Source organism: Nomascus leucogenys, chromosome 18 (assembly GCF_006542625.1).
Source record: "Nomascus leucogenys isolate Asia chromosome 18, Asia_NLE_v1, whole genome shotgun sequence".
NCBI lineage: Eukaryota > Metazoa > Chordata > Mammalia > Primates > Hylobatidae > Nomascus > Nomascus leucogenys.
The window spans coordinates 20,098,219-20,170,307 of NC_044398.1; the positions used below are offsets into that span (position 1 = coordinate 20,098,219).

Below are 72,089 nucleotides of genomic sequence, written 5' to 3' on the forward strand. Positions count from 1 at the left end.
TGAGCTGGGATCACTCCACTGCACTCCAGCCTGGGCGACAGAGCCAGACCCCATCTTAAAATAAATAAATAAATAAATAAATAACTACACTGCTTTGTAGTCTCCTTTACTGTTCCTATGGTGCCACCCAGTAAATAGCTGAGAAGATGAAGGTGTCCAAATGGCGTGCCATACCATGGCTACTCCAGTATTTATAGAGCAGTCATACACTCAAGAAATACACTTGAATATTTTCTAATGAGAAGAGTTTAAGAGTAAAAAGTGGATATGTTATCAAACAGCATTCCACTTAACTAACGTTCCTTAAAATTCTTCTGTACCCATTACAGAAATAAAACCATATTCTTTTCTAACTTTAAAAACTCTTGGTGCCTCTTCAGGGCCTCTTTAAAGTCCAGGATCTCCTTAGCAGGGGAGCACAGAGCCTTTGTTAAGCATGAGGCTACTGCTTCCTTTCTTACCTGCCCTTCTTCCATTCTCCAAATTGTACCCAATGTCCCAGCTTTCTGGAATACACTAGGGTTCTGGAACACATCACATGGAGTGGATTAAGCATTTGTGTTCAACAGTACATCTCTATTATCTTTACACCAGTTTAAAAGAATTAAGTACACTGACAAAGTAATAACATGAGATTTCAAAATGTATATAAAGTATAATCTTATGCCTCTTTAAAAAACACACACAAAATTATACATTTACATATGTTCAAATATGTGTATAAAGACATAGAGAAAAATCTAGAAAGATTCTTATCAAACTGATAACAGTGTTTATAAGAAGGGAGTGGGATTAACAGCAACCAAGACAGAATTTTTTTATCTGTATTTTTGAAATTTTTAAAAATGTATTTTAATCTTTTGTAGAGGTGAGTTCTCACTATATTGCACAGGATGGTCTTGAACTCCTGGGCTCAGGGGATCCTCCCATCTCGGCCTCCAAAACTGCTGGGATTACAAGCATGAGCCACTATACCTGGCTGAAATTTTTTAACATACTAGTATTTGTGTAATTTAAAAAATAAACAGGCCAGGCAAGGTGGCTCACACCTGTAATCCCAGCACTTTGGGAGGCCGAGGCAGGTGGATCCTGAGGTCAAAAGATACAGACCATCCTGGCCAACATGGTGAAACTGTGTCTCTACTAAAATACAAAAATTAGCTGGGCGTGGTGTCACGCGCCTGTATTCCCAGCTACTTGGGAGTCTGAGGCAGGAGAATCGCTTGAACCCAGGAGGCGGAGGTTGCAGTGAGCCGAGATTGCGTCACTGCACTCCAGCCTGATGACAGAGCAAGACTCTGTCTAAATAAATAAATAAATAAAACAATGGTGAATACATGACACGATGCATTTGTCAAAAGCCATAGTCCATTACAGGACAAAGATTGAACTTTAGCATATGCAAATTTTAAAAAATCCTTTAGAGATCGGGGATCCTAGAAAAGATGCAGAATCTGAGGAAAAAAAACTATATTATAAATGTATGAACAACCTTACTGAAGCAGGTAGGCAGAAAAGGTGCTGAACTAAGTCACTTTGGAAATGACTGCAGTCTGTAAAGGCAAAAGGAATACACATAAACACTGTATTCTAGTTGATCAGGTAGTTTCCCACAGGGTTTGTAAAGGCCAACAATTTGGAAACCATTATAAAATTTGGAAACCACTATGTATACTGGAATTTACCAATTAAGCAAATGGATGGTGGATGATGGGAGCAGGTGTCTCACTCTTGGAGTGTGAGGTTATAGATAAGCAAGGAGAGAAGAGGCTAGAATGATCCATGTAGTAATGGATTAGAGTTGGAGATATAAGTATGAACTCATGCTTAGTGTGATATAGATAGAAATGCATTTATAGATATGTTTATATATATGTCAATATACACATATATATTTCCTTGCTATGTCAGCTGAGAAGGCATAGAAGCAACAACAACTCAGTAGCAGTGAGCACCCTAGTGCCCAGATCTTGGTTTCTAATACCATTCTCCAATGAAAGGAACCAGGGCTTCTTGGGAAAATGACTGATTCTAGGGCTGGGGCAGGGAATCTACAAGATGAGCCTGGAACACCTTGTGCCAAAAAGTATAGAAGTATCCCCATATCCAAAAAACACCCAGAATGAGGGGATCAATGAGACAAGCAACTGAAAGAGCTCCTAGTGGCCAAAGCTGGCATAATTTCAGCAACAAAATAAATTTTAAAATAGCTTTGGATTAGAACCTAAAGTATAAGATAGACATGCATGAGTCCATATGGACATAAATAAATAATTGACTGAATAGATAGCTGGGCATGGTGGCTCACATGTGTAATCCCAGCATTTTGGGAGGCCAAGGTAGGAGGATTGCTTGAGGCCAGGAGTTTGAGAAAGCCTGTAGCAAGACCCCCATGACTACAAAAAAATTTAAAAAATTAGCCAGGCATGATGGTGTGAACCTGTAGTCCTAGCTAGTCCAGAGGCTGAGTTGAGAGGACTGCTTGAGCCCAAGAGGTCCAGGCTGCAGTTAGCTATAATCAGGGCACTGCACTCCAGCCTGGGTGACAAAGCAAGACCCTGTCTCAAAAACAAAAACAAAGAAAAAATAAATAGATAAACGGAAAAGAACAGACATATCTTCCATGGAGAAGAATTCCAAATAATTAAGGTAAATAGTCTACCCTCAAGGAGGTGGAGTGTAACTCCCCCTCATGTATGGGCTACGCGCAGTGACTTCCTTCTAAAGAGAACAGTGTGGAAAGGGGATGAGGGGGAGAATATCATTACAGCAGAGAAACATGACAATCACTATCTCAGCCAGGTGATGAAGTTTAACACCTCCAGTGATATGTCATGTTGATATTACGTACCCTTCATATGATATGATGAGAATGTCACTTTAGCCCTATGATCTTCCTCTTCCCAACACACATCCCCAGTCTAATCATGAAAAAAATATCAGACAAATCTCAACTGAGAGATGTTCTATAAAATACCTGACCATACTCCTCAAAGATAGAGTCATCAAAAATGAGGAAAGCGGCCAGGTGTGGTGACTCACACCTGTAATCCCAGCACTTTGGGAGACCAAGGCGGGTGGATCACCTGAGGTCAGGAGTTTGAGACCAGCCTGACCAACATGGAGAAACCCCGTTTCTACTAAAAAAATACAAAATTAGCCAGATGTGGTGGCGCATGCCTGTAATCCCAGCTACTCGGGAGGCTGAGGCAGGAGAATCACTTGAACCCAGGAGGCAGAGGTTGCGGTGAGCCAAGACCGCACCATTGCACTCCAGCCTGGGCAACAAGAGTGAAACTTTGTCTCAAAAAAAAAAAAAAACCTAAGGAAATCTGAATAGAGTATGGGCCTTAATTAATAATGTTGACATACCTCAGGCTAGGAGTGGTGCTCACACCAGTAATCCTAACACTTTGAGAGACCAAGACTGGAGGATCACTTGAGCACAAGAGTTCACGATCAGCTTGGGCAACATAGTGAGACTCTATCTCTACAAAAAAAAGCCGGGTGTGATGGCATGCACCTGTGGTCCCAGCTACTTGGGAGGCTGAGGTGGGAGGGCTGCTTGAGCCTGAGAGGTTAATGCTGCAGTGAACCAAGATCACACCATTGCAGTCCAGCCTGGGCAACAGAAAAAGACCTTGTCTCAAGAAAAATAATAAAAATTTTAAAAATTAAAAAAATATATATTTTAAATGTATCAATATTGATTCATTAATTGTAACAAGTGTACCATAGTAATGTGAGATGTGAATAACAGGGAAATGGGGTGGGGCACACAGCAACTTTCTGTACTACTGTCTTCACAATTTTTCTGTAAATCTAAAAATGTTTTAAAATTAAATTTTTATTTAAACATAAATTAATAAAACTACTTCAGTCTCACCTCTCCCCCACAAAAGTTCAAGGGCAACTGTCAAGGGGGAAGGATAGAGGCAGAGGAGCATAGGCAAGCAAAAAAGAAAAAGATTGAAAGAGAGAGAGAATAATAGAGAAAGAGGAGTATGTGATTGTGTGTATACATTTATGTTAAATTATAACTATCCGTGGGGAGGTATAAGATTATAACTTTTTTTGAAAAATGGATTCTGGAATCAGACAAACTGCATTTGAGTCTCAGTTTTTCCACTAACTAGCTCTGTAAATTTCAATAACTTATTTAACCTTTCTTTGTATAAAAAGGATAATAATAGTGTCTACTTCATTATAGTGGCTCCAGTCGTTAGCACAGTTCCTGGTATGTGGTGGGTGCCTAATGAAATTTGTTCAGACCTGGTGTGGTGGTTTACACCTGTAGTCCCAGCGTTTTGGGAGGCCAAGGCAAGAGGATCACTTGAGCCCAGGAGGTCAAGACTAGCCTGGGCAACACAGTGAGAACTTGTCTCTACAAAAAATAAAATTAGCTGTGAATGGTAGCACATGCCCATACTCCCAGCTATTTGGGAAGCTGGGGCTGGAGGATGGCTTAAGCCTTGGAGGTTTATGCTTCAGTGAGCCCTGATCACACCACTGCACTCTAGTCTAGGGGACGGAAGGAGATCCTGTCTCAGAGACGGAAGGAGGGAAGGAAGGAAGGAAGGAAGGAAGGAAGGAAGGAAGGAAGGAAGGAAGGAGGAAGGGAAAGGAAGGAGGGAGGGAGGGAAGGAGGGAGGGAGGAAGAAAAGAAGGAACGAAGAAAAGAGAGAAAGGGAGAAGGAAGGAAGGAAGGAAGGAAGGAAGGAAGGAAAAAGAAATTTGTTCAATAATTGGCTGAGTGAATCAATGAATTAATACATAATTTTTTTGGAGATTAAATAAGATTATATAATTTTAGTTTGCTAGCGCAAACGTTCAATAGATGTTGAGTATTACCATCCACATCCTCTTCAGCCTTGGGACTCCTTCCTGCCTCTGTACCTGTGAACAGGTTACCACTCTGCCTGGGGCACCTTCTACTTCTCCATCTTATTTCTCAAGACCCAGGTCAAGCAAGCCTATATAGTCAGCCTTTCCCAGGTAGTCCTTCCCCACATTGCCTGCCTGCTTCCTTCCTATCACTGTAATACATCTAATGTTCATACCTAATGATGAGGGGTGTGTAATGGCTTTGTTGATATATAATCCATATACCATAAAATTCACCCATTTAAGGTATACAATTCAGTGGTTTTTAGTACATATTCACAGAGTTCTGCAACCATCACCACAATTAATATAGAATATTTTCAGCCAGCTACAATGGCTCACATCTATAATCCCAGCACTTTGGGAGGCTGAGGCAGGAGGATCACTTGAGCTCCAGAGTTCAAGACCAGCTTGGGCAACATAGTGAGACCCCATCGCTACAAAAAAATCAATTAGCCAGGTGCAGTGGCTCACGCCTGTGGTCCTAGCTACTGGGGAGGCTGAGGCGGGAGGATGGCTTGAGACCAGGATGCCAAGGCTGCAGTGAGCTGTGATCACACCACCGCACTCCAACCTTCTCTAAAAAAACAAAAAAAAATTGAATATTTTCACCATTTCAGAAGGGAAACCTGTTAGCAGTCACTCTACATCTTCTCTCACCTCAACCCAGCCTCTGGAAATCACGAGTCTACTTTTTGTCACTATAGATTTGCCTATTCTAGACTTTCACGTAAATAGAATCATACACTGTCCTTTTGTGTCTGGCTTCTTTCACTTAGCATAATGCTTTCAAGGCTTGTCTGTGCTGCAGCATTATCAGTGCTTCACTCCTTTTTATAACTGAATAATATTCTGTGGTATGTGTACACCAAATTTTGTTCGTCCATTCATTAACCGATGGATATTTGGGGTGTTTACACTTTTTGGCTATTATGGATAATACTCCTATGAATATTTGTGTACAAGTTTTTCTGTGAATGTATGTTCTCCTGGCTATATATCTAGGAGTGAAATTGCTGGGTCATATGGTAACTCTGTTTAACTTTAAAAATATATATATATATATATACACATATATGTTTGTTTTTTTCTTTTTAAGACATAGGGTCTCTTTCTGTCACCCAGGCTGGAGTGCAGTAGTGCAATCACAGCTCACTGTGACATTGAACTCCTAAGCTCAAGTGAGACTCCAGCTTCAGCCTCCCAAGTAGCTAGGACTACCACCATGCTTCGCTAATTTTTTTTGAGAAGGAATCATGCTCTGTTGCCCAGGCTGGGGTGCAGTGGTGGGATCTCTGCTCACTGCAACCTCTGCCTCCTTGGGCTCAAGCAATTCTCCTGCCTCAGCCTCCCAAGTAGCTGGGATTACAGGTGCCCACCACAACACCCAGCTAATTTTTGTATTTTTAGAAGAGATGGGATTTCACTATGTTGGCCAGCCTGGTTTCAAACTCCTGACCTCAAATGATCTGCCTGCCTTGGCCTCCCAAAGTGCCAGGTTTACAGGTGTGAGCCACCATGCCTGGCCCATGCTTGCCTAATTTTAAACATTTTTTGTAGAGATAGTATCCAGCTATGTTACCCAGGCTGGCCTCAAACTCCCAGACTTAGGTGATCCTCCCCCCTCAGTCTCCTAAACTACTGAGATTACAGGTGTTAGTCACTGTGCCCCACCTGTTTAGCTTTTCGAGGAACTAACTTTTCCAAAGTGGCTGCACTATTTTACATTCCCACCAGCAGTGTATGAGGGTTCCAGTTTCTTCACATCTACAATACGTGCTTTTTGTTTGTTTGTTTTTTTGAGACAGGGTCTTGTTCTGTTGTTTGTTTGTTTGTTTTTTTGAGACAGGGTCTTGTTCTGTTGTTTGTTTTTTTTTTGAGACAGGGTTTTGCTCTGTTGCCCAGGTTGGAGTGCAGGGCATGATCATGGCTCTTTGCAGCTTTGTCCTGCTGGACTTAAGCAATCCTCCCACCCCAGCCACCCAAGTAGCTGGGAATACAGGCAGGTGCCACCACACCCAGCTAATTTTTACATTTTTTGTAGAGATGAGGTCTCATCATTTTGCCCAGGCTGGTCTCAAACTCGTGGGCTCAAGCGACCCCCCGACTTTGGCCTCCCAAAGTGCTGGGATTAGAGGTGTGAGCCACCATGCCCAGCCAATGATAGATTTTTACTATGAGTAACGCCTTACTAGTGAACCCCTTGAAGGCAAAGAGAGTGTAATTGTGGTATTCAGCCACCCCATCTCTTATTAGCCCAGTGCCAGCATAGGGTCAACTTGCAACACATGCTCACCAGATAGCAGAAAGCCTATCAGGACCACATTCCGCTGCTAGCTGGGGGCCACTAGGAAGCAATATTCAGAGTACAGAGTAAGACACATGACTCAGAGAAATTCACAATACAGAGAAATGCAAGGTCCACAGGAAAAGTTTAGTCTTCACCATGAAACCAAGAAAGTCTCTTCTTGGCGTTGTGCTCGCCACGTGCAGTCCACACCCCAGCCCCACCCGAGATCTTATTAGAAATGCACATTCTCAGGTGCCACCCCATATCTAGGAGATCAGAATCTCTGGGCAGGTGGCCTACCAATTGGCTTTAACAGCCCTCCAGGTAATTCTGATGTTTGCTGGAGTTTGAGAAGCACAGTGTTACAGTATTCTTTTAAGGCTTAATTAGGCATTGTTAGGAGGAGGGGGAAAGTGTCTTTAATAAGCCAAGAGGTTTTAAAAATTTTTTATTATGTTCAAAACCCTGAGATTTGGGGCACTCTCATAAACAGGCCGGCAAGCCGGTAAGACCTTTCTGCAGGGCAATTTAACACATGTCCAGATCTTTGTCAATGTGCACACTTGTTGACCCCGCACTTCCACTTCTAGAAATTTATCCTCAGGAAAAAAGCCAGAGATATTCTCTGAGGTTTATTTATAATGATGTTCTCTTATTGCAGCATTATTTAAAATCAGAAGAAATTGGAAATAAACCAAAAGGCGAATCATGGGAGACTGAATACATGAACTGTTATCTTCATTACATAATTAATTGAGTCATTTTGTATAGTATTGAATATCTTTATAAATGAAGAAGAGTTCACATTTAAGTTAAAATAAAAGGTTACAAAGGTGTAAATCAATTTCCCCATTTTTAAATTTTATTTTATTTTATTTTACTTTGAGACGGAGTCTCGCTCTGTCGCCCAGGCTGGAGTTCAGTGGCGCTATCTTGGCTCACTGCAAGCTCCGCCTCCCAGGTTCATGCCATTCTCCTGCCTCAGCCTCCTGAGTAGCTGGGACTACAGGCGCCCACCACCACGCCCGGCTAATTTTTTGTATTTTTAGTAGAGACGGGGTTTCACTGTGTTAGCCAGGATGGTCTCAATCTCCTGACCTCGCGATCCGCCCGCCTCGGCCTCCCAAAGTGCTGGGATTACAGGCGTGAGCCACTGCGCCTGGCCGGCTATTTTTTTTTTCTTTTTCTTTTTTTTTTTTTAATTATACTTTAAGTTTTAGGGTACATGTGCACAATGTGCAGGTTAGTTACATATGTATACATGTGCCATGTTGGTGTGCTGCACCCATTAACTCGTTATTTAAAATTAGCTATATCTCCTAATGCTATCCCTCCCCCCACCCTCCACCCCACAACAGGCCCCGGTGTGTGATGTTCCCCTTCCTGTGTCCATCTGTTCTCATTGTTCAGTTCCCACCTATGAGTGAGAACATGCGGTGTTTGGTTTTTTGTCCTTGCGATAGTTTGCTGAGAATGATGGTTTCCAGCTTCATCCATGTCCCTATAAAGGACATGAACTCATCATTTTTTATGGCTGCATAGTATTCCGTGGTGCATACGTGCCACATTTTTATTTTATTCGAGACACAGTCTTGCTCTGTCGCCCAGGCTGGAGTGCAGTGGCCTGATCTTGGCTCACTGCAACCTCAGCCTCCTGAGTAGCTGGGATTACAGGTGCACACCACCATGTCTGGCTCATTTTTGTATTTTTAGTAGAGACGGGGTTTCACCATGTTGGTCAGGTTGGTCTAGAACTACTGAGCTCAAGTGATCTGCCTGCCTCGGCCTCCCACAATTGCTGGGATTACAGGCATGAGTCACTGTGCCTGGCCTGTTTTAGAAATATACATATATATACACACACAAAGACATGTGTCTCTATCTACAATTGATTCTTGCTATTTGCAATAGTTATGTTCTATAAAGTCACCCCAAACATTGAGTCTGCTTCCCGCTGCTGTTCCTTAGGAAAGAGAATTTGTTCAAAAAGAAGGGAGCCCAATTCTGCATACACCTTCCCCCTCAAATTCTTCCAGCAGATTTCTTTGTGGTTCCTACTGGCAGAGATTGCAGCCAGGCATGGTGGCTCAAGCCTGTAATCCCAGCACTTTGGAATGCCAAGGCAGGAGGATCCCTTGAGCCCAGGAGTTTGAGACCACTCTGAGCAATATAGAGAAACCCCATCTCTACAAAACATAAATAAATGAATTAGCCAGGCATTGTCGTGCATGCCTGTGGTCCAAGCTATGCAGGAGGCTGAAGTGGGAGGATCACTTGAGCATGGGAGGCTGAGGCTGCAGTGAGCCATGATCACTCCACTGCACTCCAGCCTAGGTGACAGACTAAGACTGTCTCAAAAAAAAAAAAAAAAAAAAGGCTGGGCACAGTGGCTCAGGCCTGTAATTCCAGCACTTTGGGAGGCTGAGGTGGGCAGATCACCTGAAGTCAGGAGTTCGAGACCAATGGTGAAACCCCATCTCTACTAAAAATACAAAACATTAGCCGGGCATGGTGGCACATGCCTGTAATCCCAGCTACTCGGGAGGTAGAGGCAGGAGAATCGCTTGAAACCAGGAGGTGGAAGTTGCACTGAGCTGAGATCGCACCATTGCACTCCAGCCTGGGTGACAGAGCGAGACTCCATCTCAAAAAAAAAAAAAAAGAGGTTGCACACCTGTGACTGAGCACTAGACTAGGACCCTGAGAGTGCCCGAGGACTTGTTCTACTTTCTGGAATAATGACCTTAACTTTCTAACCCTGCACACTATCCCCATGGCAGGAACTGTGGAGATAAAGCTACAGCAGGATATTGTGAGGTCCCACCTTGCCCTGTCACATCCTCTGACGGAAGCTATGAACACATCCTGACATGGCGAAGGGACAGCAGGATATTGTGAGGTCCCACCTTGCCCCGTTACATCCTCTGACGGAAGCTATGAACACATGCTGACATGGCGAAGGGTCATGACCAGTCTTTGTGGTCTGCAATTTCAGAATCATGCAAATACGTCTTTGAACTTTAATATCAGTTTCCCAATCACCCACCTTGTCCAGTTCAGTGGTAGAGAGGGTTTTTTTTTCCCCCACTGCATCCTGCCCCACTGGACTATATCAAAATCATGGGGATGTGACATCTTCCACATTAAAACATATGCACAAGGTAGGAGCCCACTACCTTGTTATCCAGAATAAGGAAACTGAGTCCCAGAGAAGTGAAAAGACCTGCCTGATGTCACAAAGGAGCCAGGGCCAGCATGTAGGTCTTAGGACTTCCAGCACAGAGTTCTTCCCCAGAGTGTTCTCAACTTTGACTCCAGGAGTCTAGTGGCATAGTCATGACATGGAAGCCACCAATAGCAACTTGCCCTGAAATAGCACATTTTTCCCTCAAAATTCATGGAAAACTGGCATTTAAAATTGTAGCCTATGGCCGGGCACAGTGGCTCACGCCTGTAATCCCAGCATTTTAGAAGACCAAGGCAGGTGGATCACCTGAGGTCAGGAGTTGGAGACCAGTCTGGCCAACATAGTGAAACCCCGTCTCTACCAAAAATACAAGAAAGTAGCCAGGCATGGTGGCAGGCACCTGTAGTCCCAGCTACTTGGGAGGCTGAGGCAGGAGAATTGCTTGAACTTGGGAGGCAGAGGTTGCAGTGAGTGGAGATCATGCCACTGCACTCCAGCCTGGGCAACAGAGTGAGACTCCATCTGAAAAAAAAATTTTAATTTTTTTAAATAATAAAATTGTAGCCTATGAAGAACCTTGTCATTATTCACTCCCCAATAAAATGGAAGCCCCAGGGCTTTGCATGGTGTCTACCCTGTGGCTTCAGTCTCCTTTGGCACATACTCTGTGTTCCTGTGGGGTGTAGAAACCCCAGTGTGGAAAGCCATGCACAGTGCCACGTGAAATGCCCACACAGAACCTCTCTGTGGAATCAGGCAGTCACTAGGCTGCTGACTTTGTCATCTTGAGGAGCACAAAAAGGCAGTCCTGTTTAAGAAGTCATTCGAGAAGCAATCGGAAGGTTATTAACCGAGTTCCTGCTATGGGCAGTGCAGGACGACAGGGGCATAAACATGACTGTGACATGGCCCCTGCTTATGAGGAGCTGGCAGACTAGTCAGGGATCCAAGTTCTGAAGTCACGATCCACTTTCATGAGAAGAGACAGAGAAGCAAGGAAATAGACTTGAATGTGCAGGAACGGGGCACAGCACCTCTGCCTGTCTCAACAGGAAAGGACAGGAAGACAGGCCCTAGAAGGAGGGCTCCGGTGCATGGGGGAAGTGACAAGGAGCCACATGTCACATTTGAACATTCACACCACGGTGACAAGGCTGCTTTAAGCCGGAGAAATGTTGGAGCTGGAACAGGCCTTCCAGGGTACTTGGGTCAACCTCTTCTTTTGCAGGTGTAGAAGTCATGTGCTGAAGGTGATCCAGCTATTAAACCAGCATCACATGGCTTGCTGGGCAAACAACACAAAGAAGAAGACGACGAACTCGTCTCTGTGCAAGTGCCACGGGGCTAGGATCTGCATTTCCAGCCCCTAGCCTTGTGCTGGACCCAAATAAGGAGCTCAGAGACCTCGGGTCACCACGTAACTTTCCCGAAGCCACGTTCATCATAGTGACACTCGGCTCAGGGTTGCTAAGTGAATTCAACAGGTCCAAGTGGGTAAAGCCTATAGCACAGGGCCTGCATTTAGGAAGTTCTCATAATTGGGAGCTATTATTGTTGTTGCTTTTGCTGTGAGTAGATGTTTGCTGGATTATCTCACACTGATTATATTAAACCCCACTGAGAAATCTTTTGCTGATCTCTGGCGTTTATTACAAGAGCAGCGGTTTCAAACATCAGGGTCCTGGTTGAAAAGTGGATTTTAGGCCGGGCACAGTGGCTCATGCCTGTAATCCCAGCACTCTGGGAGCCCGAGGCGGGAGGATCACTTAAGGTCAGTAGTTTAAGACCAGCCTGGCCAACATGGTGAAACCCCATCTCTACTAAAAATACAAAAAATTAGCCGGGCATGGTGGCGTGCGCATGTAGACTCAGCTACTTGGGAGCCTGAGGTGGCAGAATCACTTGAACCAGGGAGGTGGAGGTTGCAGTGAGCTGATATCGTGCCATTTGCACTCCAGCCTGGGCGACAGAGTGAGATTGTCTCAAAAAAAAAAAAAAAAAAAAGGTGGATTTTAGGGCCCGGCACCTCCCAGTTCTGATTCATTCGGCTTTTTTTTTTTTTTTTAAAACAGATAGCTCTGGTGGTTCAGGGACCACTTGGAGAAAGTCTGCCTTAGAGAGCTGGCAGCCCTTATATCACTGGGTGTGCTGAACACCATTCATCAGTGTTCTCCTCCTACTTCATTTGATTTTTTTTTAATAAAATAAGGCATACTGCATATGTTTTTAGAAAAGTAATTCCGAGAGTACAGAAGCTTTTAAAGAAGAAGGAAACTCTCTGACCTTATCTATTCCTTGCTTACTCCACAGTCCCATTACCAGAGGTAATCATTGTTCACTGTGGTTTTAGATTTTCTTAACTGTGGTTTGGATTTGGATTTTCATTGTCTATGCTTATAGAAGCATATCTATTGATATACGTCTTTCCTCCAAATGCTCCCTTTGTAAAAAACACAAATAGGATCATATGATAGAGCAGAGATTGGAAAATGTTTTCTGTAAACAGACAAATAGTAAACATTTTTGGCTTTTGGGGCCATATGGTCACTGTCCTAACTATTGAACACTCCATTATAGATGGAAGGCAGCCACAGACAATTTGCAAATGAAAAGATGTTGGCTATGTTCCAATAAAATTTTATTTACAAAACAGACAGCAGGCTGGATTTGGCCGACAAGTCATAGTTTACCACTATGGAGTACTACAATTTTCTCTCCTCACTTATATATTTCGAACATCTTTTCCATATCAGTCCATGCAGTGATTTCACTCTTTAAGTGCTGTGGGTATGGGTAACAGATTCAGCCATTCCTCTGTGGGGCAGGTAGGTACTTTTCCAGATTTTGCTATTACAAAGAAAGCTGCTGTATACTATGTGTTTGGTTGACTGTTCTGCAGAATGAATTCTTAGAATTGCTGAGTCAAAGGTTAAGTATGAATTTAAATTTTTGATAGATATTGCCAAATTGCTCTCAGATTTCTTTTTAAGTTCAGATTGCCACATAACCTTGTAATCCTCTTGCTTAACCTTATTCCTGGGAAGTATTTCCTTAATTTAAAGGTTTTGTAATAATCAGGGAAAGATCTCAAAGACCGACAGAGGTAGCAATGAACTATATAGCAATTGATTCAAATTTATAACTCATAAAACTTTTCCACCATGGCAATTTGCACAACATTCTTATTAATGCAAAAGTAAATTCCTTTCTGCCTTGAGAAAAAGTAGGAGCAGCTTTTTCTAAATGTAAAGAACGATGTGTGCAAAAGCACAAGTTAGGCCCTTGTAGAGCAAATATGCTTATCAGATTGAACATAATTGCCATCAGAGCAGCAGCACGTGTAGGCCTGGGCTCAGTGGTGAGTGATTTGGGTTCTCATTCAGATCCTTTACATAACCAGGCCAAGGCATCAAGTTTCCTTACCTGGGAAAAAAAAATGCATTGATCACACTAGGAGTTGTTGAGATCACAACTATAAACAACCAGCCTTCACCGAACACCCACTATGACAGGGACAGTGGGCAAGCTCCTTCACATATGTTCCTGCCAATCCTGTGACGCGGATGGGAAAACTAAAGCCCAGACACGTTAAGTACCCACTAATAATGATTGTGAAGGCAGGCAAATAACATAAAGCTAGTAGGAAAATCCCTGGTCTCAAGGTCAGAGGACCTGGGCCTAAGTCCTGCTTCAGACACTTACTGACTTTGGATAAATTTAAGTGACTTTGGCTAAATTACTTAGGTTCTCTGCATCCTTTTCTTATTAAAGAAAAAAAAAAAGAGGCTGGGTGTGGTAGCTCACACCTATAAACCCTGTAAACCCAGCACTTTGAGAGGCTGAGGTGGGAGGATCACTTGAGTCCAGGAGTTTGAGGTTTGAGACCAGCCTGGGCAATATAGTAAGACCCCATCTCTACAAAACAATTTAAAATTTAGCCAGGCATAGTGGCACATGCCTGTAGCCCTAGCTATACAGGAGGCTGAGGTAGGAGGATCGCTTGAGCCCAGGAGTTCAAGGCTGCAATGAGCTATGATTATACCACTGCACTCCAGCCTGGGCAACAGAGCAAAACCCTAACTAATAAATAAATAAGAAGAGCTTATTTCTCTCTGTGTTAGATGAGATGTGTCAAAATACCTGGCACTCTCACAGTTATTTCCTTTACTCCATGGTAAGACTGCACTTCCTTACCACCTTGAGGTCAGGCATGGTCATTCGGCTTGCTCTAGCCAATGAAATGCCTGTGATGTGCGTCACTTCTGGGCAGAAGCACCTAATTACCAGTGCAAGACTCCACCACTTTCTTCCTCCGAGAGGCTGATCAACATGAGAAAGCATGTGTTAACATGGAGGCGTGATGCTAAGCTATCATAGGAGAACAGCTGCCCACAAGCAGAGCTGACTTTATGCGAGTGAGGAATCAACTTTTGTTTCCTTAAGCCATTGAGATTTGGGGAGATCGCTGTGCATAACGAAGCCCATCCTACTGCCAGGGTGACCTCATCTGTCTTGCTCAACACTATATCCCCAGTGTCTAAAACGATGCCTGGCAAACTCAAATCTCAAGAAGTGTTCCTAAGAGGGCTGCTCCAGGAATTAAGATTCCTTTTGGCTTTAGTACCCAGCTAACTTTTATCTAGCATGGATGATGAAAAAGAGAACTTTCCAAACACCCAAAGCTTCTCTTTGAGAGTTATGTGTTGTGTCCCACAAAAATTCATGTTGAAGTCCTAATCCCCAGCACCTCAGAATGTGAGGTGTTTGTGACCCTCTGTTTTTTTTTTTTTTTTGAAACAGAGTCTCGCTGTTGTCACCCAGGCTGGAGTGCAATGGCGAAATCTCGGCTCACTGCAACCTCCACCTCCCGGGTTCAAGCGATTCTCTTGCCTCAGTCTCCCAAGTAGCTGGGATTACTGGTGCCTGCCACATGCCCGGCTAATTTTTTTGTATTTTTAGTAGAAACAGGTTTTCACCATGTTGGTCAGGGTAGTCTCGAACTCCTGACCTCAGGTGATCTGCCCGTCTCAGCTTCCCAAAGTGCTGGGATGACAGGCATGAGCCACCGCACCCGGCCTGTGACCCTCTTTTGGAAAACGAATTTCTTGTCTTTAAGGATGCTGAATATAGGCCCCCAATCTCTTCTGCCTTGTAGGGTTTCTGCTGAAAAGTTCACTGTTAGCCTGATGAGGTTCCCTTTATAGGCAACCTTCCCCTTCTTTCTAGCTGCCTTTAATATTTTTTCTTTCATGTCAACCTTGGAGAATCTGAGAACTTGGAGAATTTGAGGACTATGTGTTTTGGGGATGGTCTTATATAGTATCTCACAAGGATTCTTTGCATTTCCTGAGTTTGAATGTTGGCTTCTCTAGGGAGGTTGGGGAAATTTTTGTAGACGATATCCTCAAATGTTTTCCAAGTTGCTTCCTTTCTCACCTTCTCTTTCAGGGATGCCAATGAGTCATAGATTTGGTCTCTTTACAAAGTCCCATATTTCTCAGAGGTTTTGTTCATTCCTTTTTTTTTTTTTTTTTTTTGAGATGGAGTCTCGCTCTGTCGCCCAGGCTGGAGTACAGTGGTGTGATCTCGGCTCACTGCAACCTCTGCCTCCCGGGTTCAAGTGATTCTCCTGCTTCAGCCTCCCGAGTAGCTGGGACTACAGGAGCGCACCACCACATCCAGCTAATTTTTGTATTTTTAGTAGAGACGGGGTTTCACCATGTTGGCCAGGACGGTCTTGATCTCTTGACCTTGTGATCTGCCCACCTCAGCCTCCCAAAGTGCTGGGATTACAGGCATGAGCCACCGTGCCTGGCTGTTCATTCGTTTTTATTTTTTTCATTTTTGTCTGACTGAGTGAATTTGGAGAACTGGTCTTCAGGCTCTGAGATTCTTTCCTCAGCTTGGTCTATTCTGCTATTAATACTTGCAATTGTATTATGAAATTCTTTTTAAAAAAATTTTTTTATTTCCATAGGTTATTGGGGAACAGGTGGTGTTTGGTTACGTGAGTAAGTTCTTATGTGGTAATTTGTGAGATTTTGGTGCACCCATCGCCCGAGCAGTGTACACTGCACCCAATTTATTGTCTTTTATCCCTCGACCCCCTCCCACTCTTTATTCCCTGAGTTCCCAAAGTCCATTGTGTCATTCTTATGCTTTTGCATCCTCATAGCTTAGTTCCCACTTACGAGTGAGAACATACAATGTTTGGTTTGGAAAACAAATTTCTTACCCCAACAAAAATAAATCACTTAGATACTACACATTACAATGACTGAAGCATTGTTTAAAAATAGAAGCACTTATAAAAGGAATAAGAATGTGACCCTTGTTTGGAAACAGTGTCATTGCAGATGTAATTAGTTAAGATAAGCTCACCCCTGTAATCCCAGCACTTTGGGAGGCTGAGGTGGGTGGATCACCTGAGCCCAGGAGTTCAAGACCAGCCTGGCCAATATGGTGAAACCCCGTATCTACTAAAAATTAAAAAATTAGCAGGGCATGGTGGCGGGTGTCTGTAATCCCAGCTACTTAGTAGGCTGAGACAGGAGAATCACTTGAATCCGGGAGGCGCAGATTGCAGTGAGCCAAGATTGCACCACTGCACACCAGCCTGGGCCACAGAGTGAGACGCTGTCTCAAAAAATAAATAAATAAATAAATTTTAAAAAATAACATAAAAATAAAATAAAATAGATAAGGTCATGCTGGAGTAGGATGGACCCCTAATCCAGTATTTCTGGTGTCCTTATAAAAAAAGGAAATTTAGACACAAACAGGCACACAGTGAAATACCATGTGAAGACTGGAGTTCTGCTGCCACAATCCAGGAACCACCAGAAGGTAGGAGAGGCCTGGAACAGACCCTTCCCCAGTCCCTTCAGAGGGAATACGGCCCTGTCAGTGTGTGGTTTAGCGCACTCAGCTGTCTCCTGTATGTGCTGCGAGAAGCAAGATAGCTAATTGCTGTTGCTTCAGTGCCACTGAATCAACGTTCTGAGCTAATAGCGACAGATAGAGGGCAGACAGATTCCTGCTAGCAGCTTAGTTAGTTGCTTGTGATAACTAAGGCAGGTGGCATACATCTCAGAATGTGGAGAATGATGGTATGCTTTCTGAGTTAACATATTGAAGTGTTTTGCTTTTTAAAAAATTTTCCTAGTAACATTTTCTTGATGATATGAGAGTGGATGTCAATGCCTCACAGAAACAAGAGGTGGAACATGTGAATGAGTCATCTTGGAACTGGATTATGAGCATTGATTCTTTTTAAAGGGATGTGCAAGAGGCAGCCTTAGCAAGAAAACTTGTTGCATAATCTTACATGGACTAAAGATGAAACTTCAAATCACAAGTAAGTTCTTCCCCAGCCCTTCTCTTATTTTTTTCAAATTTAAGGCAGCAGTGAACCACAGAGAAAGTTAAGACGTTCTTTCAGTACAATGATCTCTGTCATGATGCTACTTTCTGTCATGCTTGTTGAAAGAATAGAGTAGTAATGATGTGCAAGTGATTATTTGCTGGAGGAGTGAACACAACTGCCTGTCCTTCGATTCTTCCTGATTACTGTCTGGTATTATAATTTTGTTTAGATGACAATGTAATCTTTACAAAGACACAGCTTTTGAATTACAACTCTGGTTTGTTATTTAAAAGAATTTTTAGTCCTCAACCACTTTTTCTATTCCCTTCTCCCTGACAAAATATAGAAAAATGGCATCAGAATTGACATGTTTTGTTTTTGTGTGTGCAAATATTGATGATCTGTTTTATGAGGGGTTGTCACTGGAGGTTATAGTTGGCAGTTGAGTTAAAGTAGCTAATTCTGCAACACAATGAACAGTATTTTTAATTTTGTGAGTATACTGATATTTTTACTACAGATGTTTTAGTTTATTAGAATATCTACTTTTTGTAAGTATCTGGGAACATTAACCATTTAGAATTTGAATCTGGGTCGACTTTATCCTTCTAATACAGAATTAATGCTAGATAGTATTAACAGGTTTCCCACTTTGTGCTGTGGCCTTTACTTTAAAAATTTACTTTGGGGATACATATGTAACAAACCTGCACATTGTGCACATGTACCCTGAAACCTAAAGTATAATAATAATTTAAAAAAAAATTACTTTGGTAGCTGTAGAGTAGGTGGGCCCTGAATAACAAGTTTCAGGTTCAGTCTGTTGGTACTCTGTGTCTCTAGTAAACACAGATGGCCATCGATTTGATGGACTTGTAGCACGTATGCAGAAAGCCATTGTTAACTAGAATATAATATGATGACCTCCTGTAAGGTTAACTCCAAGTCATACTCATTTGACAAAAGAGCCAATTGTCAAATCTAGTAACCAAATACTTAAGTTATTATGTTGCTTAACATTAGAGAAACAAATAATCTGTAAAAGTGGCATATTTTGAGCACAAAATGCTTTCTGTGGTTTGCACAGCAGGTATTAAGCTTTTTTTGTATATACTCATGTGAACTTGTTTTTTTCACGGAAAATTGGCTTTACTATTACTTTCTTTAGTTTGCTTAAGTTGTGGCCAAGTGTGAGTGAGTGCATATATCTGTACATATGTGTTTTCAAGTTTCAGCAACTTGATCCCCTTGACTGTGGACTCATTCTTCCATGAAATAAAAGTGTTAATGGGTGCCAAATTCCACTGAGTGGCGACTTGCTAACCCCTCAGCTGTTGCAATTATGTGCTGAACAGGGAATGTGAATCCCTACAACTTTGCCACAAAAATTACCCCTAAACATAATCATTAAAGAACCTGAACAGGTTAGAGTTTGTGCTACCTAAGTGTCAGCAACTTCTCTGGAAAATTATGGCATGAAGTTTTGAATATTATTCACAAAAAGATTTAAATAAAACATTTCATTTTCTAGGAAATTTTAAAAAATATAGTATACCCACTAATAATATTTGATAAGTATCTCAACTACAGTTTTTAAAAAACACTAATAATTATGCTTTAAAAAATACCTCAGTGAAAGATAAATATCCATTACAACTTTGTTCTTAATTTGTTCACATTTAAATTTTGCATAGTATGTGTTGTATCTTTTTATCATACAACTTTCATAGCAGATAAGCAGACATAAATTGTTTATGCCACTTGCAAAAATTCTCCAGTATTTGGTCCACAGCTTATGTTTGAAATTAAAGGCAAAAGGTAATTATTATTTTTTATTGAAGGAAATCATTATTATTATTTGATCACAAAACATATGTCAAGCAAATGCATGTTGAGGAATTAATGATTCCTTTGTGTTATCACTTTATCAAGAGGACTTTTACTCCCTAGACAAATTATGAGCCTTTTCAATAATAGTAACATGTAAAACCAAAAATTATAAAGTAATTCCCTAAATGTGACCACTTTATTGGGTAGATGAGTGTACTCCCCCTTTCTTTAAATGTGCAGATACAATTTCAGACTATAGGAATTTTTTTGCTACTTAAATGGTGTAAAACAATAGCTTTTCATAAACCAGCTGTTATATCAACTTTTTCCTAACACAGAAGCCCCCCATATACATTTACATTTTATTGTAGCCCTAATGCTGGGAGAAATACATGGTTTTAAGTTTCACTCAGGATCTCAACCCATGGAAAAGTTAGCAGAAATAATAATCTAAACAAAGAGACCACACTACTTCATAAAATGATCATGTTTATTATCTAAAAGTTTAATTTTACTTTGGACTCTATTTTAAGAGTGGGTTTTAGTCATAGTCATTTTGTTTGTATTTTTCCATTTTTTAAAATAGTTCTTAGTGTCGGGATCACTTGTGAACTAGAACCATTTTGTCATTCTGTGTATCTGTGGTTTTCACATGCAAAATAAGACTATACAATTATAACATTGAAAAGATAGTTTTACTTGTCAGGGATGGCATCCAAAAGCCATTTTTGTTACTCTCAACTAAAACTTTGTTTGAAGTTTGATATATTTTCTTTTGTAGTGGGATTTTGTTGTTGTTGTTGTTGACGCCATAGTATGACAGAATGTGGATTCAAAACTAACAATGACCTGTGGGCTTCATTTATTAGTTTCAGACTCAAATATCACTCAATTGCATCCAAGGGTATTGGAAGGAAGCCTGGCAGCTCATTAGTGCTCTTAGTCAATTCTGAGTAAGGAAAAAAAAGCTAATGTGAGTAATTTATGGCCAGATTATGTTCTCTTGATAGAGTCACTATACAAATTCCAGTGGTGTAAAGCACTCAGAAACTGTAACATTTATTTAAATTGAATACTGGAACCACTTAGATTGAAATGGTAACAAGAACCGAGAATACACACAGAAATTCCAAATGCACATGTTAATTCATTGCGTGTATGGATGGCAGGGGCAGGTAGGAGGTAATTTTGAATGTGAGGGTGAGTAGCTTGACCTTAAAGTACAATTTCCAACTGTGACGTATAAACTGAAGTGAGAGACTTGGAAAAATATGCAGACGAATGTGACTTAGTCTCAGCCTAAAAGTCAGTCACATTGAGTAAGATGGACCACCCCCTACCCTCGCCCTGCCCCCACACACGTGTGCGCTATTTATTAACATAAGGAGCATAAAAACATCATATTCTGGCCCAAGGACAATAATTATTTTCCTTGAGAACCTCAGCACACCCCCTAAACCTTTGTTCCTCAGTGTCCACATTTAAAATACACAACTTATAAATGAAGCCAGGAAAATGAATAAGAAACCTGTAAATTGCTAAATAATTTAAAATACAATTAATTTTTTAATCTTGTACCAATTACTTCCTAAGATGATCGCGTGTGTGTGTGTGTGTGTGTGTGTCAACAATAACAGCAACAAAATAATTTCCACCTAAAGAGTAAAATTTCTGAGCACTGTAATGGACAAATTTCCTTTTATATCATAAGTTGTTTAAAGGTTGCACTCACCCTTAAATATCAGATCATGGCGATTGAGGCTATAAATGTAAGAAGCAAAAGCAGTCATTATTTCAAGAAACTAAAGAAAATGAAGCATCTCTTTCCTTCAAGTTGGTAAATGGAAAAGTTTAAAGCTTGTTTATTGTGCTCCTTGATTGATAAGAAATTGATAGGAGTGTAACTTTCTGTATGGCTTTTAGAGTGTAAGCATTCTCAGGCCATGGCAGATGTGTAGATCCTATTAGTTGTTTGTTTGTTTTTTTTTTTTTTTTTGGGATGGAGTCTCGCTCTGTGGCCCAGGCTGAAGTGCAGTGGTGCGATCTCAGCTCACTGCAAGCTCTGCCTCCTGGGTTCACGCCATTCTCTTACCTCAGCCTCCCAAGTAGCTGGGACTACAGGCGCCCACCACCATGCCTGGCTAATTTTTTGTATTTTTAGTAGAGACAGGGTTTCACCATGTTAGCCAGGATGGTCTCGATCTCCTGATCTCGTGATCCGCCATCCTCGGCCTCCCAAAGTGCTGGTATTACAGGCGTGAGCCACTGCACCTGGCCTAATTCCTATTACTTTGAAAAGTCATTCATTCTCATGCCTAGTGAAAGGGCAAGTTTCAGATAGAATTAAGCAGTGTTTCCTGACCTCCCAGCAGTGTGTGCGATGAAGTGCATCATTCAAAAGGAAGCCCAGCTGATGAATGCTCTCCCTGTTGTTTTCATAGAGGTGTCAGAATGATCTTTTTCTGATTCTGCATCACTGAATCCTTATGGAAATGCAAATTGTTTATCCAAGAACAGTGACTTTTCTTTTTGCTTTATCATTTAAGGGACTTATTTCTTTAACTTTGCAGCACACCACTGGAATCCAGAGAAGGGTCATTAAAACTGGATGAGAGGTTTTTATTACTTTAGAACCACACATCTCTGTCTGAGAGACAGAGACAAACATAGATAAGTCACAGAGAGATATTCACAGAGATAGAAACAGGGACAGTCACACAAAGAAAACGAGAGACTCACAAGGAAAAATATAATGAAAGTTAGAGACAGTCAAAGATAAGACAAAGAGAAAGGGAACAGAAAGAGAAACTGTGATATGCAGTTAGGAAAGAACAGAAAGAGAGAGAAGTGGACATAGGTTCAGAGAGAGAGAAAGGTAGAAGCAGAGAGACAGACAGGCAGGGAAAACACAGGGTCAAGAAAGACAGAAATAGACAGATTGCCAGAAAAGACAAATAATAAACAAAATGAAACAAAAAAACGTAAAGAGACAGGGAAAGGGATATAGTGATAGAAAGTCTGAGAGATTGAGACAGAAAGGGAGACTGAGATAGGCATACATACAGATAATAGGAAGGTTGATATATAGACACCTAGATGATAGATAGATGATAGATGATAGATAGATAGATAGATAGATAGATAGATAGATAGATAGATAGATAATGTAAAAAGACGGTGGAGAGAGTCTGTGATTTAAGCATGGAGAATGAAATCAAATGTGTGTATGTAAGAGAGAGGCTGTGAGGTTGGTCTTTTTTTTTTTATTATTACACTTTAGGTTTTAGGGTACATGTGCACAATGTGCAGGTTTGTTACATATGTATCCATGTGCCATGTTGTTTTGCTGCACCCATTAACTCGTCATTTAGGAGGTTGGTCTTCTAGTTTCAATAACTGTTGCTATAGAGAATTGATGGTAAAGAAAAGAATACAGAACCAGATGGAATTGAGCTTTAATTCTATTCCACTCCCTTACCAGCAAGGATCAAGTTGTTTAATTTCTCTGAGCCTTGGTTTCTGTCTGTAAAGGGTGATAAAAGGATGTAATTCAAATACATAAAGCACCCAAGCACAGGACATCAAACCAAGGTATATTTCAGTAAATGGAGATTGATACTTATCATCATCGTCATCCTCGACATCAGCATAATTTTTTTTTTTTTGAGACGAGTCTCGCTCTGTCGCCCAGGCTGGAGTGTAGTGGCGTGATCTCGGCTCACTGCAAGCTCCACCTCCCGGGTTCACCCCATTCTCCTGCCTCAGCCTCCCGAGTAGCTGGGACTACAGGCACCTGCCACCACACCCGGCTAATTTTTTGTGTTTTTCTTAAGTGTGTTAAAATGTCCTTGAAGCTGCTTTATTGTGTTTTGGGATATATGATAGGCAAAATTTCATAGACTTGAACCCATCAATAAAGATAGTGAATATGAAACTGGCAATTTGTCTGTTTTTTAAGTAAATCATAACACATACAATATACTTTGAAATTAGGAATATGTATTCAATTTTATTCAACGTATGTGTTTTTAGCACCAACTATATACTGGTGATTGTAGTAACCAGTTTTTGCTCTCAAGAAACTGATAATTTTATAGAAAAGACAGAATTGCAAATAGAAACTATAGCACTCTGTAATAAATGAGTGTAAGCAAAAAATACTAATATACATTTTTTTAAAATTTTTCATCAGCACAGAATTTAATATAGAGTTAACAGCATTAATGATGAGAGACTAAAAGTAGCACTATTGTTCACCTACATGGGACATTCCTCAAAGTCTTTGTATAGACAGTAAATTTCTTACTTCCCCTTTTGGTACTAATGTCTGTGGTGCCTGGCTTGGCATTCAGAGCACATCCACCAATGTGTGAAAAGTTGTCTTGGTTGTCTGTTCTATAAAGAAGATAAATTACTTATCAAAAGTATTTATCTAGAGAGAAAGCTCTGTTTTTACACTTTGAAGCTCTTTTAAATAAATTTGCCAGATTTAAATTTCGTATTTCTTTGGAAGAGGTTTTCATTTTGTATTCCCAGTAGTAATTTTTAGCATTTAATAATTGATGTTGGCCTTTCATTAGATAGAAAGTGGATGCCAGTCATTCAATTGAAATACTGACTCTATTTATTTCAGTTATTGAGTATATATTTATCAGACTCAGTTTTGCTTCTTTAAACACCAACAATCTTTTGATATCGCTGTGATCAGAATTGAGCTTTTGAATCATTGCTACAAATTGGGGCCCTTAAATGAGCATAGTTGCAATTTGGCTGCACCTGCACAAATCCTAAATAAAAGCTCAATTCCAGGAAAATTTTTGAAATTACTATATTACATAATTATTTTTTAAAATATTAATCTTGATTTTAACCTTATTTTATGTTGGTACCATAAAAACAGAATAAGTGTTATTCAGCTAGGCTTGCCAAGTGCTTTCTACTCTGTTACTGTTATAAATGTTTATTAATTAGAAGAAAATAGTTTCGATTTCATATTCTTCAGGGATCCTATGTCACTACCTGGGGCTGTAAGTACCTATCTTAACACTGCATGTTTATTTAATAGTCTCTCTTCCAAACTAGAATGTAAGGTCCTTGAGGGCAGGAATCAAAATTTATTTCAGTTTGTATTCCCAAGTCTAACTCTAAGCCTACTACTTCCTAGTCTGCCAGGAAACATTTGTTGAATAATTGAATAGGTGAATAAATAAATGGTTATTCTGTATTCTTCAGGATTGACAAAATGTGCCAGACTTTCAGAAATTTAGTTTTATATTACTCTAGAAAAAATTCTTAATACCTCCAAGACTTAGTTTGGCCATTTAAGGGCTATGAGAATTAAATGATTGATGTATATACATGCTCAGCCAGGCTTCTGCCCCCACATATATTAGGTATTACTAATATTAAGCAATAATAATTTCATTTCTAGAGGTTGGCCACATCATTTTCAAGGCATCCTGTTTCTTTTGAATGGAGTGAGAACCACTTATTTTAAACTATAAAATGACAACACCAAAACTTTTTGAAGTATCAGAGAAACTAGAAAAACTCTGAAAATCAGAGAGAGCATTCTTGTTGAATGTAAATTAAGAATTATAAAATACATGTTTTGCAAAACTGAAGTGCTCCAGAGGGAGGAAAAACATATTCCAGGAACTTTTCCCCCTACTGAATTAAAGCTGAGAGGATCTCTTTTTTCTACCCTGCTTTTGTGACAGCATTGACGTTATGTAGTTCACATGAGATATGAATAGTGAAGGACTGATCATTTTGGAAATTAAAAATGGCTAACCTTTTATTTCTTTTCACCAGAAGCGTCTCATTCCCAAATTTGACAAGACAAAACTGCAGGTGTAATGTTTATTTGCATAATTTTGTTCTTTTGGAAACTGCATTTATGAGGAGATTTTGGAACTATTCAGAGAAAAGATTAAATGAAAACCAAATCCTTTTATATACACACAGAAGAAAACATGAAAATGAAAGTGATCTAATCAGAAGTATTACAAAAAAATAGACAAGAAGAATCAACAGTTATATGATCTCTCTCATAATGGTAAATTCTCTCTTTAAGTAGGCATGTTGCTATTGATGTATACTGAATGAATGTTGTGTTTTACTTTTCCAACATAGCAAATCTGACACTGAACTTGAAATCAGTTAGACTGGTAAGGGGTTTCTGGCTGGATTCCACATAATGCTCTTGGTGTGTGTGTTTGTGTGTGTGTATATATATATATATATACTATATATATCAACTAGCGATAACAACATATATATATATGTTGTTATCGCTAGTTGATATTCGATTTCCATGTAATTGTAGGATTTTGAGTGAATTTATTAGTCTTGATTTCTAATTTGATTGCACTATGGGCTGAGAGATATAAATCAACATTTAATTCTAAACATCTTAAATTGTTTGTGATGTTCACAGTTCTGATAAACAAACACAAAGGATGGATCACTGAACTCAGTAACTTCAAAACGAAAAATGATCAAGAGTGCCAACATCATCAAACACTGCTGTTAAAAACACAGGCTCAGGCAGCAGTTCGTGAATTGCGTGGATACTTCCACATTTGCACTCAGATTTGAGTTAATTTGAGTAAGATATTTAGTATCCACTTCTGTTGTTCTCATTATCCAAAGTGTTAACACATTAGATGAGGTACAGGGCAGTGTGTGTGGGAGGAGATGTTCCTCACATCAGTGAGGCTATTGATAGAAAAAAATATATATGTTGTGTTATCCAGATGTTCATCCCATCTGTTTTAAAACAGTTATTCACAGAGCTACTGGTGAATAGAATTTCAAAGAACTAGCGAGGTAAAGTAAAAAGGAAATGTGGTCAGTTATCCGCTTTGGTAATTTGTAAAGTATATTCTGGGAAAACAGTTTGAGGTATTGTTCCCTTGATATATTGCATATTAGTTTTTACCACTTTAAAATTATGATTAAGGTTGTCAATATTTTATAAGCAAGTACTCATTAAAATCCCTGAAAGTGTGTATAGAAAAACTTCAATGAATTGTTTTGAGCATTTTCTTAGTAAATGTAAGTTATGCACTGTGAGCCAAGTATCTGTTTATATTGCTAACCGCTGAGATCAGTATGAACTGACTACTTTTACTTGTCCTTACATGGGATTAGGTCATGAAATAAAGGGTGCAGGAAACGAGAAAGCACTAATTCACCCTGTAACTTAAGACTTTTGCTCAAGTCATAGTAGTGAAAGGATCAGTCTGGGTTGCGGCTGTATAGAGGCACCCATCACCTCAACAAATTCAGCCCCCAAATGTCAGTGTAGGATAGATGATAAAGCCTAAGTGTAAATCTATTCCCTGAAGAAAACTAGGATTTCCCAAAAAGGTAGGGAAGATTTTATGTCCTGATAGAGTGCATTATTGATTGAAAATGTCTGTACACCTTAGAAAGGACATTGTCAATTTATTTATTCATAACAATTTTAAAAACACACTGCTGAGAGACAAATAATGCCCTAATTCTGCTCCCAGGCATGGCCTTGATATTTTCTAAATTAAGATGAACGAATCATAAATGCCTAAGGAATTGAACCGCATACATGCAGGTTGTTTCTATATCAAGAGAGAGAAAACAGAACTATCAAAAGGAAGTATTGAAATGGAAATTTATTTAGGATTTATATATTCTAGTGCTGAATTTTATTAATATATCATTTTTAGGAAACTTATTTAAATGTATTAAATTGTTCATTTTTATTTTGAAAATTGTGTTCTGCTTTCTTCCCAAGGGTTCACAGCAAATTTAGGAAATACTCACATTTTACAACCTGAACAAAGGAAAATTTAGGGTGTTTGCCTGATAGTGTTGCAAGTGGAATTGAACACTTCTAAAAATAATTTTCTTTAGATATCATGTCACATTCTTTATTATAAAGAAAATGATGATAGTACTTTTCAAATTCCTACTTGAAATCTAATTGATTATTTTAAGTGATTTTATTTCATCTGTATGAAAGGTTGCCTCCCATCTTCCTCTCCCTTTAGCTGAGCTTCTGTGTCTTCCCTCCATCCACTCTCAGTGCCTTCCCCCTGAAGATCCGTTAGGAGTGCACCAGTCAAATCAGTCCCTCGGTGGCAGCTGTTGCACCTGGCTGCATCTAGTTGGCCATCTTAACATGTATATTTCCATAACTGATTTTTGTGTGTTGATTTTGTACCCTGCAATTTTGTTGAATTAAAATTAGCTCTAGTAGTTTCATTTATTTGTTTTTTTGAGACAGGGTCTGGCTCTGTCACCCAGGCTGGAGTACAGTGGTGCAATCTTTGGCTCACTATAACCTCCACCTCCTGGCTCAAGTGATCTTCCCACTTCAGCCTTCTGAGTAGCTGGGACTACAGGTGTGAGCCACCACACTCTGCTAGTTTTTGTACTTTTTGTAGAGATGGGGTTTTGCCATGTTTCCCAGGCTGGTCTCAAACTCTTGGGCTCAAGCAACCTGCCTGCATTAACATCCCAAAGTGTTGGGATTACAGGTGTGAGCCACCATGCCTGGCTAGTAGGTTTATGTATGTGTATATGTGTGTGTATGTATTCTATGGAATTTTCTAAATATAGAATCCTGTCATCTGACAATAGAGTTTCACTTCTTCCTTTACAATTTGGATGCTTTTGTATCTTTTTCTTGTCCAATTTTCTTGGCTAGGACTTCCAGTACAATGTTGACTGGTAGTGGTGAAAGTGAGAATCCTTGTTCTGTTTCCATACGTAAGGGGAATGCTTTCCATTTTTCACCAATGAATATGTTAGCTATGGATTTTTTCATAAATGCTCTTTGTTATTTTTGAGAAGTTCCTTCTATTCCTAGCTGAATGTTTTTATTATGAAAGGGTGTTGAATTTTGTCAACTACTTTCTCTGCATCTATTGAGATGATAATATGTTTTCCCCCTTTGTTTCACTAATGTAGTGCATTACATTGATTGATCTCTTACGTTGAACTCCTCTTGCATTCCTGGGATAAGTCCCACCTGGTCATGGAGTATACCACTTTTAGTCAGCTGCTGGCTTTGGTTTGCTAGTATTTCATTCCGTATTTTTGTGTCTATATTCATAAAGGATATTGGTGTGTGTGTATGTGTGTAGTTTTGTTTTCTTTTTCTTTCTTTCTTTCTTTTTTTTTTTTTTTGAGATGGAGTTTAGCTCTTGTTGCCTAGGCTGGTGTGCAATGGTATCAGGGGAACCAGTCCCCAATATTTTAACGTAGGTTCTTTTCTATTTTCCCTAAGTGTTGGCCGGTAAGATAGATAAAGGGAAAGAGTACAAAAGAGAGAAATTTTAAAGCTGGGTATCTGGGGGAGACATCACATATAGGCAGGTTCCGTGATGCCCCCAAGCCGCAAAACCAGCAAGTTTTTATCATGGATTTCAAAAGGGGAGGGGTGTACGAATAGGGTGTGGGTCACAGAGATCACATGCCTTAAGGGCAATAAAATATCACAAGGCAAATGGGGGCAGAGCGAGATCACAGGACCAGGGTGAAGTTAGAATTGCTGATGAAGTTTCATGTCCCACTGGGCATGCATTGTCATTGATAACATCTTATCAGGAGACAGGGTTTGAGAGCAGACAACCTGTCTGACTAAAATTTACTAGGCAGGAATTTCCTAACCCTAATAAGCCTGGGGGCGCTACAGGAGACCTGGCTTATATCATCCCTTATCTAAAACCATATAAGACAGACACTCCCAGAGTGGCCATTTTAGAGACCTACCCCGGGAATGCATTCTATTTCTAAGGGCTGTTCCTTGCTGAGAAAAAAAATTCAGCGGTATTTCTCCTATTCGCTTTTGTAAGAAGAGAAATATGACTCTGTTCTGTCCGGCCCCACAGGCAGTCAGGCCCAATGGTTATCTCCCTTGTTCCCTGAAAATCACAGCCATCCTGTTCCTTTTGGATGCCCAAATTTCATATTGTTCAAACACACATGCTCTACAAACAATCTGTGCAGATAACGCAATCATCACAGGATCATGAGGCAACATACATCCTCAGTTTACGAAGATGATGGGATTAAGAGATTAAAGTAAAGACAGGCATAGGAAATTATAAGAGTATTGATTGGGGAAGTGATAAATGTCCATGAAATCTTCACAATTTATGTTCAGAGACTGCAGTAAAGACAGGCGTAAGAAATTATAAAAGTATTAACTTGGGGAACTAATAAATGTCCATGAAATCTTCACAATTTATGTTCTTCTGCCATGGCTTCAGCCAGTCCCTCTGTTCAGGGTCCCTGACTTCCTGCAACGCAATGGTGCGATCTTGGCTTACTGCAAACTCTGCCTCCCAGGTTCAAGTGATTCTCCTGCCTCAGCCTCCCGAGTAGCTGGGATTACAGGTGGCTGCCACCACGCCTGGCTAATTTTTGTATTTTAGTAGAGATGGGGTTTCACCATGTTGGCCAGGATGGTCTTGATCTCCTGACCTAGTTATCCACCCACCTTGGCCTCCCAAAGTGCTGGGATTACAGGCATGAGCCACCACGCCCGGCCTCTTTCTTTCTTTCTGTAGAGACGGGGACTTGCTATGTTCCCCAGGTTGGTCTCAAACTCCTGGACTCCCATATAGTTCAATCTACTTTTCCATTCTTCCTATTTCTCTGAAGCTTAAAATAATTAAAATACATAATAATCCTTCACTGTTAAAACATGAGTGTGAAAAATACCAAATTTATTTATTTTAAATTTGTTAGTAGTCACTAGGATTCTTACTCCAGTTTTAGAATATAATGAAAAGAGAAGGTAAAAAACACACATGTCACGCACTTACTGTCAAGCTAATTACAAAGTCTACCCAGTAAATGAAATCAGCCTAACCAGCTCTGTCTGAAGGAAAGAGCAGGGAGCATGTGTGAAGTACAACTGTGGGGTCACCACACTCACCGATATCCTGTCTTGGAACTCTGCCATGGGTACAATGGCAATAGTTCCACCATGCTTTCCAGCGTTTCTTTTTTTAAGATGGAGTCTGGCTCTGTCGCCCAGGCTGGAGTGCAGTGGCGCGATCTCAGTTTACTGCAAGCTCCACCTCCCAGGTTCATGCCATTCTCCTGCCTCAGCCTCCTGAGTAGCTGGGACTACCGGCACCCACCACCACATCTGGCTAATTTTTTTTGTATTTTTAGTAGAGACGGGGTTTCACGGTGTTAGCCAGGATGGTCTCGATCTCCTGACATTGTGATCCACCTGCCTCGGCCTCCCAAAGTGCTGGAATTACAGGCGGAAGCCACTGCGCCCGGCCATGCTGTCCAAATTTTCTTTCTAAACTCTCTTGAACAGACACTATAGTAAAAAAAAAAAGAGAGAGATCAAGATATTGCTAACAGAAAAGAAAAATGAACTAGAATCAAAAGTAGTCCCAAACTATAACTGTAACCCAAAAACTTACAGAGAGTTTTAATGATATAAAGGGGTTAATCATTTAAAACTCAGTCAAGAAGGGCTGGGCGAGGTGGCTGACACCTGTAATCCCAGCACTTTGGGAGGCAGAGGTGGGTGGATCACTTGAGGTCAGGAGTTCAAGACCAGCCTGACCAACATGGTGAAATGCCGCCTCTAGTAAAAATACAAAATTAGCTGGGCATGGTGGTGCATGCATGTAATCCCAGCTACTTGGGAGGCTGAGGCAGGAGAATCACTTGAACCAGGGAGGCAGAGGTTGTAGTGAGCTGAGATTGTGCCATTGCACTCCAGCCTGGACAACGAGAATGAAACTCTGTCCCAAAAAAAAGAAAAAAGAAAAAAAAAACTCAGTCAGGAAGGAATAAAACACATTGCCAATTACCTATAAATGTGAATGTAGGTCACTGCTCTGTTTCCATAACATGCATTACCAGGGTTTTTCCTTGGTTCTATTAAAAAGAAAAAGCTCGGGGAAAAAGAAAAGGAAATAGATGGAACACTTCACCCAGATTCTCACAGTGGGCCGAGTACAGAAGCTCAGTAGGAGGTCTTGGTCTTATTTCAGCTTGATGAGAAATTCTACTCTTAACTGTGGAGCTTACTCTAGTCAAAGAAAAACAAGTATTCTCATCAGGAGTCTCAGAAACAATTCTTGACACTAGATAGGCCTTTACTAAGAGCAACCAGAGACAGAAATTATTATCGACAGTGGGGTTTTAAAATCACACTTAAAAAAATATTATTGGCTGGGCACAGTGGCTCACGCCTGTAATCCCAGCACTTGGGGAGGCTGAGGCAGGCGGATCATGAGGACAGGAAATCAAGGCTATCCTGGCCAACATGGTAAAACCCCGTCTCTACTAAAAATGCAAAAATTAGCCGGGTGTGGCGGTGAGTGCCTGTAGTCCCAGCTACTTAGGAGGGTGAGGCAGAAGAATTGCTTGAACCTGGGAGGCGGAGGCTGCAGTAAGCTGAGTTTGTGCCACTGCACTCCAGCCTGGGCGACAGAGCCAGACTCTGCCTCAAAAAAAGAAAAAAAAATGTAGATTATATCCTGTGAACAATACATCACAGAATAAAAATCTGGATCTAAGTACATGGGAGAGTTAATATCCAGAAAGACATTGTGCATTTTTGGTCTAAGTTTCATGAGACAAAATATTATTTTCTTTTCTGAGACTCAATTCTTTCCCAAAGGGATCAGTTCTCTTAAGTGGACATTTTTACAGCCTTTTAGCTGGCTCAAAAGATTAGTTTTGGCGAACAAGATTATCGATACTCACTGAGCAAGTGGTAATTAGAATCCCTTTCATATTTGAAGGTCAAACGGCCATAGCTGACATGATTTAGATTCTTCAGCCACTCAAAGTAAGATACTGTCACTCCTCCAGCATTCAAGTGGAGATCCTATACACAAAAATAAGACACCAAAGAAATTAGAAGATGATGGTTTTCGTAAAAGCTTAAAATGAGCGTAAGACCTTAATTTCAATACCAAGGTAGACTGAACTTCGAATATCGCAAATATATTTTAGCTAGTATCAGGAATTTCACACTTAATTAATGCTCCTCCCCACCCTGCCCAATTCCATCTAAGGCTTTTTGTATTTAGGAAAAAAAAAGTCATTGTTTGGCTTATTAATCAAGGAAAGTTAATAATCTTTGGTTAGAGCCTCTTCTCTACCAGAAGTTCTCAGACTAAATGGCTTGCCCACCAACCAATTGGATTGGACAGGATTCTTTGTCCTATTACCTAAGGATAGCCTATTTCAGTTACATTAAATGTCTTAAGTGCTTTCAGCAAAGGGGGTTCTTTAAAATGCATTCCAAGCCCACATTAATTTCTAATAACTTTTTGGTGTAGACTCATGCTTACCTGCCAAAAAGCCTGAGCATGTGTTCCTCATATTAGTTTTCTGAGTAAAGCTGGAAGGGGCACTAGAAATGCATAGGTTAGGAATCATACAGAAAATCTTAGAGCTTAAGTTAGAATAGTGTTTCTAACACAGCACATTTATATAACCAGACTCTTAGAAGGCTAAAGACATTCAGTAAAGAGCCTGAAATTGGAATAAATGTTTAGATCAAAGTGAAAAGTGACAGGCTTAGAATTAATCATGCTTCTACTATATTTTCTCAAAAGTGAAATAAAGATGAATTCGCTAGAGCTTGGGAGACTAATAATTCCTCTCTTCCTCCAAATTCCTTGCAAAAGACAATTATGATCCTAAGTACATATAAAGCCTAATAAATATAGATGACTTACTGGAATAACCATAATGTTTCTCTCTAAGAAGATCTTGTCAGCTTCTGGAGCTGTTGGCCCATTGGCACCTTCAGCAACGATCTGCAAGAGAGTCAGGAACATAGAGAAATGCCAACAACACCGTCAAATCCCCTCCACTGAGGGCAAGAGATGTGCATACATGAACAGGGGGCTGTGGGGAGAAGCACAGTTTCAGTTAAAATTAAATTAACAGAGGTTATTTTGCTCTGCAAAGTGTATAAAACTACCTTTCACTTTTCTATTTATCTAGGTTTTTGTTTTGTTTTGTTTTGTTTTTACAGGAGTGTCAGGCAGATGCGTTTGCTTTGGTAGTGGTTGCACAACTCTGTGCAGGTAGCTAAAAGCCGTTAAATTATTTACTTTAAATGGGGGAACTGTATGGTATGTGCAATATATGCCAATAAAGCTGCCAAAAAGAAAGAGAAAACTCAGTCAGACTCTTCTATGACCCCCCTAACGTCATTCACATTGATAATGTTGGTTCCAGTTTCTATAATGTTGTGACCTTGGCTTTGACTCTGGGTGCGTCGGATTTGGTCAACTGCTTCTCACTGGCAGCTGGGATTAGTTATGTCACAGTCGGCCTCCAAGATGCTTCCTTCATAGGGCTTTGCCTTGAGGAAGCCCAGAATGGACCCATGTTGCTGCCATTGATTGAAAATCACAATTAATAGCTGCACCAGAGTTTAAATGTTTATATTTAGTGTCTATGCCATAAAAATGTATTAATACCAATTTGAAGTCTTCCAGTTCCTTTGGGTTAATACCATCTGGATTCCATATACTCCCATCAGACTCACCAACAGCAATACATTTAGCACCAAAACTGTGTAAATATCTCATAGAGTGTAGGCCCACATTACCAAATCCCTGTGAAGAACAATTATCCATGACACAAAAATTAAAGTCCTGGTATAGACAGCAAGAGTCATATTCTGACCAATGTAAATCCACATTCTATTCATTTAGAAGCAATTCTCAAAATTCTTTTACCAAAAGAAACAATGTACTAACTGGTTTCTCTTCAACAATAAAATTCTCTGTTTAAGAATGTGATGACCAGATATGGTGGCTTGCGCTTGTAATTCCAGCACTTTGGGAGGCTGAGGCAGGTGGATCACTTGAGGTCAGGAGTTCGAGACCAGCCATGGCCAACATGGTGAAACCCTGTCTCTACTAAAAATACAAAAATTAGTCAGGTGTGGTGTCCCATGCCTGTAATCCCAGCTACTTGGGAGGATGAGGCAGGAGAAACACTTGAACCTGGGAGGCAGAGGCTGCAGTAAGCCGAGATCACATCACTGCACGCCAGCCTGGGCAACAGAGTGAGACTCCATCTCAATCAATCAATCAATCAATAAACAAACAAATGGCAGTGGTGTTAAGTACACCACCAGGTCCTAAGTCCTTGATGATCAGATGTCCTATGTTGTAAAAAGGGATGTCACTAATTTGGAAAAATACAACTTTTTTTTTTTTTTTTTTGGAGATTGAGTCTCACTGTTGCCGAGGCTGGAGTGCAATGGCACAATCTTGGCTCACTGCAGCCTCCGCCTCCCGGGTTCAAGTGATTCTCCTGCCTTAGCCTCCCGAGTAAGTTGGGATTATAGGTGCCGCCATCATGCCGGGCTAATTTTTCTACTTTTAGTAGAGATGGCGTTTCACCATGTTGGCCAGGCTGGTCTCGAACTCCTGGCCTCAAGTGATCCACCCGCCTTGACCTCCCAAAATGCTGGGATTACAGGCATGAGACACTATACCCAGCTACAACTTCTGTTTTAAAGTTATTTCAACTTAATTAAGATTCTCCTAAGTAAAATACATGTTAACACATCAAACAAATTTGGGTCAATGTGTAAACCTTTCTATATACTTACAAAACTTAGAAAATTATGTTAACAGACTTGCCCTTCTAGATACAATTTCAAGTTTTAATACTGACCAATATTTTGGTTGAATTTGGTGATAGTTGGTAATAGTTTCACATGTACTTGAGAGATGCTTAAATCAGTTCTAGTTACATGAATCATACCAAGGTTCAAAAAACAAAAGATCTATTACTCTGAAAACCACCACTCTAAAATTTAAGAGATTTAAGATAACTGAATTTCAAAATTACAATTCTAAAAACATTAAAAACTTTAATGTCTATCAGTTATTAAGGAAACTTTTTTCTTTTTTTTTTTTTTTTTTTTTTTTTTTTACCTGAACAACAAATATTTTATCTCCAAACTCTGGTGTCATTCCTAAAATGCTCATGTAAGAAGCTTCATTGATGAAGTTTTCAGTCCCATGGAAGACACCACAGCTAGTAGCAGAGATGGTCCATGGATGCCCCCTTGGCCGATGGGTTTACCAGTAACACAGGCGTGTGCATTAATATCCTGTAAGAGGGGGTAATTGAAAGAATGAAATGTCAAGTCCAATTTCTCTGTTGAACAAATATAATGAATTAAAGTCAAAGCACATTCTCATTTAATGCTAATTAGGAGTGTGTGTGTATGAATGTATTTAAGGTACACTTTCACCAATAGAGACTCACTTTTTCAGCTTTCTGTTCCTAGAAAATACAATAAAGTGGACTATATTTTCTTTTTGTTTTTTCGAGACAGAGTTTCGCTCTTGTTGCCCACGCTGGAGTGCAATGGCGCGATCTCAGCTCACCGTAACCTCCGCCTCCTGGGTTCAAGTGATTCTCCTGCCTCAGCCTCCCGAGTAGCTGGGATTGCAGGCATGTGCCACCACGCCCGGCTAATTTTGTAGTTTTAGTATGGACAGGGTTTCTCCATGTTGCTCAGGCTGGTCTCGAACTCCCAACCTCAGGTGATCCACCCACCTCGGCCTCCCAAAGTGCTGGGATTACAGGCGTGAGCTACCACGCCCAGCAAATTAGACTATGTTTTCTGACGGAAAAAACAGAGTGTAGGGATTGAACATCAAGTAAGTACAAATAACATCACAAAAGCAGAGCTAGCTCAGCCTAAAGCTATCATTCCTTCAACAAGTATTTAACCACTACTGAATCAAGGTACATACGCATCCCATTCACGAGTGTCTTAAAATCTACTATAAGACTTGAATATGTCACCAAAACAGAGCCTGAGACATGAAGAGGCTTTACAATTGTCTTGGATGGGAAGACTCAATGTTGTATGCTGCCACTTTTTAAAAAGGAAGTTTTTACTATAACTTGATACTTAATATAACATGATATTCAAGTTCATCTAAGAGTAGACTAACGAAAGTATTTAATGAAGTATTTTTAAAATGGTATATTTGGGTGAGAGTCCTGCACTTCTCTGTGAGCAGAGTATCTTTGGTAGCAGTGGTTAGCTCTGCAAAGTGGAGATGGGGGTTAGCAGTCTTCACCACCCATCTTTCTGTCCTCTTTCAATTGAAGATGTGCATATATTCTTGTTCAGAAACAGGTGTAATTAAAAAAAAGAAGAATGGGCCTCAGGAGGGCTTCCCTTCCAAGACATCAACTATACTATAAACACGGCCACGAGAACACTGCAGAGTAAACTCACCGGTGAGCAGGAGTAACTAGAGACAGTCTTATTTTGTATAGACACCGCCGGAAACGGAAATTCACAGTGGCGCCGACTCGCCGGAGGGAAACAAAAAGGCAGAAAAAAAGAGACTGGCAAAATTTTCATTTCAATATAAAATGAAAATCTATATAAAATTTTAAGTCAGTGGCAAAAGTATGAAATTCAATAAACTTGTTGAAGCAATTTGCTATCCATGTAAACAAAATAAAATGCCTTACTTTACACCAAACCCCTAACTTCCAGCATATCCCTACGTTCCAGCTGGCTGAATTAAAAAGTGATCTGTTCTTTTTCTGTATTGTTTAAATATTTTTACAGAGAGAACTTAGAATTATATTATTTGTATAAGTACCAAGAAAAAGGATGAAAGTAAGGAAGAAAAACGCAGTCCAGTAAAGGTGATTTATAGAATTAGTTTTCCCATAGTTTGCTTTCATGAATAATTAACACTTATGAATACAGAAATGCAAACCGAGTGCCAAAGGCTTTTAAACAGTGAGAATTCAAATGCTGGAGCTGAAGGAAATACTGTCTGGGGTCAGGCCTGGCGCCAACTGCCAGGCTCCCCAGCATACGTAATAGTCCTGAAAGCCGGGAGAAGAATACATTCTCCCACCAACACTGCCCTTCTAGGTGGGGCTAGGACAAAGAGGGCTGCACGTTCCAGCTGACATCTAGAAATGAGTAACAAAAACAATTGCGTCCCACCCTTAGGCCTTGATTTGAGATTTGTTATCACTTAAAGGAAAATTGCGCACCAGTATAGTTCAAGGGGCTGTGCTTCACAAGACTTTCTCTTGCTGTTAGCACTGAGAATGAGCTACAAATAACAACATAATGCCCACCGGTTTGCACTATTCAATGTAGTGTCTTGCTTAAAAAGAACAAGAGACCAGCTGGGCAGGGTGACTCACGCCTGTAATCCCAGCGCTTTGGGAGGCCAAGGCGGGTGGATCACCTGAGAGCAGCCTGGCCAACATGGTGAAACCCCATCTCTACTAAAAATACAAAAAAATTAGCCGGGATAATGGCAGGCGCCTGTATTCCCAGCTACTTGGGAGTCTGTGGCAGGAGAATCTCTTGAACTCGGGAGGCAGAGGTTGTGGTGAGCCGAAATTGCGCCACTGCACTCCAGCCTGGGTGACCGAGTGAGACAACGTCTCAAAAAAAAAAAAAAAAAAAAAAAAAAAGAGACCACACCCAGAGCTCATTGCCAAATGAGTCTCCTTCTGGCTTTTTGCACCGCACCAAGTAACCCGCGCCAGGCCGCGCAGCTGCCCTAGCTTTCCAAGACGACTCGGGCGAGCTCGGTGTACCGGGCTCGGGAGTCCCACTGCGAGAGTTGAGACAACGGATTCCGAGGGCGGGTGTGGCGCGGAATCGGGTGGGACGCGGACCCGATGGAACACACGGCGCACAGGCGCCGGCGCCCGCTCTGAGCTTTCCCCTGAAAGTTCTCCAGGCGGCGGTCTCTTTTTTCTGCCTTTTTGTTTCCCTCTGGCGAGTCGGCGCCACTGTGAATTTCCGTTTCCGGCGGTGTCCAAGCGGACCTGAGAAGTGCAGCGGGCTGGGGTAGGCGGCGGTGGGGTCCCTGGCTCCGGGGCAGTGGGAAGATCGCGAGTCGTGCGCGTGGGAAGGTCCTCCCCCTGTCCTCCCCCCGTCCTCCGGCTCACCTTTGCTCCCGAGGAGCAGCATATTTCGCATCTGCCTGAGGTGTGCCCGGGGGTCGTTGGGAGAGTGACGGGATGAATCCCTGCAGAGAGCCCGGACGGGGAGGGAAGGTGTCGGGGAGACGTCGTTTCCTGGCGACGTGGTCCCGGCCGGCGACTTAGACCTGAGCCGAATCTGTTGACTCTTAATTCTGCCTTTCCCACCAAGAGCAAAAGGAAGAGAAACATTAGTACAAGTTCGGAGCTAAAATATAGTAGAGAAGCAACATAATCTCTAAAATCACACAGCTATTCAGTTTCAAAGCGTTCCTAGTGCCCAGCTCTCCTAACTCCCGGCCAGTGTTCCTTGACATTATGGTGATATATAAAGACTTTCTGTTTCCGCTCCTGTGTGTGTCTGTGGGAAGCCTCTGACTCACCTCTGTGCTCCAGTAGCACCCTGTGCAGCCTTGCAATGTAGCCCTTCTTGCGTGGCACGAAAGATCCTAGTTTGGATTCTCTGCAAGTGAGATCATAGGTATATCCATTTACTGGCACAGTGGCTAGCACATCATAGACAGACACAAACATTTATTAAACGGAATTAATACAGGACCTTAATTGAATGAAATGGCACCCTGCCCCGCTTTTTTTCAATCAAGCTGTCAGATTTTATGCAGCACGATATCCTAAAAAGACTCACTAATTCAGTGATTACCAATTTATTGGCCACAGATTCCCAGGTACTTCAGAAATCACTGGAAGGCTCTCTGCAAGTCCATGGGGTCTCCAGGCATCATTTAGAACCAGTCGTATCTCACACATACAGATATTGCTGTTTTTCAAATGTATGTAGATGAGTTGTAATTTAGGAGTTTTACAGAGTCAGCAGGTACTAAAAGTAATACTGCGATTCTATTGGAAGTTCATAAAAGCGTTTTAAATTTTTTATAACAATTTAAGTTTTAGTTTAAGTTAGGAAACCACCTCATTAGCCCAGTTGATATCTAGGTCTGAGCTGTCCAGTATGGTAGCCACATGTGACTATTTAGAGTTAGAAGGAAATTAATTAAAAATTCATTTTTTCAGTTTCTCTAAGTACGTTTTAAGTAACTACATGTGGCTAAAGGCTAAATGGCCGAAAAGTACAGATATAGAATATTTCCATCCTTGCAGAAGTAGATACTGGTGATGTTGACACTTAGGATGAATAAAAAGTAAGTTAACCATAAAATATACCCTTAACAGAGGTAACTCATCTAATTTATAGCATAACAGAGAGAAATGAAATTGGGGATGGTTAAGCAGTTTCTACCCTTGTTCAGTGAACAAATATATCATCTTTTCTTCATAAAGAAATAAATGAAATTTAATGTTTTTCCCTGGGTATTGCCTGGATTGTAAAATGCTTCTCCCATCTCCTTACCCCAACCTTCTTCCTTGTAGGTTAGAGTTACTCGTTATTGGTAAATAGCCAACTATGGAGACTAAGGACCAGAAGAAACACAGAAAGAAAAACAGTGGACCCAAAGATGAAAAGAAAAAGAGGTGGCATCTGCAGGATCTTCAGCTAGGAGACGAAGAAGATGCCCGGAAGAGAAATCCCAATGCTTTTGCAGTTCAGTCTGCTGTGTGGGTAGCTCGATCCTTTCACAGGTGTGTTTAGCTATAGTCTGATGCTTCTTCCGTTGATTATTTTTAAATAGTAGGAGCCTCTCACAGGTGACATTTGGATTCACAAGCCTAGTCCAGCTCCAAAGGACATGGAGATGCATGCTGTGTGGCTTTTACCAAAACGTGAGAAGCTTTGCCATAGAAGCTGCCTTGCCTCCAGCATTTGCACACTGGTTGGTATTTCTTGCCCAAGATACAAGAATTTATAGAATTTGTTTCTTCCTAAACTTTAAACTGTTTCTGTGGTGATAAGTGTGCTTTTTCCCTCTGGATATGTTTTACGAGGTTGTAATATAAAATACAAAAATTACAATATTTAATACTAACATAGCTTTATTTAGTGAGTCCTTATGATATTCTTAGCAGTGTACTTTAAACATTATTCAACTAAATCCTTCCAGCAGCCTTACCAGAGTAGGAATCATTCTTGCCCTCATTTTATGGACAAGAAAACTGAGGTCAAGAAAACAGGTTACCTCCAATCATATAACCAGTAAGTAGGAGAGCCAAATTTAACTCCAGAGCCTCTGCTCTTATCCATTATGATGCACTGCCTTGGTATTTACCTTTTTGTTTTTAAAAAACTATTAAAATCACCCATAAAACAGTCAGATTTAAGGAGTGTTTAATTTTCAACTCTCTATACTATTGAAGTCATCTTGTTACATCTTTATTAAACAGCAGTTATTTGGATGGGGGTCAGAAGTTAATAATTGACAAGTTAATTATATTTATATATTGTCTGTTGTACTCTCTATAAAATATACTAAAGTACTCACATCTGTAAGTATACTAAAAAAGTCTACTTTTTTTTTTTTTTTTTTTTTGAGACGGAGTCTCCCTCTGTCGCCCAGGCTGGAGTGCAGTGGTGCAATCTCGGCTCACTGCAAGCTCCGCCTCCTGGATTCACGCCATTCTTCTGCCTCAGCCTCTCCAAGTAGCTGGGACTACAGGCGCCCGCCACCACGCCCGGCTAATTTTTTGTATTTTTAGTAGAGACGGGGTTTCACCGTGGTCTCGATCTCCTGACCTCGTGATCCGCCCACCTCGGCCTCCCAAAGTGCTGGGATTACAAGCGTGAGCCACCGCGCCCGGCGGAAAAGTCTACTTATAAGGTTGATACCTTTTACTCTATTTTGAAAGTGTGTTTCCTTTTTTTTAATGAATAGAACTCAGGATTTGAAGACCAAAAAAGCATCATATTCCAGTGGTTGATCGAACTCCACTAGAGCCCCCACCAATATTGGTAGTGGTGATGGGGCCCCCAAAGTTGGAAAGAGCACTTTGATATAATGCCTCATTCGGAACTTCACCTGGCAGAAGTTGACCGAGATCAGAGGCCCTGTGACGATCGTGTCAGGTAGGAGATGCCGCTGCAGACACAGAGTTGGCGTGGCTGTTGTCATCTGAGGGACATGCGTGTGTTTGTTGTTTTCTTGAGTGGAACATGTTAAATATTGTCATATCATGTTACTTCTCTTATACTTTTACTAAGTTAGCTATAACTTCAGAAAAGGGTAAGTTCCCAGAGATAAGGATGTGATACATATCTTATCCTGACTGCTCTATGGCTTCGCCAAGCATGTTCCTTGGAAGGGCCTGACAGGCCTGGTCACTGTGAACACATCATTTAACAGACAGCACGTACCTCCTATGTGCCGGGTGCACGTGCTTGCCCTTATGAAGCCACATGCTGGTGGAAGTGCGCGTTTTCTCTTTTTCCTAGGAGAATTCGTCTGCTTTGGGAGATTGTGACCTTTCCAAGTTTGAGGGAAGATGAAACAAACTTCCAGTGGTAGAATGGCAATGTACACTCTGAAATCTCTTATTATTGCAGTAATATAGTTGGATTGAGGTTTTTCTTTATATTTGGAGCATCCATATTTTCTTTTCCTTTTGTTGAGACAGAGTCTTACTCTGTGGCACAGGCTGGAATGCAGGGGTGTGATTACTGCTCACTGCAGCCTCAACCTCCCAGGCTCAAGCAATCCTCCTACCTTAGCCTCCTGAGTAGTGTATGCCACCATGCCTGGCTAATTTTTCTTTTTTTTTTCTTTCTTTTTTGGTTTTGTAGAGATGGGGTTTCCCCATGTGGCCCAGGCTGGTCTCAAAACTCCTGAGCTCAAGGGATCCACCTGCCTTGGCCTCCCAAGGTGCTGGGACTACAGGTGTGAGCCACTGTGCCCAGCCCATATTTTCTTGACCGTTTTCTTACTACCTTAATTTAGACATAATTATCCTTATGAATATTCTGTTGCATTATGTTTGAGGATGTTTTTAGCGATAGTGGGAACATGGGAAGTTTTGATAGAGGCAAAGACACTGACCTGCAGCCGAACAGCAGGATCATGGTTATCATGGAGCCTGTCCAGTCAGAATTTTCCCTGTTTAAGCACTTTTATTCATCTGGGTAGACTTTTGATATTATTTAAATTTAGAACACAGCAAGAAAAACAGGATGGAATTTATTTTATTTTACCAGTTTTTGCCTATAAAAATGAACTTCTGGTACACTCCGTAAATGTATATGGTGTTTTACTGGATGCAATTAAAAAATGAAAATTAGAGTTGATGGTTAGAGTTTTTTCAGGGTCTTTTTAAAGTAAAATTTTCATCTTTTCACTTACAGGTTAAAAGCGCAGACTCACCATTATTGAATGTGGGTGTGACATTAACATGATGATCTATCTGGCTAAAGTAGCAGATCTGGTAAGTCAGCAGGGGCAGCCTGGGTTGCTGATGGAGACTTACAGCATTGTGGTAGGTTATTTACCCCATGATGAAGGGAAGAGAGTTTTATGATTATTAAAGAAATCGTGGTCATTATCAGAGATACAGTAGATGTGACTGAATTGATGATGACAATAATAATAGTAATAAATGTTGTCATATTAATAATACAAATGGAATGTGCACAGTGAAATGTATTCCAAAATCTAAAAGCAAATCACAGGATGGAGAAAACCTTTAATGAACCCTGCTAATAAGAGCTCATTAACATGCATACATATATACGTAGAAATATATCATAGTAAGTACCATTTCTTCTTGCACCCTTTCTGGCACTGTGCTAACTGCTTTCTACAAATTTAGCTTACATAAGCCCTTGATACACCCTTGAGGTGAGTAGGTATTATCTATAGTTTACATAAGATGAAATAGAGCCCCCCAGCAGTTAAGTAACTTGTGTGAAGATGGGACCCTTGTTCCTGATGGTTCTAGAACCTTCATCCTTAATGATAATGCTAAAATAAGTACATGAATTGCCTGAAGAAGTGGTCAGAATTTATCAATAGAAGATGTAGCAGTACTCAGTGTAGGGAAAATGTACACGCTCTTGCATTTATGGAAATGATAATGTTCACTATTTCTGATATTCTATTAACTATCTTTTAAGTTAGCAAAAATAAAATACAAATTAGCAAAAAAAAAAAAAAAAAAAGCCAGACACAGTGGCTCATGCCTGTAATCTCAACACTTTGGGAGACCGAAGTGGGCGGATCACCTGAGGTCAGGAGTTCAAGACCAGCCTGACCAACATGCAGAAACCCCATCTCTACTAAAAATACAAAATTAGCCAGGTGAGGTGGTACATCCCTATAATCCTAGTTACTTAGGAGGCTGAGGCAGGAGAATCACTTCAACCTGGTAGGCAGAGGTTGTGGTGAGCCAAGATTGTGCCATTGCACTCCATCCTGGGCAACAAGAGCGAAATTCCATCTCAAAAAAAAAAAAAAAAAAAAAAAAATTAGCAAAAAAATAAGCCGTATTGATTAGGAAGTGTGAGGTGACAGATAACTTGGTTTTTTCATTTTTACTTAGTTTTTTCTAGAGCTACAGATTTTATAGTTTGGCCCAGGAAGACTCCTAAAATATGAAAGAAAAAGTAATATAGATTTTAAAGTTGTGCCATTGTAATGTCAGAAAACTAAATAACATTCAAATTTTGAACATGTAATGCTACTATTAGTAAAAATAAGTATAATTAATGTAAAGTTGTGTAAAGATTACTGAATCTTTTATACTTAAAATAATTCAAATAGTTCATAGAAGTCATTTGTTTCTCTTTTATTTAAAATGTAGCAAGTTTCTAATTTTAAAGACATACATATTAAGAGATGCTTTTACATTTTATTTTTAGTTATTATGGATACATAATAGTTGTACATATTTATGGGGTGCATGTAGTATTTTGATAGAAGCATACAATATGTAATGATCAAATCAGGGTAATTCAGATATCCGTCACTCAAACATTTATATTTTATTTGTGTTAGGAACATTTTAATTTCATTCTTTTAGTTATTCTGAGTTATATAATAAATTATAGTTACCCTATTGTGCTATTGGACACTAGAATTTATTCTATCTAACTGTATTTTTGTACCTGTTAACCTTTCCCTCTTTGTCCCTCCCTCCCTGGTCCCCTTCCCTGCCTCTTAACCATCATTGAGAGATGCCTGTGTGAATCTTTTTAAGAGTTTCAAAAGTAGCACGTTTGGTAAAGCACTCTAACTGTAATGCAGGGTACACACAATGTGCATTTTCTCTTTCCTTGCTGTAACCGCTGGTCTCTCAGGTCCCTGCAGAGCAGTATCCTTCCAGATACATATAAACACACATGCCACCCTTTTGTAGCTTATTTTATACACTGTTCTATACTTTGCTTTTTTCATGTAATATATCTTGGAGGTGTTTAATCAGTAAGTACTGTAGCTCTGCCTCCTTCTTTTTAATATAATACTCCATTCTGTGGATGCACCATAATTTATTTAGCCTAGCTTATGTTGATTGTTCTGCTCTGGGTTGTCAAAGCCTCCTGAGTACGGCAGAGGCACACACAATACGTGGATTTGGGTGTGTACATGCGTGTGTGGATTAGGGGAGTAACACTGGCTTAGATGACAAAGATTGGCACCTGAGGGACTGTTTGCTCCCTTTTGTTCCTGACCCTACAACAGCTGCTTGCCCCTTGGCACTCTGTGGCATCAGATGTGGTGTGAGGATATTCCACCTGTTCTTTGAGCTGGTCCAGTGTTGCTGGAGAGCTCTGCTTGCTGCCTCGGTCGGCAGTGGCAGCTGTGCTTTCCTACAAGCCCACCTTCATATATTCTGTAGTTTTGGGTTTTGAACATTTCCTGGTTTAATCAAAGATGGGCATTTCTGTTTCCATTTTTTGTTAGTTTCAGTTATCCATGGAAAGATAAAAACAGAACTATCTTTAATATTAAAACTACAAATTTCCAGGAATCAGTTCTGAAATTATTTTGCATCTTTGAAGTGTCTTAAATTTTAAAAATTGATCTTGGCCAGGTGCGGTGGCTCACGCCTGTAATCCCAGCACTTTCGGTGGCCGAGGCGGGCAGATCACAGGAGATCGAGACCATCCTGGTGAACACTGTGAAACCCCGTCTCTACTAAAAACATACAAAAAAACTAGCCAGGCGTGGTGGTGGGCGCCTGTAGTCCCAGCTACTCAGGAGGCTGAGGCAGAAGAATGGCATGAATCCGGGGGACGGAGCTTGCACTGAGCCGAGATCATGCCACTGCACTCCAGCCTGGGCAACAGAGCGAGACTCCGTGTCAAAAAAAAAAAAAAATTGGTCTTATCTGCTTATATTTTCTTATAGACTACCATTCATCATAATCTTACTGTTTTTTTACTTAATTCTAAACTGTTAGCTATTTAAAATATTTCTGAGCAATTGAGTTATACAAATTTACATACAAGATAGAGGTTTCCATTGCATACTTCCCAGCAAAAAAACAGATTTTTTGTTTTCTGTGAGGAGATTGAAAGAAGAGGTTGGTTTTCTGTAACTATTTAATATATTTCATTGATTATCACTTTGTTCCCATTCTTTGGATGTCAGAGACCTGTTATTTGGCTTAAAAATACGTTACAGAAAATTTCATTTCTTTAAATTAGGATTTCTTAGGTAAGGGCCAGGTTAGGCCCAGCCTTTTCTGAGTTACTTCTCATGCATTAGAATTCTTAAAATGGAAGTTTATATCCTAGTGGGCATTGTCTTATGGTTGCCTTTTAGAGCAAGTCAGACAGTGGTGGTTTCTCTGTCTGGCTGATGCCTGTGTAGTCATTTGATTTAGTCTGCAGTGGTACTTTTCTGTCAAGGGCCAGGTGAATATTTTTGGCTTTGTGGATCATATCTTCTGCAGCTACTTAACTCTGCAGTTGTAAGTGCACAGGCAGCCATAGACGATATGTAAATGAATTAATGTGGCTATGTTCCAATAAAACTTTAGTCACAAACACAGGTGATGGGCTGGATTTGGCCTGTGGGCCAGTTGCCAACCCCTAGTGTAGGTGGTCTGTTTTGGTAGTTTCTTTGAGAAATAATGTGTTCTGCTTGTAGGTACTGATGCTTATAGATGCCAGCTTTGGGTTTGAAATGGAAACGTTTGAGTTTCTAAACATCTGTGAAGTACATGGCTTTCCTAAAATTGTGGGAGTTCTCACTAACCTCGACTCCTTCAAGCATAATAAGCAACTGAAGAAGACAAAGAAGCGATTAAAACACAGGTTCTGGACAGAAGTTTGCCAGGTAGGAAGAGAAATAATTGTTAGAAACTAACAGTATAATCCTTTTAAAGTAGACTGAAGAGGCTGGGCACAGTGGCTCATGCCCGTGATCCCAGCACTTTGGGAGGCAGAGTCGGGCAGATCACTTGAGGCCAGGAGTTTCGAGCTCAGGGCAATATGGCCAAACCCTGTCTCTACTAAAAAGGCAAAAATTAGTCGGGTGTGGTGGTGTGCACCTGTAATCCCAGGTACTAGGGAGGCCGAGACGTGAGAATTGCTCAAAGCTGGGAGGCAGAGGGTGGAGTGAGCTGAGAGTTCACCACTGTACTCCAGCCTGGGTGACAGAGTGAGACTCTGTCTCAAACAAACAAACAAACAAACAAAAAGACTGAAGAGATGTTACTAAACGTCTCTCTAGGAATTGCCTCCTGAATTCCCTTTGTGTATGTGTTCCCAGTCTCTAGAAGGTTTCCCTCAAGAGAGTGGTTATTCTGGGCCTCTTGGTGTATCTCATTTGTCTCCGTACCTGCTGCACCAGGCAATGCCTGGGTGTTTTGGGGTCGGGACTTGATAGAGTACATCAGAAGTTTCTCCCAGGTACAGGACCAGGCACTGCCCCTTCCTTTCCATACTGCTCTGGTCCATCGGCCACAGAACCATTTCTGTGCTGATATGTCTCACCTCCCTCTCCTCACCATACTTAGACGGATGCCCTGGCTTGGCTGCAGAGCAGTCTGCCTCTGTGGGGTTCTAATAAGTCCTGAAAGAATCCAGCAAGGCTCTGGAAGCCTCAGGACAGTGGCTTTGCTGGAAGTCTCCCTTCTTAGGATTGCTTCTTGTTTAGAGCTTTTATTTTGTTGCAGTATTGATGAGAATTTAATTGAAATTTAATTTTTAATATTCCTTTAATGTTTAGGTTGCCAAGCTGTTCTACCTTTCTGGAATGGTGCATGGAGAATATCAAAACCAAGAAATCCACAATCTGGGCTGTTTTATTACAGTTACGAAGTTTAGGCCTCTCACATGGCAAACTTCTCACCCTTATATCCTGGCAGACAGGTAAAAAGTGATCGTAAACTTTTTCTTCCTGGGCCATATATTTCAAAGCTAAAAAGGCTAGAAAAAGAATAGTGATAGGATTTATTTTGTGCCTATTTGAATAGTGCGGGTAGAAGTGTAGTTGATGGAAAATGTCTACTTATATCATTGCTCAAAGATGCTGTGCCTTTGGGAGTAAATAAATTATGAGATGTTTAGGAAAATGGGAGGACTTGGAAGCATTTAAGGCTACAGGATGTGGCCCCATCCTACGTTCAGCCTCAGTTTTCAGTGATGCTGCCTTCGTGCTCGGGTGCTTGAGTCCTTCATGTGTGCCTTGAGTTTCCTTCCTTTGTGCTCTCCTTTGTGCTGTGGTTTTCTCAGCCTGGAATACCCTTTTTCCACCTGCCAGAATGCAAGCCACAGTACAAATCCCAGAGCACAGGCTCTCCCTCTTCCAGAAACGGATTTTCTGAATGTGTTCTTCACTCATGCCTGACCCCAGGTGGACGTCATCTCCCTGTCCTGTCTCTTACAGAATGAATGTCACTTTCAGCCTAGAGACACAGTTGTGTGCCTGCCCCTTTTCTTCTGCTGGATGGTGAATGGTGCTTCCTTATTTCCGCATTTTCTAGTTTCTCAATGATGTGCTTAGTGGACAAGAGTGTGATGAGTCATTGACACATGAAAGGAGGTATAGGAACTTTGGCATTCATTTCTGCTGTATGATTGAGTTTATTTTTCTAGGATGGAAGATTTGACAAACCCGGAGGATATCTGAACACGCATCAAATGTGACCGGCAGGTGTCACTTTATGGTTATTTAAGAGGAGCGCACTTGAAAAATAAAAGCCAAATTCACATGCCAGGTATTCTCTTGTTTTAGAACGTACTAGAATTACACATAGGATTCTTGGGATGGCTTCATTTCTCAGGAAAACTGAAAAATGACCAAACAAGGGAAGATGGCCTTGCTGGAGGTTTTAAAAGTAAGCCAGCTATGTGTAGGCCTGCAAAGGTGTTACCGAATCCGTCTTCTCTGACCTCTTGTCTTGTAGCTAGAGGACCACTGTTCCAGTGTGGCACAATGCCCTTCTTTAGGGTCATGGGTTAAGCCCTTGGACTGTGGATCGTTTTTAACCCCCCAGTCAACAGTAGATAGTTACTGACTTCTTGTCAGTTGAAGCTGGCTTTTTGGGTCCTGTCTTCCAGGGGTAGAAGATTTTGCCATGAGTGACGTCAGTTTCCTCCCAGACCCTTGTGTTCTTCCTGAACAACAAAAGAAGTGCTGTTTAAATAAGGAGCAGCTGGTTTATGTGCCTCTTTCTGGAGTTGGGGGTGTGCTGTATGACAAAGACGCTGTCTATGTAGACCTTGGTGGCAGCCACGGTTTTCAGGCATCAGTGAGGCGGGAGTCAATGCCCTGAACTCTCATTATTCTTTTCAAATCTATTTTTCAATCAAAAAAGTAATGTAGTCAGCTTTTATATATTGAAGATTTTTCTCTTCTACTTATAATAAAGGCCCAAATGCATATTGTCAATATGTAGAATAAAAAGAATACCTTTTTTTCATTGTACCAAGCAGAAGAGTCCTGTCCTCCATGCCTCCTTGATTCGTGGCCCCAGCACGGGCACTGCTGCCAGTGTGGCACCTGCACGGCTTATTTCTGTTTCTACAAAATCAGTGTGCTTTCCAGCACTCGTTTGTCTTTTTCTTTTTCTCATTCACAGTGGTCTCCTCATTATTTTAAAGTGGATTTCCAATATTTATTTCTTAGTCCTGTAGTTGAATTTTATTGGGTTAAAAGCAGGGTTATTTAAAAATGTTAAAAAAGCTAGCATTGTTGTAGCACTGGAACTGAGGTTTTTCTAGCTAGGTGTTTAGGTTATCAGGTTATATACTCACTGAGCTTTGGAAAAGTTTAATGAAGATGGGGATCCATTTCAAGCTTTGTTGTAAGGATTTTCTTCTCTGGTTTCTGTGGCATTAAGAAAGGTTCTCAGGAAATGTGTCTAAGATAATTTTGAGAAACTGAGTGAAACCAGTGTCTCTCCAGGATCTTTGTGCTTTCCTCACGTGCCCTTTCTTGGTGGCCTTGACAGGACGAGGTGGGGCCCAGCCATGAGCTGATCCAGAGTCTCATCTCCACCTACTCCACCATTGATGCCAAGATGGCTTCAAGTCGAGTGATGCTGTTTTCCGATTCCAAACCATTTGGGTCAGAGGCTGTAGATAATCAAGGGTAAGTCTGCTTTTTTTCTATTTTTAATAAAAAGATATATTACAGAAGATCATATCACCCATGATTCTGCCATCATAACACATTTTGGTGGGATTCAGTCTATGTTGTTTTGTTTTTCTTTGTGTGTGCATGTGTCTCTGAGGGCTCTTCACTTACCTGACATTACGAGGGAGTCTTATCTTAAAAAAAAATACAGGATGCATTTTTCAACAGACCTCAAATATTCCTCAAATACCACGCCATCTTCCATAGGTTGCTTTTTTGGTTTTTAAGAGACCTGATGCCACTTGACTTTCTTTTGGTGGCCAAAACACTAGAGCAGAGTCAGGGAGTTTGTGGCTGTCCAGAAGCCACATGCCTTGTCTCTGAAAGTTTTATTTAGATTATGTTGTATTATCTCCCATGGGTAGGTTTCCACTGATGTGTGGCTTAAGTGAATTATTTTTCAGCCTGGGTTGGGAATTTGTATACCTTTATGCTTAGTGGATGTTTGCAAAACATTGATTTTGTTGTATTGATTTATGACCCCCAGTAAAATTTATCTGAATATTTTGAGATAACGTAGTATGTAATTTGTTACAATGTGCATAAACTGCCTACCACAGTGCCTGACATAATGAGTGTTATTAGCTATTTTCATTTTTGCATATCCTTCTAGTCATCCTTGTCTGCAAGAATACTCTCTTCTAATATAGTTACAGGTAAAATACATAATTTTATTTCTATATTCTGAGCATTTTTTTCTATACAGTCTTTATGTAGTCATGATTTTGTTGTTACCAATTTTTTTTCTTATTGTGGTTTCTTTGTTTTTGTTTTTGTTTTGAGATAAGGTCTCACTTTGTCTCCCAGGCTGGGGTGCCGTGGCGTGATCTTGGCTCTCTGCAGCCTTGAACTCCCAGGCTCAAGTGATCCTCCCACTTCAGCCCCACAAATAGCTAGGACTACAGGAGTGCACCACCACTCCCAGCTAATTTTTTTTGTTTTGTTCTAGGGATGAGTTCTCACTATGTTGCCTAGGCTGGTCTTGAACTCCTGGGCTCAAGCAATCCTCCCGACTTGGCCTCCCAAAATCCTGGGATTACATATGTGAGCCACTATGCCTGGCCTGTCATTCCTGTATTCTAACTTATCCATCTCTTATGGTATGATTTTTAGTTTTTTCTAATTTATGTTTTGATACTTTTATCTATTGTGCTACGTTAAAAAGCTTCGTATAGTTTTCTTTCATCTAGTGATTTTAGCCCCCTGATGATCTTCTCTATCAGTTATGGCACTGGTGACTTAAAATGGATGTTATTCCTCTGTCATTCCTTCTACGTTTGTTACCTGGCATTTTTAACAAAGAGCTTTCTCTTCTCCCCTTTATTTTGGTATCACTGCTGACTAATGCACTTGCATTTTATTCCATGGGTTATTTTCCATCACTGTCATCGTTCTTTCTGATGCCTATGCTGTCCCAGATTCGGCTGCGGGAGCCTTCAGCCTGTCTCCTGTGTCCTTTCAACTGTCTCTGTTAGTCTTTGAGCATTTCTTACTTTCTGACAGAACAAGAGGATCCAGGCTCATTTTGTCCTCTTCCTGCCTTGGGCCTGGACTCAGTCATTTCTCTTAAGGATCATGTGTTTTTAGCTTAGAAATTAATCAGCTTTCCAGAAGATCTACAAAACACTAACTTCCCTTTTCAGCAATTTTTTTCTAAAATTCAATTTTTTTTTTTAACGGTTATTCCTTTATTCTCTCTGTAAGTTCTTTTGAAGTGTGGTGTTAGGGAACCATGCCTGAGTTTGCTTATTAACTCTTCCAGTGTTTATCAGATAATTTTTTCCCTACACTATGTCATCTTAAACATTTTAAGCAATTCATTGACATTTTCTGTTTCTTTGTATTTTCATTGACTATATTGCCACTTCTAGATTAGCTGATTAATGTACAAACTGAATTATTTTGCATTTCCTTGGTAATATAGGCTGTTGATGCCAAAGGAGGAAAAACAAATGGACTTGAAAACTGGTCGAATGCGTCGGAAAGCCATTTTTGGAGATGATTCTGTGCAAACGTCTTCTCTCCTTTCTTGATCTCTTCATTTTTTTTTCTTACCCAAATATATACCAGTTGATTTTGTCTTTCTAGAAGATCCAAGATCTTTGGTTTAGAGCTATATTCTTTTAATGTTAACTGGTATTAGAATACTCTTTTCTGTATTTTATTTCAATACATTTAAAAATAGAAATGATTGTATTTTCTTTTAACTTGTGAAATAGAGCATGGCATACAAATGTTGTATTCTCAGTATTTCAAAAAATTTCTTTCTTAGTGTACAAGTTGTATTCAGCATATAAAGTCCATCCAGCTTTGTTGTAGATGCAGTGTGATTATTACATGTTGATAAGGTGTGAATTGGAGATGGGATCCAAAAGTACTGTACTTATTGTAATTTTTAAGCTAATTGTAGGTTTGGTGGTGAATATTTTACTACTGCAAAATGAAAACAGCATTTCATCAGAAGTCGTTTTATGGTCTTTCAGGCATTTTATTTTATATCTTTGGTGCTTTTTGCCTATGAAGTATCTCTTTTGTGTGTTTGTGTGTATGTGTATTGATCTGCTGTAAGTTTCACAGCGCTCATTGTCAGGGATCATCAGAATCAGGCCTAGACAGAGAGCTGAGCAGTACTCTCAGTACGTCTCTGTGTCCTGGTTGCCACATTATCTCTGTTGTTTATTTGTAAATTGGAGAACTCTCTGACCTGTAACAAAGGTTGGATAGATCAGAGACAATTGGAAGAGGAATCCTTTAGTCTATTGTCACCTCTTCTTTTTCTGTTCACACATGTCACATAGAGACATGCGTGTTGTAAATTATTTTGTCAGAATGAAAGCCTGGCAGATTAAATGCTTTCTTCTCTTCTTACTGTATTTGATATCGATCTCTTGTTCATTTCTTGATAATATGTTTGGTAATTTTTGTTTTCATTGCTTTTAGTGTCAGAGATGGCTTTAGATTCCCCGTTCTGTGTGCTCCTGTCTGGCTCCTGAACCCAGCTGGAGATGTGTGTCAATCCCAACTGGTGAAGTACTGAGAGGAAGCTACACAAAAGGCAGCAAGGTATTAATAAGGGTACCTCTGACATTTTAACCATCTCTGACTTTTCCATGGAATGGACAAGTAGTAGTCTCTGTCAGAGCTATGTTTTAAAGGAAAAAAAGAAACTTGAAGTCGTAAACTGTTTATTAATTTATGCTGTTACTTTGTGTTTGCTCAACTCATTTATATTGACTTGTAAATTAGTAATTTATGAACTACTATTCATCAATTCATTGCCTACATGTCAGCAAACAAGTTTTCTTCTTAATAAAGAATCCAGTGGCTGGGCACAATGGTTCACACCTGTAATCTCAGCATGTTGGGAGGGCAAGGCAAGAGGATTCCTTGAGGCCAGGAGTTCAAGACCAGCCTGGGCAACATAGCAAGATTTCATCTCTACAAAAAAAATGAAAACATTGGCTAGGCATGGTGGCTCATTCCTGTAGTTCAGGCTACTCAGGAGCCTGAGGTAGGAGGATCACTTGAACCCAGGAGTTTGAGGCTGCAGTGAGCTATGATCCTAACACTGCTCTCCAGCCTGGGTGACACACCGAGACACCATGTCTTCAAAAAAGGAATCTAGGGGCATCAGTGTGTGCACACAGCATGACTTGTGAATGCGGAAGTGCCTGTGTGCATAGCTGTGCTCAAGAATGTGCTGATGATTATACCTTCTGAGAATTAAATTTTTTTTTTTTTTTTTTTTGAGATGGGGTCTTGCTCTGTCACCAGACTGGAGTGCAGTGGCGCTATCTCAGCTCACTGCAACCTCTGCCTCCCAGGTTCAAGTGATTCTCCTGCCTCAGCCTCCCGAGTAGCTGGGACTACAGGCAGACACCACCACTCCTGGCTAATTTTTTGTATTTTAGTAGAGACGCAGTTTCACCATGTGGGCCAGGATAGTCTTTATCCCCTGACCTCGTGATCTGCCCACCTGGGCCTCCCAAAATGCTGGGATTACAGGTGTGAGCCACTGTGCCTGGCCTGAAGGTCACTTTTATAAAGATCTCTCTACGTCTTAGATTTGATTCTTCCTTTAAATATTTTTCTCATTGACATTTGAAAGCACCTGACCATATATCAAATGAAGAATTTTCATAACTCCATAAAAGGAGAATTATGACATCATCTACTGTTTCTTTCTCGTCTCTAAATCTAAACCATCAACCTGCTAATTTTTGTATACTGTCACATTGTGTATTCCCTGCATTGAATGCCTTTCTATTGCCATTGTCTATAAAAATTGTGGGAAGTTTTCTGCACCCTAAATTTTCTGTTATGGGGATTAAATATCCACTATCCAATTTTTTTCCAAGTCTTAGAGCGGAAAGGGTAAATACAGCCCTCACAGCAGCCTGTTGTTTGTCCTGCAATTGTGTTTCCATCACATTACACAAAGCCTCTTTGTCTTCGTGGTGGTACCCTACTAATAAGTTTTTTTTAATTATGTAATGTGTGTATATACAAATACCTGTATGTATGTGTGTACACATACAGCTGATATCTACTGAGATTATGTATGCATGAACTATAGAATTAGCTTTTAATTTTAAGAAAATAAATTATTTTGTAAAGATAAATCTCATGTTTAAGAAGGGGAATTACGATTGAATCATTTAGGGATGCCTCAGCCTAAACATAATATGGAAAAAGCCATAATCAAAAGTCATTTTAGAGTACTGCTAGGTTACTCAACCTATCATCACATTTAATTAAAATGTCAGTTTGAACCATGGCCAGTCTATTTTCGTTAATATGTTATTTAAATCAACTTGTGAAGTCTTCATTTTAAATATAGAATTTGTGTTAATGAACTGGAAAATAACATTCAATTGCTTGGAAGATGTGTTAAAGCCTAAAGATTTATGACTTTGTAAAAGAAGAAAACCAGCTGGTGATCAGTTGGCATTAGTACATGAGGATGTACTCATATTTGGTAATAGCCATTTTTTTCTAACTAGAGTAAGGGAGTTGGGAATGGGAGGCAGAAACAAGGACACAGATATATAAAAAATCGTAGAACAAAACTGTATTGAGTTCTGAGTATGGGTCTGTGATCCATGGTTCAGTTTGAGAGGTTCGTGTGTCCCTTATGAGAAGGGACAGGAAAGCCAGGAGGACAGGAGTATGTTTGGGCCTGTGCCTGTGCTTCCACCACAGAAGTCAGCAGCTCTACCTTTCTCTTTTCTCCTCTTTATCTAATAATTGTCTCCTCTTCAAATTTGGGAAATGAGCTTAATCAAAGATTTGTTGTGTTTTTTGTTTGTTTGTTTTTGAAATGTGGCCTCAGTGTGTTTGCCCAGGCTGATCTTAAACTCCTGGGCTCAAGTGATCCTCCCCCTCAGCCTCCTGAGTAGCTGGGACTACAGGCATGTGCCACCACACCCAGCTAAGTTAGTGCTAATGTATAGTTTATCTGCTTCAATTTTGAAGGGCAGGATATATATATATATAGTTACGTGTGTGTGAGTGTGTGGTGGGGGGGTAGTGTGTGTGTGTGTGTTTATATATATATTTATATATTACTAGTCCATTGCTGCTACAACAAACTACCACCATGTCAGGGTGTAAAACAAATTTATTACACTCCTGTATGCCAGAGTGTGATGTGGATCTCACTGGGCTAAAATCTAGGTGTTGGAAAGGCTACCTTCATCTCTAGAGGCTGTAGAGGATCTTTTTTCTCACCTTTTCCACATTCTGGAGTCTGCCTGCATTTTTTGGCTTTGGGCTTTTCTCCACTCTCACCATTAGCAGCCTTGCGTCTCATGGACCCTCTTCTATGGCCACATGTCTCTGTGGCTCTTTCCTTCCCCCTTCTCTTCCACTGTTAAGGACTCATGTGCTTCCTTAGTCCTGAATGGAGGCACCGTCATCATCCACATGAGCCCACTGTCCTAATCCATACAGGCTGCTACAAGGAAATGCATTAGACCAGGTAGCTTAGAAATAACAGAACTTTGTTTCTCACAGCGCTGGAGGCTGAGAAGTGCAAGATCCAGGTGGCGGCAGTTTTGGTGTCTGGTGAAGGCTTGCTTTCTCATAGAGGTTTCCTTCTTGCTGTGTCTTCACATGGTGAGAGGAACAAACAAGCTCCCTTGTGCCTTTAATAAGGATGCTAATCCCAGTCATGAGGGCAGAGTCTCCCGTAAGGCTTAACCTCCTAATACCATCACCTTGAGGGTTAGGATTTTAACACATGAACATTGACGGAACACAGCGTTCATTCCACAGCACCAGGGTAGTCTCCTCATGTCAGGGTCTTTACCTGAATCACATGCATGATGTACCGTTTTCATGTAAGGTTCTAGGAATCTGTGGACACCTTTGGGGGGCCATTATTTTGCTGATCACATATTACATATATTTTAATATTCTAGACTAGTATGAAAACAATGCTACTTCCATTGCTTTATATATGTATATATATACACATTGTCTAATGCTATAATTAAAAAAAAAGTTGTAGACACAAATATACCCATTTTTTAAAAAAAAACATTTTTTGCTATTTTACTTCATACTGCCAACTCCTTTTTCCTGAAACTGCTTCAAGTCTGGAATTCTTTTTTGTTATTAGTTTTATTTTATTGAAATATTCATGAATGAGCATACACTTGTATATGGATTTAAAATTCACAGTAATGTTCTCATGAATTCATCTGTGAATAACATTTTATAGACAAAATGTCTGCACTAGGACAAGAGAAAGATGGATAATTCCCTGTTCTAAGGTACTGCCATTCATTGTTATTATTTTAAAATAGGAGTGTTGACCGATGTTAAAACACCAAATGGGGCTGGGAGTGGTGGCTCCCGCCTGTAATCCCAACAATTTGGGAGACCGAGGTGGGCGGATCACCTGAGGTCAGGAGTTTGAGACTAGCCTGGCTAACATGGTGAAACCCTGTCTCTACTAAAAATACAAAAATTAGCTGGCATGTGTTGCACGCCCATCATCTTAGCTACCTGGGAGACTGAGTCAGGAGAATCGCTGGAACCTGGGAGGCAGAGGCTGCAGTGAGCCAAGATCACACCAGTGCACTCCAGCCTGGGTGACAGAGCGAGACTCTGTTCTTCCCCCCACCCCCCAAAAAAACACAAAAGGGGATAATTGGCCGGGCACAGTGGCTCATGCCTGTAATCCCAGCACTTTGGGAGGCTGAGGTGGATGGATCACCTGAGACCGGGAGTTTGAGACCAGCCTGACCCACATGGAAAAACCCCGTCTCTACTAAAAATACAAAAATTAGCTGGGCATGGTGGCACATGCCTGTAATCTCAGCTACTCAGGAGGCTGAGGCAGGAGAATTGCTTAACTCTGGGAGGTGGAGGTTGCTGTGAGCCAAGATCGCACCATTGCACTCCAGCCTGGGCAACAACAGCAAAACTCCATCTCAAAAAAAAAAAAAAAAGAAAAAAAAGACAGATTTATAACTGGGCACTGGAATTGAAAATCATTTAAAAAAGTATCCAAAATACCTAAGGAACTTGTATAAATAAATAGGAAAAAAAAAGAGAAAAACATCAAGAAGCCCACAAAAAAGCAGATTTGTAAATGGGCAATGGATTTGAATAGACATTTAGCCAAAGAAGACATCCAGTTGGTGAAAAGGCATATGGAAAGGTGCTCAACATCACTGATTATCAGGAAAATGAAAATCAAAACCGCCACAAGTGCTTTAGACCGTAGCAGCATGCATGAAAGTTTTCAGGCCTCCAGTTGTTGGGAGTGGCTGAGGAGATTGGGGAGCTTTTGTCTGAGTTGGAAGAGTGGAGTCTCAACAAGAACCAGTGTATTCTGGACATGTGTGGGCCCTGGAGTGTGCATGGCTGGATGCCTTGTCTGCCTGTGCCTTACTGAGTGACACCATTGTGGTGTGGTCGATCAGAGGGGCAGGTGGCTTTCAGAGGGAGTGGGAAGTGGTGGGGCTTGGTATGTTTGCCCATGGATGACAGCAAAAGTGAGTTGGCTTCCCAAGAACTTTTACCAGTAGCCTGTTTTGCTACAATTCTAGACCCAGACTGGGGTCCCAAGGCATCATAGCCCACAGCTTCTTAGCAAGTGCATGTTCAGTTGGATCCCCCAGTTCAGCCTGGGTCATCCCCACCTTCTGCCTCTTGAGCCATGCATAGCTCAGCTCTGCACTGAGCCATCATCCCATGGTGAGCAAGACCCCATTCTTGGGCTTCAGTCTCTTTCCCTGCAGCATGCAATCAAGGTGGTGGCTGGAAGGGGCCAAGGAGCCACATCTCACAGTGCCCTGCTGCCTGAACATGGACCAGAGGCCTGTGGAACACATGGCTCTCAGATTTCTCCCGTTTGATGACTCATCAGCTGCCCCCACATGGCTTTCTAGCTCACAGCAGATCTAGCCTTCTCTGAGCAGTGAAGATGGGATGTTTTATGGTCATTTTCCCTGGTGTGCAGAGCCCAAGTGGAGTTCTTCAGCACACCCTAGACCATCCCCTTACTAACACCCCCACCTGTCCAGTCTTACCTGCCTTCATATCAAAAGCACTCAGGTAACCCAGAGGGCTTCAGCCCTGCCCTGCCTGACTTTCTGGGAAACCCCCCTCTCCCCCCACCCGAATCAGACACTGTCTGAAGGTTCCCCCTCATCATTGTAAAAGTGAGAGGTGACAGCGTGCTGGCAGTCTTCACAGCCCTCGCTTGCTCTTGGCGCCTCCTCTTCCTGGGCTCCCACTTTGGTGGCATTTGAGGAGCCCTTCAGCCCACCGCTGCACTGTGGGAGCCCCTTTCTGGGCTGGCCAAGGCGGGAGCCGGCTCCCTCAGCTTGCAGGGAGGTGTGGAGGGAGAGGAGCAAGCGGGAACCGGGGCTGCACGTGGCGCTTGCGAGCCAGCTGGAGTTCCAGGTGGGCATGGGCTTGGCAGGCCCCTCACTCAGAGCAGCCAGCTGGCCCTGCCGGCCCTGGGCAGTGAGGGGCTTAGCACCCAGGCCAGCAGCTGTGGAGGGTGTACTGGGTCCCCCAGCAGTGCCAGCCCACTGGCGCTGCGCTCGATTTCTCGCCAGGCCTTAGCTGCCTTCCCGCAGGGCAGGCCTCAGGACTGCAGCCCGCCATGCCTGAGCCTTCCCCCGCCTCCGTGGGCTCCTGTGCAGCCCGAGCCTCCCCGACTAGCACCGCCCCCTGCTCCATGGCACCCAGTCCCATCGACCACCCAAGGGCTGGGGGTGCGGGCACACGGCGTGGGACTGGCAGGCAGCTCCACCTGCAGCCCCAGTGCAGGATCCACTGGGTGAAGCCAGCTGGGCTCCTGAGTCTGGTGGAGATGTGGAGAACCTTTATGTCTAGCTCAGGGATTGTAAATACACCAATCAGCACCCTGTGTCTAGCTCAGGGTCTGTGAATGCACCAGTCGACACTCTGTATCTAGCTACTCTGGTGGGGCTTTGGAAAACCTTTATGTCTAGCTCAAGGATTGTAAATACACCAATCGGCACTCTGTATCTAGCTCAAGGATTGTAAACACACCAATCAGCACCCTGTGTCTAGCTCAGGGTCTGTGAGTGCACCAGTTGACACTCTGTATCTAGCTACTACTCTGGTGGGGCCTTGGAAAACCTTTATGTCTAGCTCAAGGATTGTAAATTCACCAATCAGCACTCTGTATCTAGCCCAAGGATTGTAAACGCACCAGTCAGCGCCCTGTCAAAACAGACCACTGGGCTCTACCAATCAGCAGGACGTGGGTGGGGCCAGATAAAAGAATAAAAGCAGGCTGTCCGAGCCAGCAGTGGCAACCTGCTTGGGTCCCCTTCCACACTGTGGAAGCTTTGTTCTTTCGCTCTTTGCAATAAATCTTGCTAGTGCTCACTCTTTGGGTCCACGCTGCATTTATGAGCTGTAACACTCACCGCGAAGGTCTGCAGCTTCACTCCTGAAGCCAGCGAGCCCACGAGCCCACTGGGAGGAACGAACAACTCCAGACGCGCTGCTTTAAGAGCTGTAACACTCACCACGAAGGTCTGCAGTTTCACTCCTGAGCCAGCGAGACCACGAACCCACCAGAAGGAAGAAACTCCAAACACATCCGAACATCAGAAGGAACGAACAACTCCAGACACGCCACCTTAAGAGCTGTAACACTCACCACGAGGGTCCGCGGCTTCATTCTTGAAGTCAGTGAGACCAAGAACCCACCAATTCCGGACATAAAAGGAAGAGAAATTTTTCTGACACAGAGGTTCTGGTGAAGTGGCCAGCTCCCACATCACAGGGTGATGGCGATTTGGGCTGGACCAGGATCAGACAGTGCTGTCCTGGGGCTGGCTGGCTGATAAGGGGCTCCAAAAAGGGCAATGGTGGACCCCTGGGAGGCTTTCTGCTCTCCTGATTGCAGGTTTTTGGTGAGAGGACCTATTGGCCACTAGAGTGTCTGCAGGTGTGTGTGTGTGTATGTGTGTGCGTGTGTGCGTGTGTGCGTGTGATGTGTGTTTACTTGGATTGACTTCTTTCAACGTGAAGCCCACTGTTTTGCTGAATGTATCTCACTGTTTCCTGAAACTCAGTACATTGAGCTGGCTTAAGGGTCCTGGGACCTCGCTGTGTCATATTTGCACAAGCCTAGTGTCTGTGCAGACTGTACACTGGAGTTCAGTTGTAAAACCCTTTTGATCCCTTATTCTGTTCCTGTAATAGAAAAGCCATTTCACTCAATGGAATAGAAACCCAGATCTAATGGAGAGATGTTCTAATCTGCCATACACTGGGGCAGTGGCCAGTGATTTGGACTTTGTGGCACAGATGGAAATTTCCAGGTTCTCTAGGTGGTAGGCAGAGGCCTCACTTTTTAAGAAACTCCCCCACTCCACCCCTGCCAATGAGGACGTTGCTTAGAGATATTTCTATCAGTGTTGAGTAGAAGAGATCATTTCTTGATGTTGAATTTCAGGTAAGGATGCCAGCTTCTGCATATCAGGGTGGTGATGCTTGGGCTGAGACAGGTCTAGACGGCACTGTCTGAAAGGGGGCTCAAGGAAGTAGCTGTGAAAGGCTCCTGGGATGTTTTCTGCTCCCCTCTCTGCAAATTCCCTGGAGGGAGATCCTGTTAGTCACTATGGGGTGTGTGTGTGTGTGTGTTCATCACTCGTTGCTTCGGGGTGGGAAGAGACAACAAAAGCCTACAGAATCTATAGTTCTCAGTTCATCTCCCATCCTAGTCCAATCATGGCCTAACATCCTTAGCTACTGATTGCAGAGGAGACTCGGCGCATTTGTCTTCATGTGTCCTGGGATGTTGGCAGATTCAGATTGGTGCCCCAGGCATCTGTGCCTGTAACTGCAGTTTCAGCAGGCTCAGGACCAGGCTAAAGGGCCTCCAAGCTTCCTTCAGTTTCCTGGTGCATGCATGTGCAATATACTCCCCTGGCCTGGGTCTTTCCTGCCGCTTCTTGCCAGTTGGGTCAGAACTAGCTTATTAACCAGTTTTTTCTGAGCTTTAATCGAACTGGCTCCAACCAGTTGGAGACTTGAAAAGGGCTACATGATAGTTACAGATTTTTAAAGATATATTATTATTTTAGAGTAGTTTTGAGTGTACAGTAAAATGGAATGCAGAGTCCAGAGATCTCATATGCCCTCAATTCCTGTACACTCTCGGGTCACTCCACCAACAACCTCCTATACCAGAGCCACTTTGAAACATTAGAAAATATATGTGAGCATCAGAAATGTATAAACTAGGCAGCCCCAGACTGCAAGCAGCTCAGGGGTCCAACAGAGAGGCTTAGGGAGGGTGGGGGAAGAATTTTATATGGTGAACGTGGAAGAAAAAGAAAATACTTGATTGGGTAAAGTGGAGCAGTGGCCTCATTTGGAACATTACAGTGGAAAGTCTCTAGTTAGATGTTAGTTGGTGGTTTCTGATTGGTTAAGCTCAAGTTTCCTTTTATTATTTACACTGAGTCAAATTTTGGTTTATTTAAGGAGGAATTGAGTGCACTGCCGCCGCCTCAGCCTCATGGCCACCTGTTTATTTGATTATTTTTAACAGAGAAGATCCTTTTAAAAGTGTCTGTTGCCCTGGCTGGAGTGCAGTGACGTGATCACGGCTCACTGCAGCCACAACCTTCCAGCTCAGGTGATCCTCCCACCTCAGTGCTCCCCACCCTGAGTAGCTGGGACTACAGGCATGTGCCACCACACCACCATGCTAGGCTAATGGTTTGTATTTGTTTGAGAGATGCAGTTTCCCTAAGTTGCTTAGGCTTCTTTCAAACTCTTAGACTCAAATAATCTGCCTGCATTGGTCTCCCCAAGTGCTGGAATTACAGGCCATCTAAATCTTTTATCTCAGATTTGCCTTGTGACAAAAGGAGGGGTACTTTTCTGACATGATGAGGCTGAGAAAGGTGAGGTGGGCGCATCCTGTGCATATTATTTTCTCAGTGATGAGAATATGGTCAGCTCTTGCCTAATGGGATATATATTCTCTTTGAATGATTTGGCAACATATCAGATGAGAGAAGTTGAATAAATGTTAGAAGAACATAGAAAAAATAGGTTATACATGTTGGGTTTCTGAAGAAATGATGTCATTGGAGAAACAAAACTTTTATTGATTTCTGGAAACATTTAGGGCCAATTTTTGTGTAAGTAATTTGAATTTATGATGATATCTCTGACCACTTTTTGATATTTTTTCTGGTTCAGCTGAGTGGTGTCATTGAGCAAACACAAAGTGGGGCTCATCGAGGGATGAGATTTTGCCAGAAAGAGGACGAGCAGCAAGTCAGGGAGCTTAAGGTAATTATGAGAAAGTGACTATCTAAAATTGCTTAGGTAGAAGGAGACAGATTAGATTTTTGTGTGTTTGGTATTTGGGGTAAGAGGGATGTGGGTGTGTACGTGAGATGTGTTGTTTATTCTCTCTCTCTTTTTTTTTTTTTTTTTTTTGAGAGGAAGTCTTGCTCTGTCGCCCAGGCTGGAGTGCTGTGGCACAGTTTTGGCTCACTGCAACCTCCGTCTCCCGGGTTCAAGGGATTCTCCTGCCTCAGCCTCCCAAGTAGCTGGGATTACAGGCACCTGCCACCACGCCCGGCTAATTTTTGTGATTTTTTTTAGTAGAGACGAGGTTTCACTATGTAGGTGAAGCTGGTCTTAAACTCCTGACCTCAGATGATCCGCCCACCTCGGCCTCCCAAAGTGCTGGGATTACAGGCGTGAGCCACCGCGCCTGGCCTGTTTATTCTCTTAGAGAGAAAATGAGGGGATTAATGGACTGTAGTTCTGGACAAGGTGGAAAACAAAGTGGAAGTATTGGGGCAAGGGCTCTAACAGGCTAGGATGGTGCAGTCAGTCCCTTCACCCACAAATCAGTAGAATGTTAGCAGTTCAGACTCAAACCTTGTGAAAAACAGGTGGTGGAAAGGAAATCCCTCGCAGCAACTGGCACCATAATCAAGACGGAATGTTTGCAGAATAAATGGAGTTACCTGCTTTCAGCCCCAGGTAGTAGCTATTGTCTGCCCTGATGATATGTGATAATAATTTGTGATCCTGTTGTCTTAAAATGGGGTCACTCATCTCCAGTAGAATTAAGTCCACAGTGAAGTTGTCCCCCGATCCCCAAAAAGATAAACATATATGAATGAACTCACGTGATAACAACTACTGCTGCCTGGGATCATGAGAGGCCTGAACTGAACTGATAGGAAGTGAAAGGTGGCTGAGATAATGAGAATAGACCCATCTGCAGAGGATCATAAAACCAGCAAAGACAAGGTCTTGTCTAAGATGCCTTCACAAGCTTTGTCCATGAGAACTCTAAGGATTTCTCCAGACCTCTTGGCTGCTGCTGTGATCTCTGCCCAAGAGGAGCCTCTGACCAGCATCCAAAGGGCTTCTGGACCCACGGGACTCTTCTGGAGGTACATTGGTCTCCCGAGCCATGGCTGTGGTTTTTTACTCCCTTTATCACTGCCTGTGTGTAGAATGATAATTGCATAATTGATAGTGTGAAGACCTCTTGATAAATGGTAAATCTGAGCATATGTATTTGGCTGACATGTCATTGTGAAACCTCACAGCTTCAGTCAGTGTCAGCGCAGCTAGGGAGCATGTATCTAATGCACATGTCACTGGGCATAGTCTACAGGCAGCTAATAACTCAGGTACCTTAACAGTCACTAATGAGTGTATCTCTAAGGACTAAACAATGGAAGACTGTAGAAGATGCCATTCATTAAGATATCTCAAGAATATGGAAGATTATTATTCGCTTCTATTGGGACAGGACTTTATATGGCACCTGAAAAAATTCCCATGAAAAATCACTTTTACAAAATGTCAGGTTATGATATCCAAGATGAAACCAATAAGCCACAACATTCACATAATACACTGTACAACCCTGATCTCTTGACTGTCATCAAATATTTCTTACCTCTAAACCAAAGTTTCATTTTATAATTTATTTTTTCTTGTTTTTTCTGTTCTCTTAGCTTAAGAGAAGATGATTACAAACTTTTTGTATGTTTTTCCTATATGCTTGCAAAGGGTTGTAAGACTTTATTGTGATTATTCTTGCTTTAAGCTGAAACTTCCCTAATCTTTCTTTAGAGATTGTGGCATAGCATGTTAGTTTCTTTTCCATATCCAGTTGTTTTCTGTAATGAATACAGAAATACAGGCACTATTTTGTAACTTTAAATAGACATCATCTCAAGTCTACAAGAATTATCCAAAATGGTATTTAATGACATTTCTAGGTCTTCAGACACTATTAATGCAGATTGTAGCCTCTAGGTCCTGAAGATTTTACTAGATACTGGTTACTGAAACTGAGCTTTCTGGAATTCTTTTACCTTCCACTGTGGTTTCCCGCATTTCAACATATCACTTATTTTTGTCCTCAAATGTTACTTAAATTTTTTCCACAGAATTAAATAAAATATGAATCATCCCTCCTCTGATTTTCGAAATGACCCTTTGCTTCCTATGATGATGATTCTTCTGGTCCGTTTTGTAGTTATATGTTAGAGTTTGTAAATATTCACACATTTTGCAACTGCAAATAATTTTCTTATTATTTTTTCCTCTTCCTCTAAAGTTGCTGTTATTTCTTTTAACTTCTTGTGGGAAAAATAAAACCTATCTTTCACTTTGTTGATATACTTATTTATAATTGAACTCCTTGATTTTTGCTCGAATTGCTTTTCAAGTTACCCACTTTTAGGGAAGACATTATTTGGGTTTTGTTTGGTGTATCAGGCTTTTTTTTAGTTAGTTGTATCAAGAAGTGTAGACTTTTCTATACATAATATCCTTTTTCCCACAGTAGTTTTTTTTTTTTTTTTTTAAAGTCTGTAGCCAGGCGCAGTGGCTCACGCCTGTAATCCCAGCACTTTGGGAGGCCAAGGCAGGCGGATCACGAGGTCAAGAGATCGAGACCATCCAGGCTAACACGGTGAAACCCCCATCTCTACTAAAAATACAAAAGATTAGCTGGACATGGTAACGGGTGCCTGTAGTCCCAACTACTCAGGAGGCTGAGGCAGGAGAATGGCGTGAACCCAGGAGGCAGAGGTTGCAGTGAGCTGAGATTGTGCCACTGCACTCCAGCCTGGGTGACGGAGCAAGACTCCATCTCAAAAAAAAAAAAAAAGTCTGTTAAAATAAAGGTCATCAAAAGATCTTTTCCTAAACCTTTCCTTTACCAGAAATATCTCTAGAGTCACATGGTCCTTTCTCCCTTCTTGCTTTTGTAGGAGGCCAAAGCTAATCTGTCCCTGATCTGGATTGCATGCACCTGTGCCTTTTGGGGCCCTTCTGCATTCATTCTTCCTTCTCTTCTAACCTCAAAAATGTGTTTTCTTTTTGGCTCTTTCCCTTTAACACAGAAGTATACTCACACTTTTGTTGAATCTTGGAATAAAAGGCTTCCTTTACTACATATCTCCCTTTAATACTACATCTCTCTTCTCAGCCAAATACTTGGGAAAAGAAGCCCTGAGTTTGTGTCATTGTTTTCTCACCTCCAGTTCACTACTTTACCCACTGCCTGACATCCAGCTCTCTCACACACACACACAAGCCCAATCACTAAGTTGCCATAGCTGATTTGTAGCTTTCCTGCCCTCCTGGCAAAATTTGACTCTGCATTGGGATAATACATGTTGAGTACCTATTGAACAGGCACTGTGCTAGGTGCTGCTGTTACAGAAATGAGAAGAAGGCATCACCTCCTTTCTAACAACTCACAGGAGCAGCCATTCCTGATTGATACACATGTCTCTTGACTCCCAGTGCTCACTTTTGCAGGCTTCACTTAATGCCATGTAAATCACCCTATTCTCTAGGTCTTCTTTCTTCCCAGTTCTCCTTACTGTACACAACTTCTCAAGGCAGTCACCTCCACGCCCATAGCTTCAGTTGCTTTCTCCATTCTCTGAGAACAATAGAATTTTAAATGCTTTTTTTCATGTATTAGCTTTATTTTATACAAGATGCCTCACTTGCTGTAACCATAGATTCAAAGTTTCTCCTTGAAAGTAATAAATGAAAAATGGTGACATTTTTAGCATGTAAATTTTAGGAAATTTCCTCAGTTACTCTTAATGGCTTGATTTAGTATGTGTGTTATTTTTGAAAACATACGTTGGGATGTCACAAATGGACTTAGCCTACAGAGGTTTATATTCAACTTTTGACCAGAGAGTTCCATTTTAATGTGACACTGAGAGTAAAAAACTATCTTTTCCTCCTTACCCATTTCTCTTCCTACATTCTCTGCCAGGAGGAAGGCACTGCTACATACCCAGTCTTCCCCAGGAGAGCCTGAGCAGCTCTGTTTTCCCTCTACTTCCTGTCTTCTTTCACATCTCATGATCAAGCACTTCCTATTCTGTCTCCCAAATGATCACAGACTTTTTCCTCCACTTTTGTCACTGCCACTGCCCTTAGCATTACTCTGCCTTTAGAGAAAGTCTCTTAATTGGTTTGATTGCTTCCTTCAGTCCTTCCTTGTTGTACAGACCACTACACACACATCTGACAGAGACTTTTCACCTTTTTATGGTTCAATGACTCAAATTCCCAGAATAAAATTAAAACCACTCCAGGATCAAATTTGAGGTCAAATAGAGGTGGGTTTGTATCCCAGGTTCATATACTGTCCAGCAGTATGGTCTCAGAAAACTGACTTCCTTAAGCTCTTGTTTGTGTATCTGCCTACACTCATTGAGAGTTGGGACTATTTCACACATACAGTGTGGGGCATGTAGAAGGGACTTAATCAACGTTGAAAGAAGGGGAGGCATTTTAAAATCCACATCAAAAAAAAGTTGTTCTGTTCGGGAGTGGTGGCTCACGCCTGTAATCCCAGCACTTTGGGAGGCCAAGGCAGGTGGATCACCTGAGGTCAGGAGTTCGAGATCAGCCTGAACAACATGGTGAAACCCCATCTCTACTAAAGATACAAACATTAGCTGAGCATGGTGGTGGGCTCCTGTAATCCCAGCTACTTAGGAGGCTTAGGCACTTGAATGAGAATCTCTTGAACCCCGGAGGTGGAGGTTGCAGTGAGCAACGATTGTGCCACTGCCTGGGCAACAGAGTGAGACCCTGTCTCAAAAAAATAAAAATAAAAAAATATGAAAAATTCTTTTAAAAATATACTAATCTGGCTGGGCATGGTGGCTCATGCCTGTAGTCCTAGCACTTTGGGAGGCTGAAGCGGGTGCATCACCAGCCTGACCAACATGGAGAAAGCCCGTCTGTACTAAAAATACAAAATTAGCCGGGCATGGTGGTGCATGCCTGTAATCCCAGCTACTTGGGAGGCTGAGGCAGGAGAATCACTTGAGCCCGGGAGGCAGAGGTTGTAGTGAGCCAAGATTGCGCCATTGCACTCCCGCCTGGGCAACAAGAGCGAAACTCCATCTCAAAAAAAAAGAAAAAAAAAATAGTGTTCAGCAAGGCTGAAGCATAAAAGGTTAATAGAATCATTTATCACTTGTATTTCTATACATCTGCAAGACACCATCTGAAAATGAAATCAGAGAAACAATTTCATTGGGTAACAAGAGCAAAACTTCGTCTCAAAATAATAATAATAATCTACAATGTCATCTCGCTTCCAAGCTTGACTTCCACCTTTACTTTCTGATATGGTTTTGCCGTGTCCCCACCCAAATCTCATCATGAATTATAATCCCCATAATCCTGATGTGTCGATGGAGGGGCCTAGGGGGAGGTGATTGGATCATGGGGGCAGTTTTCTTCATGCTGTTCTTGTGATATTCAGTAAGTCCTCATGAGATCTTAATGGGTTTTGTTTTGTTTGGTTTTGTTTTGTTTTTTGGGATGGAGTCTTGCTCTGTTGCCCAGGCAGGAGTGCCATGGCACGATCTTGGCTCACTGCAGCCTCTGCCTCCTGGGTTCCAGTGATTCTCCTGCCTCAGCCTCCTGAGTAGCTGGGATTACAGGCATGCACCAGCACACCCAGCTAATTTTTGTATTTTTAGTAGAGACAGGATTTCACTGCGTTAGCTAGGCTGGTCCCAAACTCCTGACCTCAGTTGATCCACCTGCCTTGGCTTCCCAAAGTACTAGGGTTACAAGTGTGAGCCACCATGCCCAGCTGAGATCTGATGGTTTTATACATGTTTGACAGTTGCTCCTTCACATGTTCCCACTCTCTGTGCAGCCACCATGTAAGTCGGACCTGCCCTTCTGCCATGATTTTAAGTTTCCTGAGGACTTACTGCCCTTCTGCCATGATTGTAAGTTTCCTGAGGACTTACTGCCCTTCTGCCATGATTGTAAGTTTCCTGAGGACTTACTGCCCTTCTGCCATGATTGTAAGTTTCCTGAAGGACTTACTGCCCTTCTGCCATGATTGTAAGTTTCCTGAAGGACTTCCGCTTCTGCTGTGATTGTAAGTTTCCTGAGGACTTACTGCCCTTCTGCCGTGATTGTAAGTTTCCTGAGGACTTACTGCCCTTCTGCCGTGATTCTAAGTTTCCTGAGGACTTACTGCCCTTCTGCCGTGATTGTAAGTTTCCTGAGGACTTACTGCCCTTCTGCCGCGATTGTAAGTTTCCTGAAGGACTTCCCCTTCTGCCATGATTGTAAGTTTCCTGAGGACTTACTGCCCTTCTGCCATGATTGTAAGTTTCCTGAGGACTTCCCCTTCTGCCGTGATTGTAAGTTTCCTGAGGCCTCCCCAGCCATGTGAAACTTTGAGTCAATTAAACCTCTTTCCTTTAAAAATTACCCAACCTCAGGTATTTCTTTATATCAGTGTGAAAACAGACTACTATACTTTCTGATAATCATGCTTAAGGAATTAGGGAATTCAGACTACCTGAGATCAAACTGTGGCCCCACCCTTAGCAGTCGTGTGACCTTGGGGAGGTTACTTACCTTCTCCATCTCAACAACTTCTGTAAAATCTGTAAAATGAGATTGTTTCTGAGGGTTAAATGAGCATAGCACAGTGGGGACACTGTCAGGCACACACTACTTGCCAGATGTCAAGTATTCATCTTTATTGAAATAGGACTGTGGTAACCCACTTTATGGTTCTCGATTTTGTATGACAAAATCATGCTTAGTGCCTTGTTAGTAAAAGAAAGAAAATCTGAAAGTCCCTGCCATGGAAGGAAGAAATAGCGGGGAGAAAAGGGAGTTGGTAAGTTTCAGCATTTCAGAGCTTGGAGGGACAAGTTAGGTTTCTATTTTATGGAGAAGGAGGTGGAGGCAGGATAGGTCATTCAAGACACACAGCCATAACTCTTTATTGAGAGTAAGTTAGGGCCCCAGGGATTGCTGTGGTTAAATTGCAGACAAAAACAACCACTCATTGGAAGACAGGAGAGGAGTGTTTACTAACAAAAGCCGTCAGCAATTCAAGGTTATTTATATTCAGTCAGCAAATAAAAGTTGTTCAACTTGGTTGCTAATGGGACCCACTCTACTGAGGCTTTGTATAGAACTCATAGAGGAAGATGGCTTCAAGTAGTGAACTACCCTGTGCTTTTCTTAGAACTAAAATCTCAGGAAGCTGGTGATGAATGAAAACCTTAGTCCCACTGGCACTGCACGAGGGGCCAGGAGAGCAGCAGCATCATAAGGCACAGGGTGGGGCAGCCCAGGCAGGGGCATTCTGAGCTGTTGGGGGAGGGGTGGCAGTTAGGGTGGGCATCGTGAGCTGTCAGGGAGGGCATTGTGAAGTGTGGGGTGGGGCATTGTGTGCCACATGCCTGGGCTCCCACCTGGGCCAGTGGGCTTCAGTCTGTAGGTGACTACAGAAGGAGGAGGAGCTCCGTCTGTTCTCTCTTCAGGCAGTTGTGTCTCTCAGCGCTTGTTAGGTTCACAACCTATTAAATAAGCCGGCTGGTCTTCACCCTCCCAGACAAGTCAACTCAGGGGAGGCGGCAGGGTGCGGGCCTTGGCCCGCAGCCCTAGCCAGGGCCAGGGCCAGGGCCGGTGCCCGGGGCCGGGCTGTGAGGTGGGCAGGCAACAGCGGGCAAGACCATCTCTGCAAGTGCAGCATAGCCTCGGCCTAGGACAGCCGGAGTGCGTGGCCAAACCTGTGAGCAGAGGCACAGGTGGTGGCAGACAGTAGAGGCACCCCATGGGGAACATACTGACCTATTGTGTGCGCCCCAGGGTCGACCTCGAGTTTGACCAGCAACAGGGGTTGCTGTGTCCCTCTGAATCTGAGATCTATGAGGCAGGAGTTGGGGACAGGTTGGCAGGAGCGCCCATGGCTGCTGCTGTACAGCCTGCTGAGGTGACTGTTGAAGTTGGTGAGGACCTCCATATGCACCACATCTATGACCGGGAGATGCCTGAAGGTAAGGAGGTGACGGGTGCCATCTGCCCTCAGCTTGCCTCTGGCTGCTGCTGCCCCCAAGGTTCCCTTTGAGGCATCCCCCACTTCAAGCTCCTTTCTGCCTGTAGCCAGCTTTCCTGGGGGCTGGCCAGGAGCAAAAAGCTGGCTCCACCTTGCATTCCCACCCCTTAGTCTTTCCCCACTGAGTCCAGTCAGTTTCTTTTCGCCTCCCCTCCCAATCGCCCAGTTCTTGCTCTCTCATCTCATTCTCCCAGGCTGGTATGGGACCATTTATTTATGGCTGTTGTCGAATAAGCAGCAGTGGAATAAACGAGTTGATAAATTTTTATAAATGATTACATCTTTTTTCTTTTCTCCCTGTATACATATAGCTTTGGAGTTTAACCCTTCTGCCAATCCAGAGGCAAGCACAATATTCCAGAGGAACTCGCAAACAGATGGTGAGACAACATTGTCTGTAGCTCTATTTATTATCCTGTGGGACTTGTTTAGGCTTCTTTGGACTATTCCTTTTCTCAATGAAAACTCAAATATCCCAACTTTTCAGTACCCATCTTATTTTTTCTTTGTACCTGTCCAGATGGTACCTAAGTGAAGGAACCAGGTAAATGCCTAATTGTTTCCTTTGTTAAAGTAGCTAAATCTCGGACAGTTCATATTCAAATGTTTGGGGATTTCTTATTTAAAATCAGAATAGAGGTTGCCATGGGAGAGGCTATATGGTATTCTTAATGGGCTGCTTTAAGTCACCTTAATAGAAGCTGCTTAGTTTCTTCTAACTGTAATTTGAACACAGAAGGAAAAAGAAAAAAGGAGAGTGCTTAAAATAATTGTGAAAGGTGTGAAATGTCACAGCCAGGGCTGCAGAAAAATGGTTGTGTGTGTGTGTTTGGGGTTTCTCAAAGGAGTTTACCTATGAGGCTCTTTAGTAACTCTGGTTACTTTAAAATTCTTACTTTAACAGAAAAATGTGTCTCCAGATTTATTCTGGTGACTTAACAGACTTTATTTACCTCCTTGTTCTAAAAGAGAGGTGGGGATTGGTTCATGGTCAAAACTTTCAAAAGACATGAAACATCAGTGTAGACTTTTAATGTGTAATATGAAGATTGCAGGTTAAAATGTCAGACCTTCCCTGTAAGAGTGTTTGTTGTCATGGCTCCCCCTTTGTCCTTTCCCCTCCT

At 41.6% G+C, this 72,089-nt stretch overlaps 3 pseudogenes across 1 annotated transcript in view; 2 read left to right on the forward strand and 1 right to left on the reverse strand.

The window, feature by feature from the left end:
- Positions 1-12,717: 12,717 nt before the first annotated feature.
- Positions 12,718-37,018, reverse strand: LOC100585104 (annotated as a pseudogene).
- Positions 37,019-39,976: 2,958 nt separating this feature from the next.
- Positions 39,977-49,183, forward strand: LOC115830418 (annotated as a pseudogene).
- Positions 49,184-70,277: 21,094 nt separating this feature from the next.
- The window catches only part of LOC100584787, a 16,840-nt pseudogene continuing 15,028 nt past the window's right edge, over positions 70,278-72,089 (forward strand). The window contains exons 1-2 of the transcript XR_004026721.1: positions 70,278-70,906; positions 71,277-71,345. The product of XR_004026721.1 is annotated as an arf-GAP with GTPase, ANK repeat and PH domain-containing protein 5-like (transcript). The remainder of the gene's footprint in view (positions 70,907-71,276; positions 71,346-72,089) is intronic.